The following is a 70,817-nucleotide window of genomic DNA, read 5'->3' as shown; positions in this document are numbered from 1 at the left end:
GAAAGGACACTGACTCATGGGAAAGAAGCTGTAATCAGGACCAGTATGATTCTGTGGGGGAGGATAGTAGAGTAAGACTTTTAAGATGTTCCTTTGCCTGGACTTTTCTTTCCTCCCACTGCTCATTCTGTGTTATCTGGATTCTACATGCATTTCTGCTGATGAAACCCTCCCCACTGCCCCTCATCTCCATCCCCACAACAGCCAGCCCCCCACCCCCACACCAGCCTATCTTGTCCACAGCGCCAGATGATGTGTCTACGACTAATTCCAGTTTTGAAAAGCCACCCACTACATAGGTCTCCACTTGAATTCTTTGAAAAAATATGACAGTTAAGGTTTGTTTGGGTTTTTTTCTAGCTACAAATGTGGTATGTGTTCATTACAAAAAGTCTGGAAAACTCAGAAAAGCACCAAGAAAGAGAACAAAAACAAACCTCAATCCCAAACTCAGAGGCAATCCCTTACTTTGTATCTTTCCTGACATCCTTCTAACTACATCTTCTTTTTGTTAATTGGAATCATATCTTATGTTCCAGTTTATAGATTTTGTAAGGGAGCATAAGCTTCTATGAGAGTATGAGTTTTATCTTTGTTCACTAGTATGTGGTAGCCACTCCATAAATATTTGTCATTAGAGTGAATTTCCTGATTCGTTTTCAGTTAATGCGATGTAAACATTTTATGGCATCATTACGTATTCTCTTATGCCATTATGTTTAATGGCTGGAAAATATTTTGTGCTATGTGTATACAATAATTGATTATCTAACCTACTACTGTTAGATATTGAAGTTGCCTCGAATTTTTTATACTATACATAACATCATGCTGAACATCTTTGAATATTCATATATAGCTATTTCTGCACATTATTTTCTGATGATAAATTCCTAGAAGTAGAATTGTGGATTGAATGTGATTTACTTAAAATTTCTACATTTTGCCAAATTGCCCTCCCATCCAAAACAGGCTGATCCAAATCCATGTCCTAAACTCTTTCCAGAACTAAGTTTGAGGACACCAAAGCAGGAGTACAGATCAGCATGCATGCCTGTCCTCAGAGGGATATGAATGCTCTTCCTCAGCAAGATTATTTGCTCTTGTCTTGGAAAGACAAGTCTGCTCTTAATGCATAGATGTTCAGGGTGAAACAAGAGGGACAGGACCTCCTGGCTAAGAACCATGGAAACAGGTCTCCTGGGAGGAACACAAACCTGGTGGAACAGAGAACATGTGGAGGGAGTTGGGAGTTAATATGGCAGGAGGCTCAGCAGAAGCAGGCATTGGGTGCTTGCGGCTGGGTAGAGGCCCTGAACGTCGTGCTCTAGCTGGAGGACTCACCCATGAGGAACATGGGAATGAGAATGTTAGGACCTGAGGAAAAGGGGCAGGGTGGTGCTGAATGTGTGTGTATGTTGGGGGCAGGGTCCCGGGAATGGGTCCAGAGGGAGCAGAGGTCCCAGGAAGGAGGACCTGTCTCCCCAATGATCTTGTCTCCCTTCAATTGCTCTCTCACCACCTGAAGAAATCCTTCCTGATCTTTCCTAAATTAGGCAGAGTTTAGAGGTCCATTCTCCCTGCTTCCAAAAGGCTCATGCTGACTCTGACATAAACCCTGTGGTACATTGTTTCCAATTCTCCACCACGACTCATCCTATCTGTGTTTACATCTGCTTAATGATTTCTTTTTCTAAAATTGTACACCACCAAATTTTCCTTGAGTGTCTCCTGAATGCCAAATGGCTGAGCATGATGGCAGCACACATGCTAAGGGGAAGGGGTGATGCTGACCTGGGTGGAGGGAGTGGCAGTGTGCAACATCCCCAGGTGTTGGTGGCTGAGTCCCCCGCCTCATTCTTTACCCCAAGGTCTGTGGGAATTCACCTTGTGAAATTCCTCTTCATCACACGCTTGGCCCAGCAGCTCCATCCTGGGTGTTTCACATCTCGTTATCTTTTCCTCTTTTGGGAACTTTCATTCTATAGATTTAAAATAGTTTTTAAAGATTTTATTTATTTATTCATTCATTCATTCATTCATTCATTCATTCATTCATGAGAGACACACACAGAGAAAGAGAGAGGCAGAGACACAGGCAGAGGGAGAAGCAGGCTCCATCCAGGGAGTCCAGTGCGGGACTCGATTCCAGGACCCCAGGATCATGGCCTGAGCCAATGTCAGGCGCTAAACCGCTGAGCCACCCAGGGATCCCCGATTCAAAATATTTTTGAGGGACGCTTGGGTGGCTCAGTCGGTTAAGAGTCTGCCTTCAGCTCAAGTCATGATCTCAGGGTCCTGGGATTGAGCCCTACATGGGGCTCCCTGCTCAGTGAGCAGTCTGCTTCTCCCTCTCCCTCTGCTCCCCACCCCTCCCACCCTTACTGGTGTGCACGGAGGCATACCCTCTCTCTCTTTCAAATAAATACATAAAATCTTTAACATGAATAAAAAATATTTTAAAAAATTATTTTGAATGGGGTTGGAATTGTACAGCACATGTATGCAGGATGCCCTGGTATTTTGGGTGAATTCCCTGCTGCTCTGTCATCATGGAGAGCTGAGTTAGTGGTTGGCCCTGGTATTTCTACAATGTAGGGGATATTCTCTTTCCTTCCATCTGGGGTTTGCCCAGACATAAACCACATCACGGCTTTAGGGGTGAGAGCAACGCCTGTGATTACTGGGGTTGCTGAGGTTACACTTGCCATCTTTTCCCACTGAAAAATATATTGACTCCTGAATTCAAATTTCCTCTTTCCAAGAACTTACCTTTTTCCTTATTTTACATTAAAAAACACCCCTCTATTCCTAATTTTAAGATGTGTAATTCTTGTGGATTCCTCTTTCTTTAGGTGACTTTTGCCAATTTTCCTGTTTGTAAGTATAATGTACAGAACACAGGTGTGGGAGCTGAATGGCTTTGAATTCAAATCTCAGGCTGCCTTGGATTGTAGGTAAGTTACTTCAGCTCCCTAAGCTTCGATATCTTCATCTACAAAACCAACTGTATTAGCACAGGAGACTGCAAGGGTCACTGGGAAGTGCCTCACATGTTTCAAATGCAGGGGTGCAGCTGGGCTTACAGGGGGCACTGAAATCAGGGATGCAGGTAGAGCCAGAAATTAGGGCCACTGAAAACTCCAGCTCCATCACTGACAGGCTGGAAATCTTTACCTGGGATTTGTTTTGAGATGCAACACGGTTGGTTCTTCTAGTCTGCTATCTTATACTGAATCTCCCCACCCTCACTGGCCCCTCGGAGAACTCAACAGTGAATTCCTTTCTGCTGTTTTGGGCACATTTGCTTCATTTTTCACATTCTCTACAGAATGTGTGGCTTTGCAGAGAAGGACTAAAATTCCAATCCCAAACTCCCAGGGAAGAACTAGGATGGGTCCAGCTATTAGACCAGTTACCAGTGACCAGGGAACAGAGTCACATTGTATGAACTTGGTAGCCCCTGTTGTAAAGTAGTAGATGGAATGAAGGATATAATGAGAGCAATATTTTCTAAAGAACCTGGTGCAGGGATAATCCCAACATCCTTGTATTTTAGAGTTGGAGCAGAACTTGAGCTCATGATGCAATTGCACCTGGATGACACTCAACACATCTCTGGGTACTGCCCCTGCCTGCTTGTTCCGCATCAGCCTGGCACCCTGCAGCTAGGGTCTATCTTAGTGAAAAGTCAAATAATGTATTTAATCTGTCTGTTAAAATTTCATCTAGGATTCTTGTGCCTATATTTATATCTGACAGTGGCCTATTTTTAGTTTAAAATTTTTTAAAATTTTATTTATTTGACAGAGAGAGAGAGAGAGAAAACAAGTGGGAGAACAGCAGAGGGAAAGGAAGAAGCAGGCTCCTCAAGGAGCAGGGAGCCTGATGCAGGGCTCAATCCGAGGCCCCCTGGATCGTGGCCCAAGCCAAAGGCAAACACTTAACAAAGTGAGCTACCCAGGCACACCTATTTTTAGTTGTTTAAAATCAAGTTTTGGAATTCTGTCTATATTTACCTCATAAATTGAAGTGGGTGACAAATAATATTTTTATATAGTTCCAAATAATTTATATAATATACTGATTACTTATATTATCAAATTTAAAAAAAATTCTTGCCAGTGGGTAATGGATGATACATTAGCCTGGGAGTTAGAATGCCTCATGTTTGGTTTGGTCCTCATCTTAATTTTCTGTGTGACTGTAAGCAAGTCCTTGTGCCTCCCTGGGCCTCTACAGGACAGCTGGCTCAAATGTCTTGGGCCCTCACCCAGCTGGCCTTTCTGTCTTTTGCGGGGAGGGTTGTTTTCTTTTGGCAGGGGCCACTGGCACCTTTCTGGCACCCTCTAGCAGATTTCTAGCCAGTGGTTTTCCTCACACCTTTGAAGAGCTTTGTGTTGTGTTCTTGGTTTTCTCCTGGCCCTGACAATGCACACCCCACCACCACCCCCCACCCCTGCCAAAGCACTGTTTTTGTTTTCCTTGGATCTGAGCTCACGTGGTCAATGACTGAAGCATTGATTTTTTTGGTTCCCTATGATGAGCTCTGAGATGGGAAGCATCCTGCTTGCCTCCAGGAGTGCACCATCCTCTTCTGGAAATTTGCATCTCTTTGGACTTCCCTGGTACCTGGCCCCTCCTTGATGACATCTCCTCCTTCCACCACCTCTAAAAGAGTCTGCTTCTGCCTGCCTCCTCTTCCTCTATAACATCTTCTTGGGCTGATATGAGCCTCTGAAGGTCCTCATGGCCACCTCCAACCCTGATCTCCCTCCCCTGCCCCAGCTTAGTGTCGACTTCTAATGGCTGCCAGAGAAAAGGAAGCCAGGAGCATATGCCTACTGACCCCAAGGTCAGGAGGTGAGGAGTCTTACAGCACTGACTCTCTCCTCACATCCTGTGGTTCCTGTCATTTGGGAGGAACATCCTTCTGATTTATCTAAAGATCTTCCCATGGCCTGCTTTCATTCTCTAGTCTCCCAGCCCTTTCTGAACTGAGAGAGGGCTCTGGCAATGGCTTCTTCTTATATTAGATTTTTCCTTGTTACAAAAATGTCTATTCATTGTAGAAAATTTGGAAAATACAGATGAATTCAAAGAAAAGACCGTATAATCCCACCACACAGCAATAACAACTATTAATCTTTTTTCCCATTTTTTCTATGAATTTATAAATGCTTTCAAACATAAATGGAATTGTACTGAATATAATGTTTTTATAAACTTCATTCTTCAGTTGGCCACATGCCATGAGCATCACTCTGTGTCATTGTGCAGTGTTCTGCATTATCATTTTTATGGGCAGCAGTGCATATATATCATCTTATAGATGTACACAAACGAATTCAGCTTTGTGATTGAATACTTGGGCAGTTTCCAATCTGGCACTGTTGTAAATAATATTGCAACAACAATCCTTGTGAACAAATAATTCCTCATTTTTCCCCTTTGTCCTAATTCCTAGGCAACCCGCTGGTGGTGGTCAGAGGTTAAGAGTTTTTGAGGTTTGTGACACAACTTGCCAAACTGCCTTTCAGAAGGAGACCTTCAGACGATCATATTTTCTCCTGATCTCTATTTTCTTTTTATTATTGAGATTATCATGTGTGGCCAGTGGGCTGAGCTGCCTAGAGAGTCACCAGGAAGAAAGGTCTGAATTCTTGTTATGTGGAAATAGTGAAGGGAATAGGGGGAGATCCTTCCAGATGAGTGAGGTAGAGCTTATGGAATACTGGTTTTCTGAGAGCCCCTGTGACGTGACTAGGTGAGGGGACTCCACCAGTTTTTGGCAGAAGCACACAAGAAAAGGGATGGTGACCTTCAGGCAGTAGCTCACTAATAATGGCCAGCTCTGCAGAGAAGGGCAGTGTTTCTTCTTTCTTCAATTCCCTGACTATGTCCTTTGCTTATTTGTCTTTTTCTTCTTGATTTAGGTAACATGTCAAAACCTTTTCCTGTTGCCTGTGGTATAAATATTATTTTGCAAGTTATCTATTTATCTGTTAGATTTTTTAATGGTGGTTTTTAAGATGCAGACATTTAAAATTTGCATGTAGCCAGATCTTCAAATCTATCAGTGTTTTCCTTCGTGGTTTCTGCCTTTTTTCTTGTACTTAAAGAGATTTCTCCTACCCCCCAGATGGTGTAAACCATTCATTTATATTTCCTTCAAATTTTTTTGTTTGCTTTATCTTCAATCTTAAAAATGTGATTTATTTCCCATCAAATCCTGACCTTGTGTGAGTGAGAAACACAGTTGTCTCCTCAGGATCTGGTGCTAGTGGCTTGATTAGCCCTGACTTCCAGGCGTATGACTCAAGACAAATTCCAAGGCCCTCATCTTTGTCCTTCTATGACTCTGGGGAAATCCCAGGATCCCTCTAGTCATTTAATTGGCCTTTTTAAAAGTAAAGAATATGGTTGCTTGTGTCTGTCTAGTTGGCTTATCAGAGAACTTTCAATCAAAAGAAAGCTTCCCAAATAAGTGAGTTAATTAATGTCTGAAAGCTAGACAGTGGGATTTCCATGGTGCAAGTGCACCCCACGTGGGCAGGGACTTTTTTGTTTGTTTACTGCTATGTCCCCAGTACCTATACAATGCCTTGCACATAGTGGGGCTCAACATATACTTGTTAACTGAATAAATGTGTGAATGATTATCATGTATCCATTTTTTATATTTAAAGAATAACATGGAGAAGATACTCATGTGGTTAAGTTTAAAAAAGAAACATATGGTACTGAATAAACTGTATCTATCATTCATTCATTTAACAAATATTTATTGACCTCTGCTATGAGGGGAAAAGGCAGGACTGATATAAAGATTAAGTGACTTAACATACTGTATCAGTCTTCTAGATATTCCATAACAAAATACCACAAACTGAGTGGCTTAAACAACAGAAATTTATTTTCTCACAGCTCTGGAGGCTGGAAGTCCAAGATCATGATGTCGGCAGGGTTGGTATCTGGTGAAGAGACCTCTCTAATTGGCTTGTAGATGGCTTTCTTCTTACTGCATCCTCAACACAATCTTTCTCTGTGTGTGTTCCCTTCTGATGTCTCTTTGTCTTCTTATAAGGACACTAGACCTATTAGATCGGAACTCCACCCTTATAACCTCATTTAACCTTAATTATTTCCTTAAAGGACCTGTCTCCAAATACAATCACATTGAAGGTTAGGGCTTCAACATAGAAATTGGGGATTTGGAGGATACAATTCAGCCTGTAACATATATGTAAAATACTTATAAAAAAATGCCTGGTTGGGGGTGTCTGACTGGCTTATTCAGTAGAACTTAGCACTCTTGATCTCAGAGTTGAGTTTGAGTCCCACGTTGGGTGTAGACTACTTAAAAATAAAATCTTTAAAAAACGAAAAAAAGGGATCCCTGGGTGGCGCAGTGGTTTGGCGCCTGCCTTTGGCCCAGGGCGCGATCCTGGAGACCCGGGATCGAGTCCCACGTCAGGCTCCCAGTGCATGGAGCCTGCTTCTCCCTCTGCCTGTGTCTCTGCCCCTCTCTCTCTCAATCTGTGTGACTATCATAAATAAATAAAAATTTAAAAAAAAATAAAAATAAAAATAAAAAACGAAAAAAAGAATGCCTGAAACATAATAAGCACTATATGAATGTTTGATATTATTATTACTATTATTATTATTAGGAAATACACAAAACCACATTGGTCATTATCCTCAGGGAATGAGATTACAAATGATGTTAGTTTATTCTTTTCTGTATTTTCTAAAATTTCTACATTGAACAGTTTTATTAATCTGGTGGAGGGACTACTACTATTCAATAAAAGACATGGGTTGAAGCTTGTTTGTAGTTCTACAACTATTTTATCATATAGTCCAAGCCTTTGATCCGGATAGAGTTTCAACTTCTGGCTCAGCTTTTGAGAATTGTAATTGTCAGAGTGAAGAGAAACAAAAATCAGGCTCAGCTTCCCACAGGCCCTCCAGCTAGAGCTTTTCATTTCCTCATGTATGCAGGGATAGGAGTGTGGGAACATCATGCTGTAAGGTCTAGAAAGATCTTTAGCAGTGGGATAGTCAGTAGGTCAGTCTGAGTTCTTGACTATTCAAGCAACAAAATCCATATTGACTATTTTAAGCAGAAAAAGAACACATTAAAGAATGTTAGGTAGCTCACAGAATTTGGGGGAAGCTTCAAGAAAAAGAGTCAGATTCCTCAGTTTAATTGGCCCACATATAGGACTTCCTCTTGCTTATTGCTGGCTTTTGAATCCAAAGCTTTACAAGGGTATATATCTCATTGTCATGGTCTAAGTCACTTATCTACCCTTTCCTGCAAAGGAGGCTAAAAAAGAGCCTTTTTTGGATTCTACCTTGGGGAAGAGGTACTTACTATGTGGGAGACTATCAAAATAAAAAGAGAGTGTTAATGGGATCCCTGGGTGGCGCAGCGGTTTGGCGCCTGCCTTTGGCCCAGGGCGTGGTCCTGGAGACCCGGGATCGAATCCCACGCCGGGCTCCCGGTGCATGGAGCCTGCTTCTCCCTCTGCCTGTGTCTCTGCCCCTCTCTCTCTCTCTCTGTGTGACTATCATGAATAAATAAAAATTTAAAAAAAGAGAGAGTGTTAAAAAATGTTGGAGATTAAAAAACAAAAACAGAGGGTCCATTACTGTCAGAGAAGCATGGCTCAGATGTCCCAGCTTCAGGAAAACCCGAGCTCAGAGTGGCTGAGCCCACCCTTCACTTGCTCTTAGGGCCACTTCAGGCTAGCCACAGAGTGTTGGGCACTGGGCCTCACAGACCAGATGGTAGCCATTTGTGATGATAAAGAGGCAACAGAGTCATGGCTAGTTAGTCCTGAAGCTCAGAAACCTCTACATAAGCCATTCTTTGTGCCAAGGGACACAGAGAGGGACAAAAGCTTGCCCAAGGCTGCACAGCATGACAGAACTACAGCCAAGACTGGGAATGGTGTCTTTTGCTCCACTTTGGTGCCTGGCAAGATTTAAGGCCCCACTCAAATAATTCCTCCTTCAGGATGTCTCCCCTGGGTTAGGCTAGGATCAAATGTGTGTCTTCCTACTCACCTCCTGTACTGCTTATTACCCCTGTTTCCTATTTGCCTTTTTCCTCCTTGGTTCCCAGCAGGGGGCCAAACATGTTAGTGAACATTAGCTGAATGAGTGAATGAATGAAAGAATGAAAGAATGGGAGTCTAAAGGTCAGAACTGCTGTATGACCTGAGGCAGATGTTCTGTTCACTAGTCATAGGTCTCCTAGTCTATTGAAGAAGATAATGTTCTCTGCATTCTCTGGACCAGGGTTTGAAAACTTGATCAGAATCCTACCTGCCTGCTCTTTCAGAGGTGTTGAGTCAAGAGGAGACAGATGTGAACAGAATTGGCCACTAATGTGACTGATCTTGCTAAGAAAGAAGTCCAAGGGCCCTCCGGCCTGGCCTATGTATCTCTGGGCCCTGGGTCCCCTCTTGTTGGGTTCCATGTCTGCCATAACCACGCAGTCTGGATGCCTTACAGTCGCAATTGCTGAGGCCTAATGAAGGTCCATAAATGGACACCCACAGAGGTGGAAAGAAGCCTCTGGAGCCAAGGATAGAAAAGAGAAAGTCCCTATAGCCAGAGGTAGGAATAGGCCCAAAGAGGAAGGATACCTGGCCCATGATCCCACAGCCAGGCCCACATACTCAGGGAGTAGGGGGAAGTAAGCCATGCTCAAAGAAAACAGAAAACTACTCAGTTAAGCTGTAATTTATCACAGCTACAGCTCTTTTTTTTTTTTTTAATCGAATTATTCACAAGTAGCAGAGACATCTGTAGGAAGAGTAACTGGATGCAACATCCTGCAGGAGGCCAGGCTAAATGTGTCCCATGACATCACTCTGGAGAGGAGGCTGCCAGGAGCCACGCAAGGGCCTGGAGCATTTCTGCACCTGAGTGTTATAGAGGACGGCAGGGCCTGGGGCTAGCAGCATGGTTTCTGGGCCACCTGCTCCATGGAGAAATTCTTTGTTGGCCCTCTGCCCTATGGAGAGATTGTCTGCCCATCTCTCTAGACTAATCTGATCTGGAAAGATACCTTCTTTCTGCCCAGCCTTCTGGTTTCCCCTGGGTCTCCTTTTGAGAACCAGTAGGTCTTCAGTTAACCTGCTGCCAGTGGGAGTTGGTGGGGTGGGGGGGATTCTGACAGACAAACATGTGACACCCTTTTGGAGGAGCCTTCCAAGCCTGGAGCATGAGAGATTCCATCAAAGTCCCTGCTAGGCTGTGCCTGAGTTCTGGCAGGAGCATCTCTCCCAAAGAGTCCAAATCCTGCGATGGGAAAGAAGGTGGAAGGTCCTATTGTAAACATGGGAAATGTCTCAGAGGCACACGTCTGCACGTCTGCACCTACAGGGTGTATATGGATAGGGCAGGGCACACATATGCCATATACTAGTACTGCAGGCACAAGCCCCGGCAGAAACTCACACCCTAACTGTTAAGTTGTTGAGCACATGTCCACAAAGGGAAGGTGGTCTCTGGTGGGTCTGAATAGACCTTTGGCTCTTCCACTCTCTGCCACCTAACATCTGTTCTCTGGTTTCCTACTCTTTTCTTCCTGGGTCTGCTAGTGCCTGGCCTGGGAGAGTTGCATAGACTCTTGGTTGGGCTGCTTGAGCGCTGTCCTCGGTGCTGGATGCCTGGTGGGACATAGGCAACCCAGGCGAGGGTGTTGGGAGGAAGTGACCTTGAAATCCCACTAGGGCCCACCAGGAGATCTACATTTATTCTACACTTATTCTTTTGGAAGAATGTACAACTGGGCTTTCTCCTTCCATCCCAGACACTGAAACAGAAAGTGTCCAACCGCTCAGCCAGCAGTGTGGCCATATGCGGTTGTGGGTGGCTGCGTAGCCATTCACTGTAGCTATGAGGGGCTTCTTAAGGCCTCGTGTGCTACAAATAGCTATGCATCTAGACCGTGATGGCCCGTGTCCTCAAGAAACACCTGTGATTCCAAGTGGCCTCATGTGGGAGGCTGTGACTACACGGAGCCTCCTGTGACCTTGGTGGCCTCAGATCCAACTTTCCCAGAAGGGGAGATCTGAGGTCTGGGGTCCCCAGGGAATGTGGGCTCTCATCCTGCTTGGTAGTCCGTTTGTTTGCCAGGGCCTCCACAGACCCTCACCACTTCTCTCCTCACTGTGCTGCGGACTTGGCACCCAGAGGCTCCCGGTGGCTGCAAACGTGGGTCCTAGGGGTGTCCGCGTCACCGAGAACCGGCCCGCAGACACGTGTGCCTCCTAGACCCGGGGCTCGCCGCGCCCCGCCCCCCGCCCCCGGCCTGCCCGGCGATCAAAGGCAGGGTCACGCGGGGCGAGGGGCGCGCAGCGGAGGGGTGGGCGCGGCGCCGCGTCCCCGCGCGTCTCGGTGCGCCCCCCTCCTGCCCGTTTCCCCAGAACGCCGGGTCCTGACGTTGGGGCGGGGGCGCCGCGGGAGGCGGGTCGGCGCGGCGCCGGCCCCTCCCCCCGGCCTCGGCGGTTCCGACGCGGCTCGCAGCGCGGGGGCCCCGGACCGGGCGGGCTGCGCGGCTGGCGCGGGGCTCGGGTGCGAGGCGCGCGCCGCGCCCTCCCCCTCCTGCCCGGACTCCGCAGCGGCGCGGGGCGGGGGGGCGCTGCGGAGCGGGCGGCGGCGGCGGCGGCGGCGGCGGGCGGGGGCTAAAAATACCCGGCGGCGGCGGCGCGGCGACTGCTGGGGCTGCGGGGGGCGGGTGCGGGCGCGGGCGCGGGCGCGGGCGCGGGTGCGGGCCGGGAGGCCGTGCGGGCCAGGCCGAGCCCCGCTGACCGACATGCTGACCTTCTTCCTCGTCTCTGGGGGATCCCTCTGGCTGTTCGCGGGTAAGTGCCCGTCCTGTCCTCGTCCCGGACTCCCATCCCCGGCGCGCCGTGGGGTCTCGGCCCGGGTGGAAAAGAGCCCCCCGGTCCCCGCAAAGCCTCCAGCCCTGGCCCCCCCGGAGGAGCAGCTCGGTGTGCGGGAATGAGGGGCCTTGCTCTCAGGACCCCACGACCACCTAGCTCCGGTTCTCGCACCCTCGCCCCTGGGAGCCAGCACCGTCCCAACAGTGATCAGACTAGGCCGAGCCCACCCGACCCCAAAGGACGGACATGGTGCATCCTTGTCCATCCATCCCCAGTATCCAGAAACGTAGGGTGTTGGTCCCGGACGATCTGCTGCGGGTCCGAGGCGTAACCAGTACTGACCTGGGGCTTCCTGTCAGGGGTCTCCTCAAGACCCCTCACTGCCCACCCTTGAGCCAGAAATTTTCACCAGGTTTCTGTAAAAAGGTGTTCACCTGACTCCTTAGCTCTGCACAGTGCTTGTGTCCCCACTGCTCCCAGCCTGCTCCCCTCCCCCTCGCGGGAGTCAGCGACTCGCCCCTGCATTCTCTTAGGGCGCTATGGGGACCCTCTCTGAATCCCCGCCCAGCACTCCTCCCTCCTCCTCCCCAGCCACACACACACACACACACACACACACACACACACACACCTGGGGTCTCACCACAGGCCCATTCATCGACCAGTTCTGCTGCCTGCACCAGCCAGTCCCCTCTGAGAGACTCGGGTTCCTCCAGGGTATAATACCACTAAAGGGTCTCCACTTCCGGCTGCCCATGTGCAGATTTAAGGCTGATAAGGTATGTGAAATGTTTCGGAACCTTAAACCGGCCTCCAAAGGGCCCTAGTCCAGAGCAAAGACTATGAATGTTAATGTTTATAATTATTTCACATTCAAACTGCAGCATCAGAGAAAGTAATAAGGGTTCTTTTTGAGCCAAAGAGGGGAAGCCGACCCTTTTGAGATCCTTACCTGAAACTTTAAATATATTATTCAAAATTCACAGCAAATAGTAGGAGTTTCGTGGTGCTTTCCCTTTCTAACTGAGGTTCAGAGGTTAATTGACTTGCCCAGTGTGACATGGGTAGTATCTGGCAGAGTGGGATCTAATGTGAGGTTTTAATTGATCAATCATTGCTAAGTGCATGGGGGTATCAGGCCTGAACCTTGAGAATTGGTGGGCCAGGTAATCACCATCACCACCACCACCACCACCACCACCACCACCACCACCACCACCCCTACCTCCAACGCCCCCCTCCCCCCACTGCCCTGAGTTGGGCCACAGGGACACTTCCCCTGAGCAGGGGAGTGAGTGAGGCCTCTCTAATCCCTTCAGCTCCCTAAGCTCCTTCTGTCTGCTGGTGTCTGAGGACAGGCTGTGCAGGGCCACTCTGGGCCTGACGTGCTCATCCAGCAGGCAAGATCTGGACTAGAGCTGGGATCACAGGTAAGAGGCAGAAGTTACCAAAATAATGATAAGGTTGATGATGGTGATAGGAACAGCCCCCATTTATTGGGTGGTGGTCTCAGGGCCTTTCCCTAGTGCCAGGACGCTTTGCTCTACCTGTAGTCAGCCCTCACCTGGCCATGGGTCCAAGGGCAGCTCTCTGGAACCCTGGAACCTTGGTCTTCTGCAGCTACAGGGAGTTAGTTGTCTGGAGACTGCAGGGCCACATGTGCCAGGCGTAATCAGCAGCCTTTGAGAAAAAGCCTCTCACAGTATTGGGTCCTTGTCTGAAATTGGGCTTTGGCAGACCCTGACTCAAAGTGGCCTTCTGTCCTGCTTCCTTGTGGAACAATTCCCAAAGTGATCATATGCCTCCCCGAATGGGATGGTACAGAGGCCTTGGAGTGGTCAGGGAAGGAGACTCTTGGTGCAGGTGGCAGCTGTTTCCATACAGGGCAAGCTTCTCAGTGCAAATAGGAAATTACTCAAAGATGCCACACTTGGTGCAAAAGTTAGAGACTGAGTAGTGATTATTTGATGGAATACCCCATACATGTATGGGGGCATTCCCAGATTGTGTGTCCACCTTGTTTGGGACTTTGCCCAGACCTCAGCCTTTCTCTGGGGAGAAAGAGAACCCTAGGCTAAGACTGACAACACATTCGGCCTGGTAATTTCCAGGGTCCCTAGGCAGCTGTCAGATAAATACCTTTGGCTCAGCTAGAAACAGGACATGGCCCTCAAGGTGATGTCACTCTTTAGTAGAGTTATGTGCTTTTCCCACCCATTCTGGCCTTAAGGAGACAAGGGCTGCCCCGCAAGGGACTGCCGGGAGAGGTTGATATGAAGGGTAGGAGGAAGCTACCTGGAGGAAGAACTGTCTGTCTGGGGGAGGTAGCCATGTGCTCTGAGCCCTAGAAGAACAAGAGCTGCATCTGTCCTATTCCCCACTGAAGAGGCCATCACTGAATCCTGGGCCAACCCAGATTCCACCTGTGTGCTGCATAGTAAGCAAAGGAACAAAGAAAATAGATCTGAGTCAGATGCTGAACCTGGCCTGGGGAAAATATGGTTGGTCTCAGTGCCATGAGCATTCAGAGGACTGTGGGAGCAATGGACTGGCACTCCTGCCTGGCCATATGGCACCGTAGGGCAAAGTAGAAAGAGGCACTGCCCTTAGTGGATGAATTTCTGAAAGGGCGTCGTTCCTTGAGGGTTGGACAGCCCCATGACCTTGGACAATATCCATTCTGCTCAACCATATACCTGACCATTGGTGTCATCTTGATAAGGTTTCTGCAGCATACAGGGATGTTTGTCAGAAGCAGATAGGCCAAACTCCAGGTAGAGAAAGTCAAGCCAGAAAAGGTGTACAGGATGAATTGTGGGGAGTGGGTCTTCAGAGTCTTGTGCTCCTGGAGCCTAGGTTGTGGGAGAAGGATGGAGTCTGGATAGCAGAGGATTCTGGAGGAAAGGGTGTTCTGCAGAGGAGCTCTCCGTTTACCTGCAGTAGCCAGGCTGCGCCAGCAGGGGGAGACTGGTAGAGCGCAGAGAGGCTGTTGATGTTTTGGATAAGATTTAGATGTGCCTGTGGTCGAGGCTGGGCTCCTGGAAGGGAAAGTAGGAGGCCCAAGCTGTGACCCTGGGGAATGGGAGCTGGCCCGGGTGGCAGAGACTGGTGTGGCAGCCATCTGGCTGTAAGTGTCTTGAGACAGGTGCAGACTTGTACAGCCTGGTTTAGTTCAGCCCTGTCAAATCTTCACCTGATTCCAGGCTCCCATTAGGGTGGAAGACTAGTGTGAGATCTGGAGCCATTTCAGGGGACCCAAGAAAGCACTTATGGTCCTGACACATTGTGGAGCTGCAGGCAGAACACCTGAGGGCATGCCTTACAAAAGAAAATTTAGATTTGTACCTAGTGCACTGCCCCATGGGAGAATTCTGACCTCAGCACCTTATCTTCTTCCCCAGCCTGTGGTAGGGTACATGGGTCCTACCAGTGACAGCACACAGACACCAGAGGGCGTCAGAACCTGGCCATTGAGCTATCTGGCTGGTTTTCTGTCCCACGTGATTATAAGGGCTCTTAGGTTGACCTTCAGAAGACTGACTTAGGCTTGGCTACAGGCCCCAATGGGACCCAGGGCTGTCCCATACACATAGCAAGCAGGATAAGTGAGCATAAGGTTCTGACTTGTTTGCAAAAAGGCAAAAATTACTGGTGTTTGTGTAGCACAAGCTGTACTTTGTAATTAGCCATGTAATTAGCCTGGTACATAGTAGGCGCTCAAATATTCATTGAATGAACTACTGTGGGAGGGGGGTTGTTTTAAGGGCGGGGGGAATCTTGTTATAAATGTACTGATTTGACTGCTGTTTCTCTGAGCACCTACCAGGCCAAGCACAATATTCTACAATTCCCTAAGCTTTCATTTAATCTTTCCCACAACACTGTGGTGCTGTTAATGATCCCCATTTAATAGATGAGTCATTGAGACTCAGGGATGTTCAGAGGGAAAGCAGCTCCTAAGAGTTATGAGCCAGACCATGCTCTCAGACTTTCAGTCCAGGGAGGGACCACCAGTATGAGCAGCCAGGGCCTGAGCCCTCCAGCAGGCTTGTCAGTGGGCACAAGCAAGGGAGTGGTCTTTTCAAATGGAGAGGGTTTAAAGAGAGGACAGGCATAAAGTGCCAAGGGCAGGGCTAGCACACAGGAAGGGTCCTCTTAATTGTTAACTTGAGCTAGGTTTTCCTTAAAGTAGCTTCAGGGTTCTGACATGCAGAAAGGGAGTAGGGAAACAAGGCATTCCAGGCAGAAGGACCAGTATAAGGAACGACTGGTTGTAGGAGTGAAGGAAATCTAGGGACACTCTGCTTGACCAGTGAGGTCACCAGGGCTGGATTCTGCAGGCCCTAGGATACCAGCCCGGGCAGCCTGGGCTTTGTTCCATCTAGTGGCTACGTCAAAGAAACAGCCCAAACTGGGCATGTGGGTGACCAAGGTGACACTACCCCTATGCTCCATATACCACATGCATTGCCTAGTGGCACCTTATCCACTGACTGCAGTTGTTGGCTTCCTATACTGTGATCTCCTAGAGGGCGGGACCAGAGTTTCTCCCGTGTGCTCCCCAGTCCAGGCCAGGCACAGTGTGTACCAGTATTTATTGCATAAATTAATGAAATGAAGAATTCTGTGAGAACAATTTATTTTAATAATGATGTGTTTTATAAGCTGTTTTCTTATAAAAAGCTAATCACAAATTGATTAGCAAATAACAGAATTTGAATGTGCTCCTACTAGATGCCAGGCTCTATGGCCAGCTGGGGGTGATGGCAATGTGGTAGATGCAGTGTGTGTGTTGGGGGGGAAGCAGATGTGAACTCCTTGCAGGCAGGACAGGTTATGCCTTCCCTGGGGAACCTTAGTGCTAAGACCCCAGAACAGAAGGAGGTACTCCAAAAGTATTTGCTGAAAGAAGAAGGAAAGCAAGAAGGAAAGAAGATGAAACCCATCACTACTGGTGATTGGTTTTGTAGAAGATATTCTATTCTGGGGGCAAGGTCCTTTTGTATCCTTAGAGCTCCGGTAGGCTGGGAGCTCTGGCCTAGCAGAGCAGGGAGCAGGTCCCAGCCTGAGTCCCCAGCTCACTGGATGGGCCGGTGTGATGACCCCATTTTCTGCCTTGGTCTGACCAGAGTCCTCACTACTCACTCATTGAGCCTCACGGGTGCCACTTTGGGCCGTTAGGGTGTCCTTCAGGATGCCCAGGCTGGTCTCCCACCATTGTTTGCCTGCTCTGGAAGCCAGTAGTGGGTGAGTCATTCCCAGAATTGGTTCCTTTTTGTGGCTTCTGATTCGTTTGAGGCTTGGGGGTTTGTGACAGGCAGAAGTAGAAAGATGGGAAGTGGGTTGGGACAAATTCTGAACCAAGCTGAGCTGTGTGTTCTGAGGGAAGTTACTATCCTAGAGCCTGTAATCTCAGAGCCTGAAGGATTTTGAATCCCAAGAAGTCCCACCTGTGCTTACTCACCTGCTCTGCCTGGAGACATCTTTCCTCTCCCGACAGCTAGTCCAGGCATTTAGCTGGGAGTGTCTGTGGAGAATCGAGAAAGCTAGCCTCTGATTTCCTATCTGCCCATTCAGGCCTGCGTTCTGAGAGAGCTATCTTCTGAGGGCTTTAGAGCAAGAAGCGAGGTCAGGATGGTGCCAGTGAGGGAATAGTCAGCATCTCCACTTTCTGACCCCGGGATAAGCAAATCCGAATGATACCCATTGGAGCCAGGAACAGACCCAGTGATAGACGGCTGTTGGAGAGAAGGGAGATGACAGGCAGGCCCAGGTGGAATGGGCAGCTCTGGGGCCAAGATCATTAACCGACCCCAGGAACCCTGCCCTGTTCCCAGCACACAGTATCTGCCTGGACCACCAGCACAGCAGGTGGATCTCAAGGAACCAAACAGGACTCAGCCCTAATACAAAGCCCTGTGTTTCCCTCCAACTTGTGGATTGTTGTTGGGGCTGAGTATCTCCAATCAGACGCCTGACCTCTGCCTTAGCCTTGGCTATAGACCACTGTAGGCTGTGACTGCAGATCCTGTCAAGTAGGTAGAAGGGTCACTGGGAGGGACAGTGAGGTCAATCAGAGATTGGATGGCAAGGCGACACAGCAAGGACAGTCAGAGGTCAGGGAAGGTAGTTGGAGGTGGGGCGGCAGGGTGGAATACGGGCCTCCCAGGGAGATTAGATAGGGAGGTTAGCTGGCCAGAGGCTGGATATTGAGGCTCCAGAGGCCAGTGAGAGGAAGGCAGTTACCAACATGGAGAGGAGGGCCTCACTGAGACCCATCTTAGCCTGCAGTGACCCCTGAACTTTGGAAGGAGCCATGCTTCTGGCACCTCTGCTATGGTCCCTAGAAGTGGGACTGTCTGAAGCCACTAACCCCAGGACCCTGCTTAGTGTCTGGCAAACTTCAGTGTTAATGGTGATAGTAACTTCCAGCAGATGATTTGGATGTGGCTCTCTAGGGGACACTCTCAGCTCACCCATACTTAGCACCCCTCCCTCCCTGCCTGCAGGCTCTCTCCACAAGCCTTGCTGTACCTGGAGTGGTAGAAAGAAAGGGAGGACAGAGCTTCTGGCCAGCGAGCTGGTGGGAGGTGGGGGTATGTATGTCCCTGATCTCCTTACCACAGGTCTGATATCAGGAGAGGCTGTGACCCGGGAAGCACCCTTTCCATCTGTACTGAAGTGTCCTTTTGCCTCCCCTTCCTCCTCCTCCTCCTCTGCATCCTGTTCCTCCCAGAAGGAACTCCATTAAACACTCTCAGACATGCCTGGCTTCTTGGCTTCATGGGTGCACCGTGTAGCCCCAGTCTATAGAAGGGAGACCTGTGGTGGGACCAGCAGTGGATGCTCATCCAAGATGGGCATTTTCTTTGGGCTGAGAAGCTGACTGGGCCTGTTTCCCTTGGATAGCAGGGAATCTGCAGAGCATCCTCTAGACCTCCGATTGGTTCTGAATCAGTTCCTGAACTGGTTTTGTTCTAGCTTTCTCCTCAGGCTAAACCATCATGTGTGTGTTTGAGATCTCCCAGTGTCACTATCTCCAGTTAATGGGAGTCTGAGTAGCATCCATACTTCATAGGGTACAAGATCTGTGCTGTAGATAAAAGACAACTTTTGGTGATGTTCAGGTGTCAGAAAAGCAGCATTTCCGGTCTCTGGAAGTCTGAACAAAATTGAAGTCTGGTCTTGTCGTGGGGCCTGCTTTGAGGATGGAATCCAAACCCTGGAGTGTCCCAGAAGCTTGTGATTTCGCACACTGGGTCTGGGTTACCAGGAACCCCACCCACAGCTTGAGGGCGCTTTTAGCAGCAGCAGCAGCAGCAGCACCAGCACCCTGCAAGCCAGGCTGAGGATGCTCGTGGTCTCCGTTCTTACAAGCCCTCTCTGTGTGCTGCAAGGTCTTTTGTTTACCATCACATTTTTCTTCCTTTTTCTTTCTCCATATTTAACCACCATCAACACCATGAGAATTACCAGCGGTGTTCCCTCATATTTAAAAGATGGTGACCTCAGACCCAGCCATTTCTATTTTGGCAACGGGCAGAAAACCAGCAGAGCCTCAGAATCACTGAGTTGATCACTATCAACCAGTTCCACTTCTTGATACCACCCACCCTGACCTGACATACTGTTCTCCTGGGGGCCACAGAGGCCTCTGGCTCCTTCTGGAAAGGTGGTGGGTTCAGGAAGAATCCAAGTGATGGGTGCTCTCGGTGGGTCAGTGTGAACAACGTCCAACAGCCTTGCCAGGCCAGCCAGGACCTCGTTTTGCTTGAGTCTGAAAGAGATTTTTGTTTTCTGGTGAGAACAGCCCCAGTCTGGCGCCGGAGCCAGCAGCAGGAATACAAACCCTTTCATGTGACAGCCCCAGAGTGGAAAGATACAGCACCAGGCCCTCCCCTGCACTCCTCGGGAGGCGGGTATTTGCATATTCCCCATTCATCCTGGCCTTGAAAAGGAGGCCTGAGTTCTCAATGCTCCCTGCCCAGCTGAGGGCTGGGCTGCTTGAGCCTGGCATTAACCCTGTGGACACCATAGCCCCTCATGGGCCAGAGAACAGGACTTGGCAGGTGCAGGGCAGCAAGAGACAGCTGCTGTGTGGCCCTGGCCTCCAGAGGGATGATTCGGGAGGTGGCAGGGTCCCACTGACAAGCATGGCCTTCTGCTGAACTGAGTGAAACTCAGATTTGTTTCTTTTTGTGGCATTCAGAAAAGGAACATTGTCAGAGTACAAGGAAGCCAGGAAATTAAGCTGTTTATCAAATTTTCCAGAAAATTTACCTCTAACCAAAGGCCAAACTTTCTTCTCTGCTCATTGTCTATCCTGTGGGGGGGAAGAAAACAAAAACAAAAACAAAAAAACATAAAAAAAAACAAACAGTGGCACTTAGAATGGTTGGGAGGGAGACTTGTGGGCTCCTGGCTGTAGCCCCAGTCCCTTGGTTAGGGATCTAGAGGCACAGCTTGCCCAGGGCACTTTTGCTTCTTAAAACCCCAGGTGCTAGGAGCTGGTGGGTTCTTGTAGCCTATGGCTGTGACCCCGAAGGCACGAGGCCTATACACAGTCCCATGACAGTCTTTTCTCTTCAGCAGCCACGTGCTGTCCCTCCAGCCTCAGCTCACTGTCCCTTTCCTCAATGCAGCCAGACTCCTGCCTCTTTCCTAAGAGCCTCAACATCTTACAAGTTCTTCCTACGGCTTACCAACCCACTTCCATCACTGTGTCCCCTTCTCAGAACACTCCTTCCCATCCGATTCTGCTTCCCTCCTTGCTCCGCATCCCTGTCTCAGGATGCATCTTGGGTTCTGTCTTTTGTGTGTTTGTTTTTCTTGGGCAAGGTGTCCTCGGATGCTCCAGAGTGAACAGGCAGGCAAGCAAAACCCTCTCTTTTTCCCCCTACCTCCATGACCACAACCATATCTTAGCAGGACCCACATCTGGTGCAGCAGCCGCCGCAGTGAGCTCTAAGACCCTGGTCCTGCCAGGAGTGGCCTGTAGGCCCTTGGGCTTGAGCCTGTAAGTTTTGCTGTGTGTTCTCAGTTGGGGCTGGTGACGGAAACAAATCACTGGTTCTGAGGCCAGGACACTGACAGTCCTAAAACGTACTGGCTGGGAGGGGAAAGGATCAAGTTGCAGCCACAGGATTTGGCTCCCTGCACAGTGGGGCCTGGCCAGGGGTGTCCCTCTGTTCTTGTGGCACTGGTGACCCTCACCAGCATCCCCAAGTCCTCCTGCTGTCCTCGGACTTGGTGAAAGGAAGGACAGTGAGCCTCATCCTCACCATCACCCTGGCTGTTGCATTCTGTAAATATTGCCAAAGGGAGTGCTGCCTCTGATGCACCTCTTTGCTCTGAAATTTTAGTTGGGCCTGATTTGTGGTGAGGACAACATTTATCTCCAAGCTTATGAAAGACACTGTGTTTCTGTTTGCTCCTCTGTCCTCAAGGTTACTTGTATTTTTAAAGTTCCTGAAAGTGTCCTTTGAGCCTGGCTTCCCAGTGTTATCAGGAGTGTGGGCCCATGTTCCCTGACTGGGGCTTTGGGTGAGTAGGGTTCTTTAGAGGTGCTGGTGTGGTAGGGGGGTAAGCAGGGAGGTATCAGAGGGCAGTGAGGCTGCTTCCTGGATGAAACGAATTACTAAAGGGAGGCATGTGCAGGGTGAGTCCAGGCTAGTTGGTACAGGTGGCCCTGTACAGGGTTCAGGCACAGCCAACCGTAGGTGGGCTTTTCCACATTGAAGAGGCTTAATTGAACCCTCAGAGTGATCATCAGGCTTCTTGGGGAAGCTCGGCAGGTGAGTCGCTGTGTAACCCAGCAACCTGCATCCCAGCCTCTCAGGGGATGTGCCGTGGGTCTCACCTGGCAGTTCCCCAGTTGGGGAGGCCCTAGGCCCCATGTCTGCCCCAATCATCTGTGGTTCTGTGACTAATTAAAACCCAAGAGGACGGTGGAAAGAAAACCTCTCTCTCACAGTAGAGACGAGCATGATTATCGGTGAGCATGGGGTGGATAGTGGACCAGTGGTGGGCTGCCGTGTTTGCGTGTCTACATGTCAGGGTCACACAGGGATGATGATGAGAGCTGGCCTTTTCTTGACCTAGGGACCGAGCCACACCCTTCCCGGGACAGAGTGGCTGCTGAGGCTCTGTGTCCCCGGCACCCTGTGTGGTTTTCCATCAGCCAGGATCTTGGTTGTGGCTGTTGAATTTCCTGCTCTAAAAGCTGCCCTGAGAAGCAATAAAGGAAGATTTTTGTCTTATTTTAAAACATTTCTGAAGATGCCTAGGGAAAAGTAAGGGTCCTGCCAAGAAGGAAGAGGTAGGAGCTTTGTGAGCTGGAGGTGGGTCCTTAGGCATTCGTGTATTTTAAAGCCTCCTTGGGTGGATTGGAGGAGGCTATGGCCCCGGGGCCCAGGTAAGCTCCTGCTAAATTCCAGGAGAGGGCTGCTGAGGCAGGAAGCTCTCCTCCTGGCCTGCCCCCAGGTGAGGAGCTGAGCAGGCGAGGCTACATACATCAGCCCCAGGGAAAGTATTGAAAGGCCTCTTGGGCTCCAGACTCGCCAAGCAGGTTGTGCACATGACCCCTTAAGAGGGAGTCAGAGCCCTGGACTGTGGTGTGGGACAGTCCTGCTGCTGAGGAGGTAGGTCGGATTTGGGCGGATGGTGGCCCCGGTATGGGCCAACTTGGAAGCACCAGTCGTGGGTAGGGCCTGGAGGGTGGTGAGCTGACTACTGTGGCCTGGATTTGCATTTTACTCTTCAGTAGTGGCCACCATGTTCTCACTGTGTGCTCAGCCACATGCTGGTCACAAAAATAGGAGTATGACATGGCCATATCTGATGCCCACCCCCACGCCTTATCCTCTGGAGACAGACCTTGCAGGAGTGAGGCCCTGGGAATTCCTGGGACCTCTGATCTTGGTATATCTCCCAGAGGTGCTAAGAGAGTTCAGAGCTCAGCTTTGATCCCAACAGGCCAGGATGTGGATTCTGGGTTCAAGATGGCCAGTCTCTGGTAAGCCAGGAAACAGTATCTCTAACGGCAGACATTAGGGACGGGCTGGTGTGCTAGCCTAGGGTCTTACAGGGGAGACAAGCCAATGTCTTCCACCTGCCAACCCTGATCCTTATTCTGGAGTGTCCAGAGCATCTCTAAGCAGATGTTTTATCGGGGACTGTGTCCAGTTTCCTTCCTCTCCCCAAGTAGACAGGTTGTGACCTTGTGGTGAGGAGTCAAGGGGTAGAGGCAGCCCCTGAGAGGGGGGTACAGGTGGAGTCTCCTGGGCCTCCAAATGCCTTGCTCAAGCCAGAGAGCTGGCATCCCTACCCCCACTCCCTACTACTTCCTACCACTTCCACCACTCACGCCTGCTGCAGGTCCCCAGCCCCTGCCTGAAGCTCTGGCTTCTCATCGGTGTCGCAGATGGACGTGTAAAGAGGCTTTGTCCTTAAGCAACCCATTTGGCAAACCCTGTCCTGAAATGAAGACAGGATGGGGGTGGGGGGAGGAGCAGCGAACGGAGCTCGGAGCTCCGCGGCCGGCAGAGTGGGGGTTAAGGCGGGTTGCTGGCTCTAAGCTGATCTGAGCCAGAGCTACCCCGCGTGCAGATGGAGGGGGGGCCGGCAACTCCTCATAGAGCTGTTCTGTGCTCAGGTCCTGGCCAGACCTGCTCCCACGGCCGCCAGGGAGCCTCCGCCACCTCCGCTAACGCCTCCACCGCCACCCGGCTTCTCGGAGCAGGCGGCTGTTGCCATCCGCTGTCCTCAGGGGCAGACTTGGGGCAGGGCCTTCGCCACTTTTGTGCTTTGCTCAAGATGTGGTAAGCTCTCTCCCTGAGCCCCACACGCCCTTTATAAAGGGAGGCTGGTACTGGTGGGGTCAGTTCAGCCGCCTCCCCAGTGCCAGGAGCCCTCTGGAAAGGTAGGGTGTCACTGCATGTACTTTGGCAAGTGAACTTTGAGCCCTTTTGGCTGGCAAAGAGATGGAGTAACTGCTTTAGCTAACTACCGCCTACCGAGTGTTTCACTTACTGTGTGATTGGCACCACATTCTCTGTCCATGAGCTTCTTGGAGGAGAGGCCCAGAGGGGTAAAGTGACTTGTCCAAGGTCATACGGCTCTCAAGAGTCTGAGTCAAGATTGACACCAGGTCAATGCAGCACCAGAACTCACCTTTGGGCCCTCTCCCTAGCTTCTTTGCTGGGGACCCTGGTCCCTGGGAGAGGGGGTGATTTTCTTTTTGAAGCTTATCATTGGGAGTTGAGGATGGTCTTTAATGATCTGGTGGCTTGCCTTGCACCTGCCTACCATTTCTGAACTCCTCAGAGATTTTCAGAGACTCAGAACCTCACTGCAAGAAGCCCCACCCCGCTCCAGGCTGATATACAAGGAACCTGGGTGATTTTAAACGACGGTAAGGATCTGAGGGTCGTGGAGTCTTCTGGTACCAGCAGGATGAGTTGGACATTTGTCCTAAGGTAGTACGGAGCTAGATAAGGTCTTTGTGTAGTTGCATGACATGGTCATGTCTGTGTGCCAGGAAAATAACCTTGGTATCAGCGTAAGCACCAGTTAGTGCAGAGATGCCAGTGAGGAGGCGGGTGTGGGAGATTGGACTGCACCTGGTGGTGGCTGGACCAGGCTGGGAGCTGTGGGGGTGAAGAGGAATAGTTTCTTTTGAGAGATATTTAGGAGGTGGCCCTTGCAGAGCCATCTAGCTAGGTTGTGAAGGTCTAAGGCGCTGCGGTTAGGAGGCTGGGTCAGCAGAGTGTTCTTGGAGCCAAGCTCCAGGCCTGTGCTCTGGGGCTCTACCTCCGCCACCCTGCTACCGTGGTGCCAGTGTGCTTCCCGCCAGGGTCTCTTTCCTCCCATTCTCTCCCTTCTTACGCTCTGACAGCTCTGCCTCTCATCAACTACCTTCCCTGTGTGCCCTGACTCAGTGGAAGACATAGTATGGTGGGGGAACCCCAGGCTCCTAGCCTGTACCACCAGGTGGTATTCTGAACTGTTCTGTGTGGGAGGAGAAAAAGGCAAGGGATATGCCAGAGGAGAGACTAGTTCGGCTGAGGGCGGCGTCCTCCTTCGAGGTGGATATTTACAAACACTGCAGCTCACTTGGCAACAGGGCACCACTGATCCCCTTGGGCACTGCCCACCCCCCCACCCATGTCCCATGCCACTGCAACCAGGAGAGCCTCCTGGGGCTTGGGAGGAGGCAGCTATTGGTGGCACCCCAGGGACCCCTGAGCATCACCCTAGTTCAACAGAGAGGGAGTGAAGGTCAAAGTAGGCCAAGGCCCTGGGAAATAATGAAGTGAGACCAGACTCCCAGGCCTAGGCTCTACTTTGCCCCTTGCCAAGGGTTTGGTGGCCTCGGTTGGCTCTCAGGCCCATGTCCTCAGAAGACCTGAGTTTGTAGCTCTGCCCTGCAGTGGCTCCCAGGTCTGAAGGGAACCTCGGGGTATATGCAGGCAGCCCTATGTCTGAGAAGACTGGCAAGATAGAGGCGTGATGCAGCATACTACTGATTCTTTTGGTTGCTGCCCACTAGGCAGAGGTGCAGGCCCAACCTGAGGGGAAGAATAGTCAAGCCCTTTCTGGAGAGAATGAGCCAGCCAGACAAGTGGGCTTTCTGGAGAGAAGGAGCCAGCCAGGAGAAGTTGGTGAGAGGGAGCCCACCCCTAGGATGTACATGGGGAAAAACAAGTGACAGGCCTGATGCTACATCATGGGCTCTGGTGGACAGCCCAGTGTCGGCAGGGGTGGGGTGGTGGTAGGTAGTAGGTGAGGTAGTGGTTTGGGAGGCTGCAGTCTGGGGTCTGGATTCTGCTCTCTGACTTGCTCCCAGTGTACCTGTGACTGGCAGGTACCTTCCTCAGTGGAGTCTGTGTTTCCACCTTGCAAGGGCTTCCCAGACACCAGGAATTGAGGAAGTTGAGACGGACCAGTTCTGTTCCTCCCTCTCCTGGGCACTATGATGCTTTGGTGACTTCTGAGAGCTCATGTACCTAGTAGACCAGCCTCTCAGACTTGTGGCACTGACCTTTGTACAAGATTTCCTGGGCTCGGACTTAATTTCCTGAGTGGAATTTCAGCTGGTGAAGTGCTCCCTGCTCTCTCTCTCTCTCTCTCAGCTCTAGCCTTTGTGTGATTCTTCCCTCTGCTCAGGACACTCCTTTCCTCTTTGTCTTCTGTCTCAGCATCAGTATGACTCCCTGCCAGCAGCCTGTCCTGACTCCCCATACCTGAGTCAGGTACCTTCTTCTGCTCCCCATGCTTGATCACAGCCCAGACCGCACAGCACAGCACTGCCCCCTCCTTCATGTGTCTTTTTCATGGGACTGAGGGCAGACCCTCATCTGGCTTATCCCAGGGGCCAGCCCTGGGCCAGACGAGAGCAGCGACCACGTGAGGGTTTGCCCAGTGAATGGGGTTTGGGTAGGTGGATGGATGGCTTGACCCTTCTGGGCTGTGCTCTGTGAAAAACCCAGCACTGCAGCAAAGGCTGCAAATGGCCATGCTCTGCTGCAGGGTAGCACCCAGGAGCAACTGCCAAGGGCTAGGGACTGCTGGTAGTGACGTATCTTTCCAGGGTTCTCTCTAAAATTTTTGGGACCATATAGCCGAGCTCTTGGGCTTGTCAGAGGCTTCTCAGCCCATTGACTCAGTTCAGCCCATTAGAGGAAACATCAGGAGCCCACCCCAAAGACTGATGAGTATATCTGGATTTTCTATTATGTGTATACAAAGTCATTTACCTGATAGACACGGCGGTGACTTGGTCTCCATATCTGCGGCTGAGGGAAATAAATGTCCCAAGGAAGCTAGCTGGTGGCCTGCTGGGGGTCTTCCCCAGAGTGGTTTTCATTGGTGAATTCACTGGGGTCCATAGTTGGGCCTCTTCTCTGCTGGTACCTTAATGTGATCGGTATGCCAGGAGTGATTTGTTCCTATGGGATGGCCTCAAAACTGATCTAGCTCAAGGAGGCTGCCAGTAAAACTGGGTCTCCAGCTCAGGAACTCAGTGAAAATGATCAGGCTGGCTGGGGGCTTACTTTCTCTGCTCCCCAGGGAGCACCCAGAGTCTATGGGTGGTTCATGAGTGTTACCAGGATTCAGACAGCAAGTTGTGCCACTCCCCAGGGACCACCTTTGCCTGGTGCTTAGACTTGCCTGGACTGAGCAGCCTCCCCGGTCTGACAGCACCTCTTAGCTATCTGTTTAATCGTGGCATGCCTCTGTGCCAGCCAGATACAGTATGAGTACATGGCTGAGTGATACTATCCCCACTCTAAAGATAGACAAGGGGAGGTCCAGAGAGATGGGTTATGTGCAACCTTGTGTAGTTTATAGGTAAAGGAGAAGGAATTTGAACCAATATTTGCCTGTTTTCTCTGCAATGACTTTGCACATCACTGACCTCATCTCTGGTGTGGTGCTATTACAGTTTAGTACAAATATTATTGTCAGAATTTCAGTAGATGTCTCCTCTCTCAGAGGTCAGGCAATTGCTGCTTGGTTCATCTCCTGTGGCTGTAGAGTGGCTGCTCTTGGGATTCTCACTGTTTTCCAAGAAGGGAAACCACAACCATGCTTCCAAAGGTAGAAGGCCAGTAAGGAGAGCAGCTGTAGATAGTGCAGGGCAGCTGGGAGCCTACCCAGCCCTCATCAGGCTGGCAGACCTGGAGATGTTATGTGGCGCTGGTAGCCTCAGATCCTAGTGGGCAGTGGCTCTGAGGAAGCCGTAGTGAGGATAAATCATCCAATGCCTGGTCAGTCTTGGGAGAAGTACAGACCCCTGAGCCCAGCTGGCCCTGTCTGCCCTGCTAACACTGTTTCACTTAGCGGCCATCAGGAGGACGTGGTAGCCCCTGGGACCTACTCTCTGAACCAAAGTTAGTCACTAGTGCTTCCTACAGAAATGCTTCCCCTGCCCACCCTAGGGCATCCACTCTGTCTCCTCATAGGCTCACTGTGTCCACTTGGGCTGTGGTAGGCAAGCACGGCACCCTGAGTACACACAGCACTCTGCTGAGCCCTTTCTCTCTGCACTTTGGTTCCTTTCCCTTCCCATCAGTTTAACACGTGCTCCTTATGCTGCTTCTGTTTGTTCGGGACATTAGCAGACGGGTTCACAGGGAAGACAGCTTAGGGCCCAGTTCATGATGGGGCTACCCGTGCTTTTTGGTACTTGGTCAGCGGCAGTGCGGAGCTACAGTGCACAGCGGTCAGCAATCTGGGACCAGGGAGCTGTATTTGACCTCACTCCCGTTGCTGTTGGTAACCCTGCTGTTCCCTCAGAAAGTTGGCCCCAGCATCACCTCTGGCCCTGGCAAAACTTTGGCTCCAACTTTTCTTTAAGGAGAGCCTGTGGTAGATCAGGATGTGGACCTGGGGGACCCCTGCTGTATCACTCACTGGACCCTTGCCAGATAGATCACCGCCCTCATATCATGAGGGCCAGAGGTGTCTGTCAGGATGGGTTGGGGGCTCCACTCTCCTTCCCTTCTCTGTCTCCCTCATGGTTGGAGCCTGGGGCCAGGAGCTTTGAGATGGAGTGGGGGGACCAGGCACCCCTTCACCCCACTCATTCTGGTCACTGTGCTCTTCATACTCTGGGAGCAAAGATAAGCCAAATGGTATGACTACATAGGAGAGGCAGAGCACCCTGACCCTGGGGCTCAGGAGGCTTTACGTACAGAGCTGTCAGAGCACATGCTGACCTCTGCAAGATACGGAAGCATCTGTCAGTCATGGCCTGGGGCCTGAGCCTGTGGGTCTCAGGAAAACTGGTTGGATGTCTGACTGTCAAATGTGACTCCTAAGCGCTCTGGCCTGTCACCTGGAAAGGCCCTTCTAGGAGGCCAGCTTCTGGGATATGCTGTGTTGCACCAGGAGATGGTACACCCCAACTAGCCCAGGGCCTGCCCAACAGTGTATTTGGCCAGGGCTTGGCCAAGGTCACGGTGTTGCTTGTGATCCAAGATAGATGGAACGACAGGGGAGGGACTCCTCCCTAGTCTGCCATCAGCTCTTCTCTCTCACCTGCCTCTTGTTTCCTACAGAGTTCATCCTCTCACTTCTGGAGAAAATGCAGACACAGGAGATCTTGAGGTTGCTGCGGCTGCCCGAGCTGGGTGACTTGGGCCAATTTTTCCGCAGCCTCTCAGCCACTACCCTCGTGAGTGTGGGTGCGCTGGCTGCCATCCTCGCCTACTGGTTCACTCACCGGCCAAAGGCCTTACAACCACCATGCAACCTCCTGATGCAGTCAGAGGAAGTGGAGGTGAGCAGTGTGGAAGCAGCAGGGCTGTGGGACGTAGTGGACAGAGGCATCTTGAAGGTAGAAGCCAAACTTGTAGCTGATTTGACCTCAAATGGTGCAGAGAACTCGTTTTCCCCTGGCAGCTAGCAGTAAGCACCCCACCACCACCACCACCACCACCGCCACCAGGGGCCTTGAACAGAGTCTCCTACAAGATGCTCCTCTGGCTTTCCTAGGAACTGAGCCCTGGGCAGAGCCTGACCGTGGCCTTACACCAGACCTCTAGTTTGCCAACTTCTTGGGAAGCCTTAGATCATTGGTTCCTCAGTAGAAAACCTAAGGTTCTCAGGGGGCTGCCAGGTAACTCCCCTCTTGGTCTCCCTGTGCCCACTCTGGGCTCATCCTGTGCCCAGCCTTGGTCTACAGCTGGGACTCAGAGCTGAGCCTGCCCCATGGCCCCGTCTTCCCAGAGCACATGAACTTACAGGGAGGGTAACCTAGAAGAAGAGGTGCTGTGGCCCAGCCTGGACAAGGGCATCCCAGGCTAACTCTAGAAGGACTAGTGAGATTTCTTTTTTTCTTAAGCTTATGAAATTTAAAAATTGTCTTTTTCTTAAACTTTATTCATTTTGAATATATGCATGCTTCAGAAGAATAAAAGGTCACAGACTGAAAAGCTTCTACCTTCTTCCCCTTGCCTGCAAGTTTTCTGTCCTAGAGAACCGTCCATGAGCAAATGGATATGGATAGTATCTGCCCCCCCACCCTTTTCTTCTTCTTCTTTTTTTTTTTTTTAAGATTTTATGTATTTCTTTGGGGGGGTGCAAGGCAGAGGCAAGGGGAGAGAGACTCTCGAGCATACTCCCCGCTGAGCATGGAGCCCTTTAGGAGGGCTCGATCTCACAAGATCACAACCTGAGCCCAAATCAAGAGTCAGATGCTTAACCCCCTGAGCTACCCAGGTGTCCTTGCCCTTCTTTCTAAATGCTGTCATGCTGCACACACAGTTCGGCATCCTGTTTTTTTGTTATTGATGGTGCATCTTGGCAACCATGAGCATACCAGACTTTTGCCTGGTAGGAGAGGATGCAGGTCTAGATAGGATGAGCATCTTCAGGGCACTTTTCCAGTAATGATGTGTGCAAAGGTGGGGGTATGTAAAATTGTACCTGGTGGCTTTGGGAAATGGTGATTCACATGGGGTGTCTAGATGGCAGAAGGGATACCCATGGGCTAGCAGAGTGGTTTCCAGAATGGCCTTTGGTGACCAGCAGCCCTGAAGGGCTGGCCATGCCTTTTACCAGTTATATGGTCCTTGGCAGTTTCTTAACTCTCTGAGCCTCAGTTGTTCTCAACTGCCAGGTGGGTAATAAAAAGAGCACCCATTTCCTAAGGTTGTGGTAGGGATTTGGTAAGATGACACAGAGAAAGTACTAGACTGTTTTGGTAAACTTATAATTATAACTCACTTGAAGAGGCTAATAAAGACAAAGGTCCATGGGCCAGGACCCTGGAGAAGGGCAGCATGGATTTATTTTGGGTTTTTAGTAGTATAGAGACACAGTGCCAATTTGTGCTATGGAAGGATCAAGTGGCATGGGCAAGAGCGTGCCTAGACAGGTATCTTCAGCCAGTACACACACTAATTCATGCTATTATGTGAATGATGGTTGGCACCCAAATGATTCTTAACCTAGGGGCACAGCAGCAGCAGCAAATGAGATGAAAGCCACCTTGGCAGGCTGATCCTGATGCCAGAGGGTAGCCTGACTGTAGCCAACACTCCCCATTCCATTGAATGAGTGAACCAGAGGTGCATATGAACAGTAACTAAAATTCTGTACATTTTGTGTGTGCTAACCTGGTGTTGAGGTACTGTGTGCCTATATGGGAGATCAGTGTACTGGGCTGTGTGTGTGAGCCAACTGTGTTTGAGTGTGGGTGCATACAGGCCTAGTGTAGACAAGCTGGCTGTATGTGAACATGTGTAGAGGTTGTGTGTGTACAGTCCAGGTGTTATGTATAGGCTGTGTATGAATGCATATAGAGCATGTCACAGCCCCAGCCATGTGGCCCTGGTGTGCATCCAAGCTATGTGCAGCCTGATGCATCCTGGTGCCCTCTCCTGATGCCTCTGCCTGCCTCAGCCAGCTTCCCTGGCCTGTGCTTGGCTCGTAGGACAGTGGTGGGGCCCGGCGATCTGTGATCGGGGATGGCCCTCAATTGCTCACCCACTACTATGATGATGCCAGAACCATGTACCAGGTGTTCCGCCGTGGGCTTAGCATCTCAGGTGAGAGGGACTGTGGGGATGTGGAGGCACTGTGGCAGGGAGTGATCGGGTGCAAAGGTAGTGGTGGGCAAACAAGGTACCAGGGGCCTGGGAGGTGAGTGGTGCCCAGGATCAGAGGAGAAAAGCCACTCTTGGCCCTTCTCTCACCCCATCAGATAAATAGCTGCATTATGTGGCCAAAGGGCTGACCTCAGCTTTGTTCTAGAACTTCAGACTGCCTGACCTTAAGCTGTCTCTCAGCCCATACTTTATATCTCCTGTGGGTAGCCCCTGATAAACCTCAAACTGTCAGGCCACTGGTTGGCATGATTCAGAACCTGAGCCTCTAAGATGTCTGGGTGAGACAGTGTATGGGGCAAAAGAAAATGGTTCCAGAGAGACAATTTTCTGCTTCTGCCTCATGGCCAGGTCTCTGTGTCCTCTTGGGGCTGCATCACACAGGTCATGGTGGGAACTGGTAATGTGTCATCCCACATTTCTGGGCCTCCCTAATTCCTGAGTATGTGTCATGCTTGTGTACTTTAGGCCTTCTTGGGCTTCTGCAGGTTACACAGGCAGCTAAGGGGCAGTTCACTTGACTCATGGGCTACCTGACAGCATGGGATGTCCATTCAGGAGTCTGATGAGCAGGTGCAGGTGACACCCCACCCTACCATCTTCCCTGGTACAAGGCCTGCTTATCTCTCTGCAGGGAATGGACCCTGTCTTGGCTTCAGGAAGCCCAAACAACCTTATCAGTGGCTGTCCTATCAGGAGGTGAGTGATGGAGGACAGGCCCCACCCTGTTGACTCATGTAGATCTGGCCCTTGGGGGCTTGTGGGTACAAGCCCCCAAGGGCCCCCTGAGGTCTCAGAGGGTCATTTTTTCTTTGCCTGGCCTCTTTGCCAGACTCCCGGCAGCAACCTCATAGGGCTTCCAGCAGACCTGGGCAGAGACTTGGGGAGGTCTCAGACCTGTAGGAATCCACACCTGGGGATCTCCCTCCCCTGACAAAAGTCCTTGCTTTCTATCACTTCCTCATGTCTGTGTGCAGGTGGCCGACAGGGCTGAATTTCTAGGGTCTGGACTTCTCCAACACAATTGTAAACCGTGTACGGATCAGTTTATTGGCGTTTTTGCACAAAATCGGCCAGAGGTAAGCATCTGCCTTAAAGTTTTGGAGGTATCAATGGAGTAGGGGGATTGAATATCATAAAACAGCCCTGCTCCCACTGTTTGTAGGGCCTGGGATAAGAGGAAAAATGGATCTAGTTAGTCCATGCCACCCCTCATTCGCTTGGCTTTGCCCCTAATCAGGAGTGGAAATCCCAGCCAAGCTCCATCCATACCACCCAGTCCCACAAAAAGCTGTGTTCTGAGCCATGGGGGAAGAATGACCCAGGGCAGAAGGCCATGCAAGCCTATTATATACACTTGGGCTGTTTGGAGTCCTAGAATTCCTTGGGGATATGCATGATCCAAAGGTTGTGGGTAAGCAGGCACAACTAGTTAGCCTCATGGATTCCTTGCCACACAGAGAGGGCCAGAACAGAACCTTCTCAGTAGGACCCAGAACAAGTTCCCTGGTTCCCTGGGCATAAGGGCAGTATAGCCCTCCTATCTGCTCTGTGCTCTCCCAACCCCAGACCTGTGTGTCTCCACAGTGGATCATTGCAGAGCTTGCCTGCTACACGTATTCTATGGTGGTGGTCCCACTCTATGACACCCTGGGCCCTGGTGCTATCCGCTACATCATCAGCACAGGTGAGCCACCACTGCCCCCTCTTGCCACTGGCAGCCAGCCCCTAGAATCCCCTCCCCTCCCCCCATCAGGTTATACTAATTGTCTGACACTAGTAAGTACTTCACTTCCATCCTCAAAGAACGTTCTCCACTTTGGCCCTTGAGGTAGCTTTCCCTGGTTGGACTTCCCAGAAAGACACCTTACACAGGGCCTGGCTACTATGAAGGGGCTACCAGTCCCCACATGGGCTTCCAAGTCTCTGAGGCTTAGTATAGCTGGGGGCAGTTGCCTGAGGTGGGGGTGCAGCAAATATCTCAAGCAGATCTGAGATTACGGAGCCTGATCCTGGAGCAAAGGAATGCTTGGAATCTGCTCTAGGAAATTCCCTGGTCTTTTGCCCTTGGTTTCTCCCAAGTTCCCTGCTCTTTCCTCTCTGTACAGCACTCCATATGGCCCACATGGCCTCTCTTATGCATTTTTATACACAAGATTTGGCACACACAGTCCATAGTTCTGCTGCCTGGCACATGTACCCACAGTCACAGCCTGACTTTCCCTGATGGTCCCTTCAGCTGACATCAGCACCGTGGTGGTGGATAAACCTCAGAAGGCCGTGCTTCTGCTAGAACATGTGGAGAGGAAGGAGACTCCGGGGCTCAAGCTCATCATCATCATGGAACCGTTCGAGGAGGCTCTGAAAGAAAGAGGGCAGGAGTGCGGGGTGATCATTAAGTCCATGCAAGCTGTGGAGGTGAGGATCTGCTCCTGGGCTATTTACTGGGCCACAGCTACTTGGGCCAATGAGCCAGAGCTGCTGGTTATCTGCCCCTCTCATGCCCTGGGGTGGATGTCTTAGGCCATCAGAGTTCTTCAGGGTCAAAACAGAGCAAGCTTCACAAGGGCTGGCAGAGGGTGGTAGAGTTGGTGCTCATAGGCATCCTCTCAGCCACAGGCTCAGTTTGTTGGCCCAGCTAATGACACAGCTCCAACACGTGGGTGATGGTACCAGCCTGCCCCAGAGTTATGTCGTGTCTGGGGCTTCCTTTTTTCCATCTAACCATCAGCCTGTCTGAACCTGAGGACTATAGAGATGAGGTCCCAGAGTCTTTGAGAGGTTCTTCCAATGTGTCTGAGACTCCCAGCGGCCAGCAGAACCAGTTTTTCTGTGTGTGACCTCTCTGGAGGTGTGGGTTTGATGGCAGCTTGCCTGCTGGAGTGACACAGGCCATCCTGGCCTCCCAGAACTCACACTCTGCTCAGTAGCAGTTGACCCCAACCATACCTTACTGGATGTAGGCCCCTGGGCTCTCCATTTGTCCTCCTACATGCCTGTACATTTCTAACTATGCTTGTAATGCCTGTATACTTGTACCCTTTCATGGCTTTTGGGGCCTCATATACAGTGGCAACTCCCATCTGCCCCTCTAGCCCTGACCATTTATCTAGAAGTCCAGGTCACCCAGCCACTCTGTCCAGGTGGGCACCTCAAGCTGTCTCCCCAACTATGCATGTGCACAGTGCCTAGGCTTGCCCTGGGCCTTGAGCACCTTGGCTGTAATGTGCAGGATGGCCTAGGCCTGGATGTGTATTTGAGGAGACCACTCAGGTGGTTTCTCCACATGGGCTATGTCTGAATAGGGAATCCTGAACTCTAGGCTGGGTACAAGGGCAGGGCATAGTATGCTGAGTTTATTTTGATTTTTTTTAGGTTTTTTGCTTGTGTTGATTGATAAGAGCTTTTGAGCATTTAAAAATAGGATTTTTCTCTTCCAGGAATGTGGCCAACAGAATCATCATGCTCCTGTGGTAAGCTCATCTGCCAGTGGGTCTTTCTTGAGCAAGATGCTGAGCAGGGCTTATCCTCATAGACTCCCTGCCAGGGGCTTGATAGGAGGTCAGAGCAGCCCCCTTGTGTTAATAAGCAGCCACTGTGAGCAGCTTGGGAAATGTACCAGGACTTCTGCGGGGGGGGGGGGGGGGGGGGGGGGGGGGGGGGGGGGGGCAGGGGGGAGGTATGGGGAGTGGTCTAGAAAGGGGCCTGCAACAAGAGTCTGACATTTAGGAGTGAGAAAAAAGGGAGCCAATCCTGGCCAGTCTAGGTTCTCTAGGAAGGCTTCTTTGGGAAGGCTTCTTTTTTTCTCTGAAGGTAGTGAACTCTGTCAGGATGGGGTGAGCAGAAGCAGCAACACAACCAGAAATGAACTCTGGGGCTGAGTGGCCTTTTGATGTCTGCTGTCTTTGTTCATCTCTGCTCTGTGAATTTTTCTGTGTGTCACCCCAAAGTGATACTGCCTGGGCTTAAGTCACCAGTGACAGTCACTGGCCCTGGGAGGGCCCTGTGGGGGTTTTAAGCTTGCTTACAAGGCTTCTCGCCTCCAGCTCAGTTCTTCCCACTCTTCTTACCTGTCCCTGAGCTTTGTCCTACGTAGGCCGGCCCTTCACGGGTAGCCCTGGAATGTACCCACCTCCTCCATACAAGGCCTTAGAGCACTATTCTCCGACTCCTTGGCATGCTCTTGCTTCTTTGACCTCTGCCAATGGCCAGGCTAGTTCCTCTCCCAGAGCCCACCCTCCATTTATCTGGAGAGATCTGGCCTGTCCCTCATTCTCAGCTCATGTTACCTCCTCTGCATATAAGCAGACACGATAGGTTCCTCCCAGTGACCCCAGGACTGTGTGCCCAGTGCCAGGGGCAAGGGCCTGACGCAGAGCAGTCTTGGTGACACAGTGGGAAGCTCAGTTCCTGGGCCATGTGTTCTCCTCCCAAGCCTAACCCCAGACATTTGGAAGAAAGTGGGAAGGAAGGGTGGAACCAGATCACATCCACTAGAAAGGTGTGGTCTCTTTTAGAGGCCTGAATGTGGCCACTACAGCCTGATCCCATCTAGAATTCAGCTCAGATTCAAGTTGAGGAAGCAGCAGAACCAGGTAAGAGGTTAGTGGGACAGATGGATGTCCAGGCGTCCAGTAGGTCTCTTCAGCCTCTTTCCCCCTTTCCTGGGGACTTGCCAGCCCGCCTCTCTGACTGCAGCACACAGGGGTGTGCACATGTACCCAGACAGACCCCCATACCTACACATGGCCAGTGGGGCTAGTAGAGGGGCCCAGGGCTCTTGGGCCCTGGCTGGCCATACTGGGTCTATTTAACGCACACTTCTTCTCAACTCTGCAGCCCCCGAAGCCCAGCGACCTCTCCATTGTGTGTTTTACAAGCGGCACAACAGGTGAGCACAGGCACCCAGATCATCAGCCAGGGCCACCTACAGCCTTTTCCCCACAGCCTTGGTGGGGCAGATGCAGGGGTCTCTGGTGCACTCCATGGCCTGGGCTGAGCCTTGTCCTGTGCTTGGCTACAGATGACGGGCCCCTCCTGCTGCCCCCAGTGCTCGGCAGGAGGCAGTACAGGTGGCTGGACATGGATGGACAGTGTGGACCGGGAGGTACAAGGTGGGGATGCCATCCCCCGGCGCTGGAGCCACAGAAGAGCTGGGTAGCTGAGTTCCATCACTCCCCTCTGTGAGGCAGCTCTCACCCCTCCACTTCCTGCCTCTGCCTGGCCTTTGTGTCAGGGACTAGGGAACAAGTGTGGGATTTGGTGTCCGAGAGCCTCAAAGTCCCACTTCCACCACTGGCTGGGCAGCTACAAGCCAGTCATTTAACCTCGTTGCCACCCACTCTGCCCAGCTCCTCGCCTTGTAATGAGGGTGGTTAAAAGTGCTGAATAGGAGAGGGGATGGCGTGTGAAAAGGTGGTGCCAAAGCTCTGCAGCATGGGGCTGGTTTGCCATGGACATGGCTGTCAGGACAGGGATAAGCAGAAATAACACCACCCCGTGCCTGGTGCTGACAGAGAGTATACATAGTGATGTTTGCAGGGACAGCCAAGGCAGGCTGCCTGGGGCAGGCTGGGGGGCAAGAAGCACACGAGGAACACAGTCAGGGCCATGGCACTTCACAGCCTGCAGTGCCCTGCTCACCCAGTCACTGAGCTGCTAGGGCCTCAGCACCACCTGTGAGGCATGCAGATGTGGGGGCTGGTCCTGTGTGGATGCCACTAGTAGGTGATGGTAGGGGACTTGTGCCCTAGTCCCACAATGCCCAGCCCAGTGCTCTTCCCATGCTAATGCTCCATCTCATCTGCTGACTTGGAAAGTTGCTTGTCTTTTCCCTAAATGGTCAAGGAATTTTCAGCCTTCTTTTTCCAGACTGAGGACTGGCCTGCCTTGATGTTAGCTCTTGGTGGGGCTTACAGCAAACCAGGGCTTCCCATGCTTCCCGCAGACTTAGCCTCTTAGTCATTTGGCAGATCCTGACCAGCCCCACAAGCAGGACTCTCCATGAGGACGGATCATGATAAACATGACCTTATTGGATCAAGATGGATTTTTACCATTAACTAAGTGGGTTTGAGGGTTTCCCCCCACATTGCTAATTTTTGTCAGAAAATAAATAGCATAGCTCTTGCTCCCCAGGAGCTGACATCTAAATTCAAACTGGAATTCAGAAATGCCCTTCAGGTTTACATTGTTTTTTGTCATGAGTTTCATGATGTAAAACTTTGGTGACCTGTCTCTCCAAGGCTGGGGAACAGGTTACTACTGTGGCCTTTAGCTTTGGACCTGTGCCCTTGGAGCACTCCCCTAGGCTTTTAACGAGTCACTTGATGTTGCCCCCATATCTGGAAAAGAACTTCACAGTGCAGAAATGTGCTGTCACCCAGCTGGAGAGGGCAGGCCTCATGTCTAGTGCTTTTCCAGACCATGAAATCACAATTGGAAGCTAAGCCATCCTGCCCAGGCTCTGTGTGGTGGAAGTTGTGGGACGTACAGAACCTGACCAATGAGTGGTGATTTAGTGCCCAAGCTTTCCGTTCTAGAGGTGTTGCTGGTGCCAGGGCAGAACTGGAGGATGTAGTGTACCTCTTATCACCCTGCCCGGCTGTACTTGGATTTCCCTTGCATTAGCCTGAGCTGTGCTTCTGGTAGCCATCCTGTTGTCAAGCACATCAGCCCTACATGTCCTTGGCATCACAGCCTGCATACAGCTTCCTTTCCATACTGAGTGTCCTGGCTCCCAGCTTCATCAAGAGCCATACTGTTCTTTCAGTGAGGAAAGATGGAAAATATGATCTAAACCTGATATTTGGTTCAGGATTCTGGTGGAATCATTCTGGGAAGATTTTTTTGTTGGTATGTGATGGAAACATCTGTGGAAATTCCTAGAATAAGCCAGTGCTTTGGAGCCTATAGTCAGGCCAACAAGGTCCTGGAGGAGGTGAGAGCTTGGGGTTTGTCTATACTCAGGGATGGCTACTGGATGGTTATGTGATTCGTTATTCCAAATTCATAAAATGACTTTGAGCTGGACTGGAGTCTGACACCCCCTCCTCCCAAAAAAGACAACTTGTGGGTATAACATAGTCCAGTTAAGGAAATCTTAACTGGCCTCAGGAATGATAATTAAGACCTGTCCTATGAGTATATGTACTCTGTCTTCCCAGAGAAGAAAATACAGTGGTCTCAATCTATGTTTTTAGCATTCTTTTTCTAATTTATATAGATTGACTCATTCAGCTTATTTATGGAGCATCCACTATGCATCAGACCTAGTGCTGGGGGCTGAGGTCACAGGGATGGATAAGCCAGAGCCCTGTTTTCTTGAGCTCACAGCTCACATCACCAAGCAGTTCAGTAAAATTTGGTCACTGTCTCGAGGGTCTGCATCCCAGGGTGCATGGAGCACTGGGCCACCAAGAGGTCAGAAGAGCAAAACAGAAAGGATTCTCAGAGGAAGTCCATCTGAGCAGAGTCTTGAAAGAGTGGTAGCTGGAGGAGAATAGAAGGAAGGGCACTCTCAGGGGGAACAGCATATGCAGAGGATTGGCTACAAGAAAGAAAATGTTGCTTTGAGAGAGAGCTGACTGAGGGACTGGTAGTCTGGGGACAGGATCTGGAAACACTGGCAGGGGAGGAGTGATAGGGGCAGGAGTTTCACATTGAGACAGCTGGAGATGCTAGAGCAGAATAGAATCTGTCAGCATTGTCCAGTGGCTAAGCTGTTGCCCATAGGATGTTGCTGGTGCTCTTGGCAAAGGCTAATCATAGAGTGGAGGCTGGATGCAGAGGCTGATGCAGTGGAATGAGCAGTGAATGGGAGGTGAGGTTGTGATTTCAACAGGTGTGGACAATTCCTTCAGTTTGGTGGCCATGTCACCAAAAGATATGCTGACACTCACTTGGGCACTTTATTATATGTATGTTAGGCTGTAAGAGACAGTTTAAGTAAAAAAAAACAGATTAGCTCCGAAGAAACAATAGAGCAAGAGTGGAGCTGACAGAGGCTTGGAGGGGATGAGGCTCATGTTATTTTCCTGGAAACCCCTGAAAGTGTTCTGTGGCATCGAGAAAAAGCCACTGGAGACAGAGGAAAGGGAGGTGCTGTTCAGTGGAGCCGAGCCCCCAAAGCTTTGGTTTATTTATTTTTTAAGATTTTATTTATTTATTCATGAGAGACACAGAGTGAGAGGCAGAGACACAGGTAGAGGGAGAAACAGACTCCCTGCAAGGAGCCTGATGTGGGACTCGATCCCAGGACCCCGTGTCACGACCTGAGCCGAAGGCAGACGCTCAACCTCTGAGCCACCCAGGTGTCCTACAAAGCTTTGGTTTAGATTAGAGGAGAGAGGAGGCTTCCAGGTACCACTAGGAAAAAGACGTGTCCTGTCTGGAGAAGAAGGGGAGGAAGTATAGGGGGAGGCGTCTCGTCTCTGCTGATTGGGGACACCCATCAAAACTCAGCCATCTGCAGTCCATTAGCTGAGTATGTAGATACCCATCAGCCTTATGTCTGTGGCTGCTCAGAGGTGGGATCTTGGGAAAATGTTCTCCTTGACGTGTTCGCTTTACACCATTCAGTTCAGGACTTATACGACCATATGCATCATACTGACAAAATCTCAGTATTCCTGCTGTGCAGCTTTAGGAGAATTTCTTGACCTCTCTTAAGCCCCCACTTCCTTGGATATTAGATGAAGCTAGCTGATACCTGTAGCATGGGCTATTTTAAGAAATAACTGAGCTGCCATGCATGAGATGCCCACCTAGCACAGTGCCCACATTCGTGGGTGTTCAGTAACTGGCTGCTATTAGAGATATTATTTGTATTCCTACCAGCTCTCAAGTCTGATTGTTTAAAAAAAATTTTTTTTAATGGTGGATATGGGGTTGATGAAAGTAAGACTCAATCCTAAAAGAAGATTTGGGACCCTCTAGCAGGGAGATGAATACTCTGCCTTAGAAAGCTCCCAGAGCATTTCTGTCACTGGCGTCTTTTGTAACCCATCTTTGTGTGAAAGTGGAAACAAGCAGCCAGAGGAACCTCCAGCCAGAGGGCCCGGCACTGCTCCCAGCTCCACTCCCACCCACCCCTGTAGGAGAAACCTTGAGCTTAGCTTCACTCCCATTAACTATTCTCACTTGGAGCCAGTGTCCATCCAGTGTAGACCTTCAGCCAGTGAAATGCCTTTCTGCACATCAGCCACGGATGGCCAGCCCAGGAATGTTGGCTAAAGCCCAAATGACAGTTGCAGAACCTGAAACGAAGAGGTTTTTATCCTTTCAGCAGCTGGAGGGAGGACAAATGGGAGGATGGCCAGCCTATGAGTAGAAGGTAGTAGGCCTCATGCTGCTGAGATGTCGGGGCCCAGGCAGCTGCACCTCCAGCCCATGTTGCACCAGAAGAGGAGAAAGCCAGAGCAAACATTGGTTCTTTAACTTTGCCATGGGTCTAGTGAGAAATGCTTACCTGTTCCTCCATATGAGGAGCTTGGAAATTTTTCCATATCACATTTAAAAGAAATACTGCTAGAAGCTTGCACTTGTCCTGGAATCAGAGAAGCAAGCAGAACTTTCCAAAGGCTTACTTACCCCCCACCTCAGACCTTGCATCTTCTCCCAGGATTTGTTGTCCACATGTGCTTCTCCTTCATCCTTTGGGACTGCATCAAGGGCTGACTTGAGGAAATCATTTGAACATTTCTGGGAACATTTTAAAATTCTGTAACTCATTGGAAGTTTATAAAACCTCACTCATACATGTAAGAAAGCTGGAGGAGGACAAAAAACAGCAGAGCGAGAAGGGACAGGCAGACTGCCTGGCCTGCAGCCAGCCCTAGCTGGGGACACAGCAAAGTGGACCAACTTGCACTTTCGACCTACACCTGCAGTTCTGAGTTCAGGCTGTCTGTGACTTATGACCCCCGTGAAACTTACCTGGTGGTGACCAGAAAAGGCGTGAGGTGCCTGTGTTTTCATCCTGGGGGCAGAAAAAGAGCTACTACCCCCCCTACTGAGCAACTTTAAAGGCACAGATGGAGCTAAAGGTTTGTTTCTAAAAGGTGTAAACTTTTCTCATCATTTTGGAGAGGAAAAAGATTTGTCCAAGCAGACCTGAGTGACTGCTACCCTTATATGTGTTGTGGACTGAACTGAATGGAGGCTTCAGACAATTTTCATTAATGAAGACAACTTTCTCTTGAGGTTCTCAGCCATCCACTCTGAGGTTGTATTAGACATGAGCAAGTCAGCCAGCTTAGCAGATCTAAAGCTCTATAGCATTGGATCATATTTTGTGGGAGCTCTGATTTCATACCTAGCATTTTGGAGGTATTCCTTAGAAGTTTCCAGAACTTGAGAATCCAGAGGTAAGGATCTCCAGGTGATACTCTAAGGATAGTTCATGAGCCCAGAGACTCTGTGGGACTTATACACGAGGGATCGTTCAGGGACACTTCTTAATATGGGCTTGGGTTTGAGGAAGGATGCTGGGATGAAAGGATGACCAGCAGAGGTGCAATGGGTCTTCTTCATTAAAAGAAGAAGGATATTTTAACAGCTACCTATTCAAACCCTGTAACCCTCTGTGTCCCCAAAATCCTCCGTGCAGTCTGCAGTATGGCTGTGTGTGCCAGAGCACTCGTTAAAACCCCCGCCCATTACATACCTGGGTCAGACTGAGATGGGCCCGTCCTGATGCCCCTGCATCTGACAGAATTTTTCTGCCCCGAATGAAAACAGGCACCTCACTTACCTTTTCTGATCACTGCCAGGTCAATTCCCCCTCTAGGGGTGGAGCGGGCTGTGTGTGTGTGTGGGGGGGGGGGGGGGCGTCCCTAAGTCACAGACAGCCTGATCTCAGAACTGCAGGTCCAAAGCACAAGTGGGTCCACTTCGCTGCCATTTCTTGGGCCCCAGCTAGGGCTGGCTGCAGGCGGGGCGGGGTGGGGCAGGCTGCCTGTCCCCTCTCCCTCTGCTGTTTCTCCTCCTCCAGCTCTGAGGCTTTTGGTTCACTCCCACCAGGTGGAAGTGGGGAGGGAGAAAAAGGAAGTGGGAAAGATGAAACCGAGAGATGGCCACTTACAGGAGTTCTCTTGATTATCTGCTCCCTCCTCCCCTTCAGCTTCTGCCTGTGGTGTTCCCAGCTGCTTCCCCGAGTCAGGGGGACACTGACCTGTGGACAAGACGCCTTTTTTTTTCCTGTTAAATTTTATTTAAATTCAGTTTGCCAACACAAAGTACAGCACCCAATGCTCATCTCATTGTGTGCCTTCCTTAATGCCCATCACTCAGTTACCCCATCCCTCCAACCCACTCCCCTTCTGCAACCCTTTGTTTCCCAGAGTTAGGAATCTAATGGTTTTCTTTCTTTTAATCCACCATTCCCACCACCACCCTCTCAGATTGATATTCCCTCTGCACACTCCATATCCAGTCCCTGGGATTTATTATTTATTTGTAGGTACAGTTTTCACATTTCTCACTGGTACCCTCAGCTGCAGGAAACAGATCAAACTTTGAGTTAGCTTGGGTTTTGGGCCCCGAAAGAAGATCCCTCATTCCTCCCCACTTTGACAGGGTCTAGAACTGTGTAGCTCTTTCTGAAGAAATTCTTCTCACAAATCCACTTCTTCCCATCTCTCCTCCTCTTCCTATCCCCCTCCCCTCCCTTCCCCCCCCTTCCTCAACTCCTCCCTCTCCTCCTCTTCCTCCTTCTCCCTCTTCTTCTTTTCCTCCTTCTTTTCCCTCTCCTCCTCCTCCTCCTTCTTCATTGAACTAAAATTCACCTGGCATAAAATTAAACATTTTAAAGTGAACAATGTGGTAGCATGTACTACAATACTCTCTTTATCTCTGTTCACTTAGACCTTTTATCACCTCTTTCTGGGTAAGGATTGCAAAGTTAACATATTAGTGTATTTAATATATACCGGGTAAATTCTGCTCATGGCCTGGCCCCTCACGTTTGGAGTTTCACAAATGTTTTATCTGCTGTCTTAGTCGAATCTTCTAATTTAACATCTTTTGCACATGGATTATATCCTTAGACCTTCTGAAAGCCAATGAGGTAGGCATTGTCCTTATTTTACAGGTAAGTGAACAGAGAGGACAGATGGCTTCCCTGTGCTATGCTGGCAGTGACAGGCAAGGCCAGGAGTTGAAGCCAGTTAGTTGTGTCCAGCACATGTTGTGTCCACCCTGACATGAAATGGTGACTAGCTGACCTCCCTCCCAACCCACTGTGTCCTGGGTCCCCATCTAGCTTCTGTCTTCTGAGTCATTCTAGCAGACTTGGGGTTACTACAAGCAGTAGTGAAAGGTCTTATCAAGACAAAGTGAGAATATCCGTGTCCTGTCTTTGCCGATGAGCTGGCAGGAGGGGCTGCCCCTGTGCTCTGCTCCTCTAGCCTGGCCTGAGCCTAGGGCCTTTCCTGGTGCTGCGTGCAGCAAGGAAGTCCTCTGCCAGCACAGCACAGATGGCTGCTGGATTCTGGGGACTAGACCCACTCAGCCCAGAAAGCAGCACAGGGTACTCAGTATCTGAGGAGACTAGAGCCTGTGCTTCCCCAAGAGGCAGAAGAGGGGAAGGCACAGGCCACAAGTAGCCAGCCTGTCAAGCCTTGGGACAGCCTGGCTGTGTGACTGTCACCTGTCTTCTGGTCCTAAGCTGCTGGGACCTCAAGGTGGGCTTTGAGGGTCTATAGGATGAACGTCTCTGACACAGCATTCATTGTCTAAGACTCTAAAGTGGCTGCAGAGGAAGGCCAGAGGCTTGGATGGGCAGTACAGAGTGGGACTGTCAACTTGGACAGTCTTCTCAAGGAGTGGCCCTTGAGCTTCCAACTAATTTGCCTTTTTGTTTTCTCTTTTCAGGGAACCCAAAAGGTGCGATGCTTACCCATGGGAACGTGGTGGCTGATTTCTCAGGCTTTCTGAAAGTGACAGAGGTGAATAAAGTAGACTCACTAAAGCAGGTGTCTCTTGAGGATACTCTCAAGCCTCAGAGGCTTTTTATTTGTTTTCTTTTTATCCCCCCTCCCCAATGTAATCTGAGCTGCCTTTCCCAGGCAGGAGTTTCTGTTGTCATTAGAGCAACACTTTAACCCCCCCCAAACTCTGAAATGATCCATACCTCATAAATAGCCAATTTGAGTTTTAAGAGTGCTAAGATCCCAGAAAGAGAAACATGTGAACCTATTTTTCATTTTTAACTGCAAAAAAGTGAGCTTTCTGTGGTTTTATGTATACCTTTATTTAGAAAGTGATCCTTAATAACTTGTTTTTCAAATAGGCCAGGCTTTAATTCAGTCATTTTGTGTTTAAGGACTACTAGAGTCTGAGAAACAACGGCAACTGCTAATTTGTAAGACTGTACTTTAAAAGGTAAATCTAAAGTAAAAACAAACAAACAAAAAACCCTTAATATCTTGGCTTGACAAAAGCATGTTAGCATTTTATAACTGGCTAAGAAGGAAGGACATTTTTCCTCAAGTGGTGAGTATCCATAAGTCCTGCAAGTTTCCTTCAGGAGAACGGAATGTTCCTTTTCATGTAAGTTAGGCTTTTTCTCCACTGTGGAGAAAGATCATCCTCCACATTCATGCCTGATGGCATTATGGAGTATATGCCCCCGAGTACTGGTAGATTCTGGTAAAAGACTCTGAGAGACTGTTGTGGCTGAACCTAGTCAGGAGCCATAAGCCAGCTTCCTGGGGCTTGTCCAGGCTCGTTCAAAAGCCAGCCCAGGAGGACGAAGGCTCTGTGAAGGGGTCAGGGGCAGGGAAGTCCCATAATGCAGAGCCCCTGAGTGCTGGCCTTGTGCACATCCCCCTGGCCAGAGCAGCCTCTGTCCCTGAGGTCAGTCCCTTCTGTGTATAGTGGGCTGGGGGGCACAGCAGGCCTTCCTCTGAGCCTCCCCCACAGGCCCTGTCCCCAGGCCATGGCTTGTGAGGCCTGGCTCTGCCATCTGTTTGTCTGGGACTCATACCCCAGCCACAACTGGTGTAGACCTAGGGTTCCCTGGGTCCCTTTTCTGGAACAAGGACCAGAAAGTGCCAACGAGCCGAGACCCTCAAACTCCCTGCCCAGGTGGCCCAGGAAGATGGCGAAGTGGGGCCTGGCCCCCCGAGGAGACTTCCCTGCGGAGCTGGGCTCTGCTGGTTTATGTGTGCTTCACTGGGCTTTTTGCTTCTGCAGATAACCTAGACCTACTGGCTGCGCCCTAACACTCCGCCTCCTACGCTGCCCTGTCTCTCTCTCCCTCTTTTCTTCCTGCGTCTTTCATATACCTCTCCCTCTCCCTCTCCCTCTCTCTCTCTCTCACACACACACTTTTTCTCTCTCTTTCATCTCGCCCCTCTCTCTGCCCCCTTCCCTCCACCCCCCTTGCCCCCCTCCCCCTCTTCCTATTTGCCCCTCCAGGACCATTTTCTCTGTATTGTTTTATGACTCTCTTGTCGTCTTCCTGTCAGTGTTTCTTTCCTTTCTGTCTCCCATGCCCGTCACCTGCAGAAAGTGATCTTTCCGAGACAGGACGATGTGCTCATCTCCTTCCTGCCTCTGGCTCACATGTTTGAGAGAGTAATCCAGGTAAGACGCCCACCTGACTGACCGGGCCTTGCCTGGGCTCCTTCTGTTTTCTTACAGAGTCAGTGGGCTCCCACTTGTGCGGATGTGCACATTTCCTATTTGCCTTTAGCACACATGTTTGAGCGAATGGTGCAGGTAAGGCCCGGCTCCAGGGAGGCACAATCTGTGCCCAGAACCCAGGACCCTAGCAGGGTGTCACTTGTCACTGGTGCCATGAAGTAGAACTAAACTGCCCTGTCCTCAGAAGGTACCACAGGGGTCAGGGGACCTTGGCCACCGGACTTGTCCCTTCTGGTATGACTCCAGGGAAGACCCCAGGCCTGCCTTGTCTTACCTGTGGATATGCCTCAGCTGACAGAGGCCCCAGCAGATGGCCTCTGCTCAGAGAGGATTTACTATTCACACTCTGTGCAGTATGATGGCCAAGACACTTATATACCATAACTTCCAAAACTCATGAACTCCTGGAGAGGAAAACAAGACAGTGAAGTTGGGGGATCCAACTGTCATGACTCCTCACTCCGGCTATGGGACTGGCGTTATGATTGGCCCTGAGACCGGCCTTGTGGGAGGTGGGGGTGGGGGTGGGGGTGGTCCACATAAGGTTGTGGGAACAAAGAATTTTCCACGCATGTGTCACTCAAGGGACCAGCCTGTGAATGAGCCGTGTCTTCTAAGCCTTTCCCGTCTCACTTGGGGGAGAGCTGGTATATTAGGGCATGCTTTCCAGCTTTTCAGACCTGGATTAGAATGCCATAGTTCATTACTATGAGCTAGTTTTGTGACTCTGGGCAAGTCCCTTTACCTCTCTGAGTTTTGCATTCCTCGCCTGTGAAATGGAGATATAAATGCTGCCTCACTCGTAGAGTTGCTGTGAACATTAAAGAAAAGAGCATGTTTTCAGCCCCTGGCATATTCCTAAACCCACTAAGAATCAGCCCGGCCCCCCCTTTGGCCCTCCATCAAGTAACACCCACAGCCAACATAAACAGTGTCTGATAGTACTCATGGGCACTGTACAGCATTCCAGGTATCCCTGAGGGAAATCCACAGACCTGGAGTGGACCCATCGATAGGGTGCGGTACAGCTCAAAGACCTGAGTTCCCAGGGAGGTCCTTGCCCAGGGCTTGGGAATTGAGTGTGAGGGAGTAGGCTCCACTTAGCCTTGCTGCTCTGCATCTTCCAAAGACTCAGGATTCCCCTCTGTCTCTTGCTACTTCACCCCCATGCCGAGTGGGTCTTAATGGGAAGGGAGAGCATCTCAGATGGTATTCTTGAGTGTCTCATGGCAGCAGCCAGAGCTGGGTTAGGGGGTCATGGGTGCCCTCCATGTAGGGCAGAGCTTTGGACTACAACCAGGAGTGACTACCCTGAGGGACTTCTCTCTTCCTGTCCTCTCCCTCCAGTCTGTTGTCTACTGCCATGGGGGACGTGTCGGCTTCTTCCAGGGAGACATCCGTCTCCTCTCAGATGACATGAAGGCTCTGTGCCCCACTATCTTCCCTGTGGTCCCTCGATTGCTGAACCGGATGTATGACAAGGTAAGCCCTATAGGGAGTCTCTGGCCAGACTAAGCTGCTGTGCATCTGCTTGTCTGGACAGGATCTGGAGCCCCAGGCAGGCTTTCCATGCTTCCTGGGGCATGAGGTCCTAGAATTTGCCTCTTCTCTTCCTTCACTCTCACCTTCCTTCTCCTGTTTTCTTCCAATTCTCTAAAACCTTATTTAAGGAGATTTTTCTTCAGGAATGTCTATCCCCACAATGTGACCAGATGCTGATTAACCTTTAGCTGGGTGTCGCATACCCACTGACCTCCCGCAGAGGCAAAATGGAGCATGGCTTCTCTGTTGGTCAGGCTTGCCTTCTTCGTGGGTTAGGTGGGCGAGGAGTGTCTGTCTAAAGGTAGTACACACAGGCCTGACAGCTGCTTCTTACTTCTGTTCCTCAGATCTTCAGCCAGGCAGACACACGACTAAAGCGCTGGCTCCTGGAGTTTGCAGCAAAACGTAAGCAGGCTGAGGTCCGGAGTGGAATCATCAGGAATGATAGTATCTGGGATGAACTCTTCTTTAATAAGATTCAGGTAAGAAAATGAACAAGTGACACCCAGGTGGTCTTAGGGAAGAATTTGGGAGGCTTATTCCAGTGGCCTGTAGTCTTATAAAATAACTCATTTGCTCATGAAATCAAAGCTTAAGCTACCATTGAAGTATTAAAGGACTCCTTTTTATTATTTGGGTGTGTGTGATATTTGCCAAAAAGCAACCAGCAAGGACTCCTGGAAAGTAGGCCCCCTGGCCTCCACAGGCAACTTTGCCCTTTAGTGGCCAGGTCCATCAGGTATTCCTATGGCCTGAAGGTTCTCTTGCCCCTCCCTGTAGCCTTGGCTATGCTGGCTTTCCAACAGCACTAGGTTCTACCCAGTGTCCAAGAATCTTCCTTTCCTTTCCTATTTCCTATTCCTTCAACCCCTCCTGGACTGGGCCAATCATGAATTACTCACTGCTGTATCCCCATATAAGTTTTCAGGCTCTACAAATACCCAAGGAATTTGTAGCTAATTAGTAGCATTACTCGTTTTTTTCTTACTACTCTATTTTTAGCTAAGACAATTAATATTTAAACTCCCTTGGCTCAACTTACAGAAACAAAGTGTTTAAAGAATCCGTTGTCCTCTGCAGTGCATAGTAAACAGAGTAGAGCATGGTATTGATTTAAAAATGAGAAAAGGCTGTGCCATTACAATGGAAGTGGGAAGAAATTGTCCTAAGTAATTGTTTTGGCTACTTGCAAATGATGGGAGAGTGAGGAAAAAGCTGTGTACTTTAAAGAAGAGAAAGCCAAAGTTATAGAATAGTACGCAGATTAATGGTACTTACCTCCAAAGACACAGAGGAGTTGGCCATATTGCGGGTCAAGTTGCAAAGCTGATTGGATTGATTCATTTGAAAGGAGATAAGATTCCTTCAGCTCATGTGGTATGCAGCCTCAGACCTTCTCTTTTATCCCTACCGTATGGCCAGGTAAAGTCCAACTGTTGAATGTTGACCTTGGATAGGGCCTACATGGGCTATACGCCATCTCCAGCAGCACAAACTGTGGCAGATTCTTTTCTCTTCCCACAGGCCAGTCTTGGAGGATGCGTGAGGATGATTGTCACCGGAGCAGCCCCTGCATCACCGACAGTCCTGGGATTCCTCCGGGCTGCTCTAGGATGCCAGGTAAAGTCTCCATGTGGCTTTCCGTAGGGGCAATGGGATGTGTGTCAGGGCAGAGCCCATTACAGTCTCTACTGGAGAAAGATCCTGGGGGCAGGAATTGAGTGGGACAAAAGCTCCCTCCTCTGAGGATGAAAAAGGCTCAGAGTCAGTGAAAGCCAAGATGCTCTTGTGACATTCTGCAAAGTCCAAGTGTACCCACTCTGAGAAAAAGGGTAGTTAAACTATATATGGATCATCATTGTGCTAGAGAACCCATACTGCACTTGAGCCAGCATCTCTGCATTCTCCAACCTGCAAAATATCTCCCAACCCAGGGATCCCTGAGTGGCGCAGCAGTATGGCGCCTGCCTTTGGCCCAGGGCGCGATCCTGGAGACCCTGGATCGAATCCCACGTCGAGCTCCCGGTGCATGGAGCCTGCTTCTCCCTCTGCCTGTGTCTCTGCCCCTCTCTCTCTCTCTGTGACTATCATAAATAAATAAAAATTAAAAAAAAAATATCTCCCAATCCAGAAAAGGAGCCGTCGAGATGGGGGATGAACTCCATTGGTGTTTTGTTATTTGATTAAATAGGTTTTGTCATCTCTAAAATATTCATTCCTTCATTTATCCATTCAATTAATATTTATTAAATTCCTGCATACGCAGGGCTATGACTCATATATTTTATGCAAAGTAGGTGTATCTGTTTCATAAATGTGCATGCTTAAGTTTATATACCTTAGAAACCAGTGCTCCTTTCACTGTCATCCTATTCTGTACCAACATAGTCCGACCACTCCTAAAGGCAGACTCTCACACATGGTGTATTCCTACAAGCACATGGGGCTCTAGAAAGGAATATTTTACAGAGCCAAAGGGAAACGTACAGTAAGTTTTAAAATACTTGTCTTAAAAAAATAAAATAAAATACTTCTCTTTCATAATGTTATCCAAATGAAAAATAAAGTCAGTAGTTGAAAATAGGTCAGAAATCTTCACCCCCAAACCAAATAACCTTCTCTACTAAGTGTCTGCAAAAAAAATAGCCCTTCTTCCAAGCCAAGGAACCACACATGTTGTCTGCATTCAATTTCCCCTAGAGGAGCTTCCCTCCCCGCACCCCCCCCACCCCCACCACACTCCCCAGCGTGGAACAGCCACATGCTCCATGGGAGGTTCACTGGCTGCAAAGGGCAGCCAGTCAGATGTAGGAGCACATATACTTACAGTGTAGTTTTGTTTTTTGTTTGAAGGTTTATGAAGGTTATGGCCAAACTGAGTGCACCGCTGGATGTACCTTCACCACACCTGGGGATTGGACCTCAGGTAGGATGGGCTAGAGATCATGTGGGAAAGACTCATGCTGATCTCAAACTTCCTTACAGAAAGCTAACTTATGTGGGCACTTAGGAAAATAGTGACAGAAAAGAAAGAAAAACACTGATGGTGGTTATGTCTGGGTCGTGGCATACTGGGTGTTGTTCTCTTTGGTACATATTCTTTTCCAAATATATTTAGTATTTTCCCACTTCTTTTATAGATAACTAGAAGTCATTAAAAAAGAAGCAATAGATCACAGTATATAATTCCAGGTAGAAAAATGCTTTTAATACCAGTAAATAACAGCATGTTGGATTTTGTAGATGGGAACCTATTTTAGAATAAAGGGAGCAGCCATGAATTGGATATGATTTAGGAAAGAAGGGCAAGTTCATAGTGACCGAGCACTATTTCTTAAAGGGCCATTTCTGAGATTCTTTGGGGTCTCCTATAATGTTAATGTCTAAAAGGCAACAGCATCCTCAGGAAGGAGCAGCTCCTTTCCATGCCCTCATTCTGAACAGACTCATCTTCCAGGGCAAGGAGGAAGCAATATGTAGCCCCTGTATTGTCCATCACCAAATTTAGACCAGGCACTGGAAGAATCTAAAAAACACTGAGCAAAATCCTTCAGGATACCAACTTCCTCTGTGAGTCTGGGGCCACTCTTCAACCTCAAATTTGCTCAACTACACACTAGAAAACTCAAGGTGATGCATGTGGAAAAGAAATATGCATAGTAATGCAATACTATTTTCAGTATATTGAGGCAGTCAGCAGAAACATGATAGGTGGATTCCAAATTGGAATCATATTTGATCACATCAAAGACAGAAGCATTTTTCTCTGAGGTTTATCTCTCCAAATTCTAGCTAAATTAAACCTCTCTTGTATATAGATTCTTTGATGTCTCTGTCTCTCAAAAATTTACTACAAAAATGATCTTCTGAAGTCCTGGATCAGTAACTTTTTTCTTACTGCTGCCATCATATTTACTGACCACTCAATACGTATCCCCATCTTTCTGGGTACTTTCTTCCCTCTTATTGTCATCTTCCTCATTTTCCTATGTAAGATTTTTGAGATTTTGCCTTTTTAAGTCATCCTTATCATCAAACTTGCAAAATATGTTGCATATGAGAGGATAGATTTTTTTGTACAATATTATAAAAGTTGGCAGCCTCTTGTTGAAAAAGAAACCAGTGTCACAACCTCAGTTTTCATCTGCATGGCTCACTTTTCTTTCAGGACCTTGGCCAGCACCTACTTAACCATCTTCCACCTCGCTAGTGAATTGTGCTAACAACCATAATTTCTATAAAATGACTTAGATGTAATTGTGCAGTTGGATTATATATGAGCAGGAATATATGAAGTCATATTTTTCAGGGACGAGTTATCTCATCCTTGTCTTCTATTTCTTTTTTACTCTTAAGTATAGTATGTGGACTAGAAGCATCAGTATCTCCTGGGTGTCTGTAAGACATGTAGACTCTCAGGCCTCATCAGAAATCTAAATCTTAACAAGATTTCTAGGTGGTTACTATGCACATTATCCAACATTCTGGTGACTGGCAGAAAAGTAATAATGACAGTATTTTATGATCCAAATCAAGGGTCTGACAGAGGGGGAAAAGCATTTAATATGGACTCTATTGTAAAAAGAATCCTGATTTTGTGATTGATGTGGGTATGAACCAACCCCTCCCCCCAGCTCCTGCAGACTTTGTGCAGGGTGCTGGGCCAGGAGTGCCTGTTTAGCTTTTAAAAGAATCAGATGCAAAACAAAGGCCCAGCAGAGGTTGGCCTGTCTTTTCTCCAGAACTTTTTTCAAATCATCAGTGCTTGCTTGTGACAAATGCCTGTCTAAAGGTATACTGCTCCCCTTCTGTATTGTTCCCCCATTTTTATATGGCCTGGAACAGTTTAGTGCTGAAATTGATCTGAACACTGACAAATGCCATATTGTTTTGGTGTTCTAGGGCATGTAGGGGCACCTCTGCCCTGCAATCATATCAAGCTCATCGATGTTGAGGAACTGAACTATTGGACCTGCAAAGGAGAGGGAGAGGTAAATTTAGGAACATAGCCATTTATGCCTCTGGATGCCACATATAGTGAGTAAAAGAAAACAAAAAACAAACAAACAAAAAAAGAAAATGGAATTGTTTTCCTTTCACCCTCCATGTAAAGTCACTTTAGATTACTGATTAATTTGACTCCATTGAATTCAGAATTTCCTCTCTTGCTTATGAAGCAACTGACCCCCAGGGTTTGAACAGGGCTAGTCTAAATCAAGATTTGAAATTCCCAAATTTCTGTAGCGGCACCTGGGTGCCTCTGTCGGTTAAGTGTCCAACTCCTGATTTTGGCTCAGTTTATGATCTCAGGGCCCTGAGATTGAGCCCTGAATTGGGCTCTGTGCTCAGTGGGGAGTCTGCTTGAGATTCTCTCTCCCTCTCTGTCTGCCCTTCCCCCCACTCATGCTCTCTAAAATAAATAAATCTTTAAAAAAAAAAAAGAAATTTCCAAACTTTAAATTTAAAAAATCCATTTTTTCCCCTAACTGACGTGGCCTGTTAACTTTCCTGTGTCTCAGCAAAAATGGGACCATTTGCAACCCGGCCAGAAGGGGGAGATAGAGCTGGCCTATACCTGTTCGCTCCATGAGAATAGATGGGCAAGTGACTGCCTTGTCATGAAGCAGGGGGCTCGAGCATCCCTGGTGGAATCAACCAGCCGTCAGTAACCGAGGAGACCCCATCCAGTGTCACAAAGCAGCACACGCTGAAGGGAGGGGGAAGGCAGGAGGCTAGGGGGTGAGGTGGGGTAGAGGGGCAGGACAGGGAGAAAACATGGAAGACAGATGATGCTATTTGAGGGAAGTGGGAGACCATTCAGTCTGCTGGTGGCTGTTCCTGTGCTCTTTCTCCATCCTAGCTGTTTCCGCAGTGAACTTCCTGGGGGATAGGATACCTTATCCTATACAGACCTCATGACAGCCCTACTGTTGAGTGAGATTCCTCATGGTATGGGCTGACAAAAACCTGGTGTTTGTCCCTACAGATATGTGTGAGAGGACCAAATGTGTTCAAAGGTTACTTGAAAGATCCAGACAGGACAAAGGAAGCCCTGGACAGCGACGGCTGGCTTCACACTGGGGACATTGGCAAGTGGCTGCCGGTACGTACGTTTGCAGCTGTGGCTCTCCACACACTCTCGAGATGGGAGGGTGTAAAATCTGACTCACTTCTGAGGCAAAATTTTCCTCCCTATCTTCCCTGATAATTAGCCATTCAGGAACAACTGCAGAGAGATAGGGAGGTCCTTCCTTATTTTGTCCCCAAAGCATTCTTGTCCATCCTTCTGATAAAGGTGATAGAGATCTTTATGCGGGGACAGAGCTGGAGTGTGAGACCCACTCCCGACCTGACCTGTTTTCCGATAGAGATCTGTCAGTGCTGTGGAATCGAATGGGTGGAGTGCAGGGTACAGGAAGTTCATAGCCCTGGGAGATCTGAGAAAGGCAGGGCCTAGGGACCCAAAGACACTGGCCCCTAACTGAGAGTTGACATTGAGCAGTGGGAAAAGCTTGAAGCCAGCTAGGAGGGTGTCTGAGTTCCTTTGGCTCTGCCAGCAGTTGCTTTGAGTCCTTGTCCAAAGCCTCATACCTCTTTGGGGCTCCGTTTTTACTTTCTTGTAGAGTAAGAGAGTAAGGCTATGTGATATCCTTTGGCTGTGGCTCCCAGCTTTTAACCAGACCGTGTTATTGTGCCTCACTCTGTCACTTGTAAAATGGGGATGATAACACTGATTACCTCTATGGTTGTTTGGAAGAATAAATGAGTTATACCTGTAAAGTGCTTGGCACAATGCCTGGCACACGGGATATGCTTAGATAAAAACTATGACCAGAAAATGGCTCTGTTGCTGGAACCAAGAGCCCCTTGCCTGATGCAGCCCACCCCAGGAACTTCCCTGTGTCTTTGTGAAGTTGCTAAGGTTTAGGGTGGCCATTGTGAAATGTAGAGTTTATTAGGCATGTGAATGATGCTGAACCTTCCAGAGGTCCTATGGACTGGTGAGCTGGTTCACCCCTGCTTGAATCTGTGTCCCTCCTTGAGAAGCCCTCATTCCTGTAGCAGGAATCCCTGGTATATGCCCTAGGCCAGGGACTCTGCTCAGGAAAGAGATACCAATGTGATGTCCAATGTGATGGGCGTAAGTGGAGGGCCACGCTTGCCTGGTGAGAGGCAGAGGAGGACAGGCACCTACAGGAGACTTAGGATGTGAGTCATGTTCCAAAGGGAGAGGAGAGAGTGGGAAGTGTGGTCAGGACAGGAGTAATAGCACATGCTGAGTAGAGAGAAAGAGGTGTGAGGTAGGCTGTTCTCCCTTGAGGCTCCCAGGTGTGGAGGAGGGAGGCGTGCAAGGCAGCAGGCCCTGCAGGCTGGCAGAAGGCAGATTGTCCCCTGAAGCCCAAGCTCAGAGCCCCTCACTGGTGTAGGCCCCTTCCAAGCCTCTGTGCTTCATTTTTCTTAAAGAGGGAGGGCCTCCAAATTGAAAAAGCTTGAAGTTCCATAGAACCTTCAATCTGGTACTAAATCCTGATAACTTGAGTGCAACCAGCCACCTTGCAGGATGTTGGGAGAAGCAAGTAAACTAATTCTTATGGAGATGTAGTGCTGTGCTTACACTAAGAGCCTAAGACAGCAGCAAGTGATCTGTAGGCATCCATTTTTTTTTAACTGATAATTTTTTGAAATAGTATTAGGTTGATTAGGGAAAGATATACACTTCTGATCTAGAAACACCTAATTCAAGTCCTGGTTCCCCTGCCTTCTAGTATGTGGCTTTCTAGGAATTAACCAGATGCTCTAATCCTCATTTTCATCTTCTGTGGAATGGAGGTGATGACACCTAGCTCAGAGGGTACCATGAGGGTCAAAAAGACGCCAGTGTGGGGAAAGTGCCTGAGGTCCAGCCTGGGTTTTGAACAAAGCAGGGCTTATTCATTTTTCTTTTCTGGAGACTTTGCTCTACTTTGGCCAATCACATAGATGGAGAAGGGACAGAGTGTATGCAGAAGCCTGGTCAGGAAGTGGTTTTGATGGTTGAAGGAGGTGGGTGTGGGAGGGTTTTTTGTTTGAGGACAATGAGCTTGACTGCTAGAAGTTCCAGGAGAAGAAAACAGCAAGGTCATCTCCAAGTTTGTGGCTTGTGGGGCTGGGACAGGTGTGAGGAGGCCTGTGATGGGCTTCCTTAGTGGCCTGTTGCATCCTGTAGGGCAAACAATCTGGTTTCTGAAGCATTCTGACTGTTAGGTTCTGAATATGGAATTCAGTGAAGAGGTTTGGCTGGAAGCTTAGGCAGACATGGAAGTGACCAATGAAGAAATAAATGGAGGCTATTTCAAGGAACATTATCAGTGGAGGTGAAGAAAGCGCAACATTCAAGGGTTGAGCCAAAGGAGACACACCAGGTCCCCTGAGAAACTCAAAAAAAACTTAAACGGAGTCAGGGAGATGTGTGTGGGGGTGGTTCTAGAGGCCAGGAATACAACCACACACTGCCCAAGGGGTGGCCTGCCTGCCCCAGAGGTCCTGGAGCAGTGAGGACTCCTAATGCCATCTGGTCTGTGAGGTGGGCGTCATTGGGGGCCTCTGCCAAGGTGTGCTGTATGCTGGGGGATGGAGAGGCCACTCTTTGGGAGTGGAGGCAGTAGCTGGCTAGAGAGGCTTAGCATTGTTTAACAGAGTAAATTTGAAGATGGTGGTGAGAAAAGGGACAGCTGGAGTAAGGGCCTGGGTAAGAGGGGAACCAGGACTTCTGAGGAGGAGGACCCCTGTTTCTGGGCATGAGGGTGTCAGCTGTGGGAGCAGGTAAACGCCAAGGAGAGATGACAGTGGGCACTCCAGGTCCAGCAGATCTTCGAGCTGTCAACCTCAGTGCAGGGCGGCCCGCTCCGGCCATGCAGAGGCTAAGAACAGCCTCTGCAGCTGAGGAACAAATCCAGGTGGGGTTTGCCGAGTGGGACAGGGCAGGGGTCTTTTCATGAAGCTGCTGTCTCCCTCCACAGGCAGGAACTCTTAAAATTATCGATCGGAAAAAGCACATATTTAAACTCGCTCAGGGAGAATATATTGCACCCGAGAAGATTGAAAACATCTACATACGGAGTGAGCCCGTGGCACAAGTCTATGTCCATGGGAACAGCCTAAAGGTGAGTGTCCTGTGCTTCAGCCCTTCTGCACATATTGGGCCTGCTGAAAAATCTAGAGTTATTTGGGAATCATTTCCTGAGTATTTGGTATTTGATTGTAGTGGTAAAAATGAATCTCCATTCAGACACCGATATTCTTCTGCATATTAGATCATGAGGGAAAATGCCTTTAGAAGGAGAAATCTTACATGCTTATAGTTTGGTAAATTGCAGTTAGGTAAATAAGTTGCTTAAAGTAGTGATAATGAACATTCTCACTACTTTTAACTTAGGCTGTACCTACTACCAAGAGGGATTTGAGGTAAGATGCTAAAGCAAGATTCAGGGTTTCTGCTATTTGGATTTTGAAACATTTAAATAAACTCTACAGATAAATGGGTACAGTATTCCAAGTAATGGTACTGATGATAACATAGCTTAACATATATATATTATATGTTAAACTAGTAATATTAAGTTAATATGTTAACATAGTTTAGGATTAAATTATTGGAGAGGATTTATATTTATTCTGCTTTCAACATCATTAAGACTTGAAGTCAGCAAGATCACTGTGAATATATTCTGTGCTGTCATTGCACTCATTAAGCAAATATTATTAAATTTTTTAAAAGATATATTTATTTATTCATGAGAGACACAGAGAGGCAGAGACACAGGAAGAGGGAGAAGCAGGCTCCCCGCAGGGAGCCCAGTGTGGGATCCCGGATCCCAGGATCACACCCTGAGCCGAAGGCAGACACTCAACCGCTGAGCCACGTACGCATCCCGTATTAAATTTTTCTTTTAAAAATGCTTTAAAATTTTTAAATAGACTTCTTCATGAATGGGGACCATCTTAATATGCAATTTCAAAATGGTCTGGGAAACCTTGAGAAATATATGTGTTTGGGTTCATTGAGTGTCTTAAAGGTGTACTCATTTAAGATTGACATGAGAACCAAACTTTACTGATTCTTTACTTCCTTAAGCTTACCCTTTATTAATTTTCTTTTATGAAGTTGAGGAAATATACCAGAAAACAGTCAAGAATGTATGCTATATTGATGGAAATGTTTCATAACATAAGCATATACTTATTTTTAGAAAAGGATGGAGTCTGAGAATACCAGGAGATTATTTTTAATGCTGGACCACAAATAACCACTTTAAAAGCTTTTGTCTTGACTGTGTTTTCCTTTGGTTGGGATTGCAGGCCTATTTGGTGGGTATTGTTGTGCCTGACCCTGAGGTCATGTCCACATGGGCCCAGAAGAGAGGAATTGAAGGCTCATACACAGAGCTCTGTGCGAATAAGGTACCTTGGTTACTGGACTTCCTATGATACTGTGTAATGGGAGGGCAGAGACACAGTAAAGCAGTGGAACTTGAACATGTAGGGAAATATATTTTTTTAAGATTTTATTTATTCCTGAGAGACACACAGAGAGAGGCAGAGACATAGGCAGAGGGAGAAGCAGGTTCCCTATGGGGACCCAGATACAGAACTGAATCCCAGGGCCCTGGGATCACACCCTGAGCTGAAGGCAGACGCCCAACTGCTAAGCCACCCAGGCATACCTGTAGGGAAATTTCTAACGTTATTTTATAATGGTAGAAATCCTGAACTAGAGATTCGTCTTTTTGTTATTGTTGTTGAAGAAATGCAGATATCTCCTTAGGAATTTTGATGAACTATTGAATCACAGAAAGTTTGTCCAGCCCTGCTATCCTACAGCTTGCTATAGAGTCCAGAGAGGGTGGTGGCATACCCAAGGCCACACGGCTGACACCAGTTGGTTAACAGCAGTGTCAGGTGTGAGTATAGGCCTTCTGACACATCGATCTCACTCTTTCCAAATATGAGGTGGCTTTTATATATACTGGACTTAAATAGTCATGGAATTGAAAAAAATAACTCAATTCTTCCTACTTAGAGCTTTAGCCACTCACATCTGCCTGAAACTTTTCAGGCAGGTGTAGGTTCCTTTGGAACAGATCTCTGCAGTCTGGCTCAACATCACCTTCTCCAGGCACATGGTTCATTTTTCAGCAGCATCCATGGACCCTAGCTCCTCTGGGGGTGACAGGGTCCCTGGGACTCTAACCAGAGTCCCAAATATAGTGTTAGTGTTAGGCTGACCAGAAAGCCACTTTAAAAAGTAAAATAGTCCCTTAGCCTGTTCATGGTCACTCCTTTGGCCATTCCTGGCACACACTTACCTAATGAGAGGTGGTGACAGTGTGCTGCCAGGGAGTGTCAGCCCCAGTGAGGGGAGTGGGGGTTGGGGTGGATGTTGGCACAACCACCAGTTGTACTTTGCTCAAAACTCACTGTTTCCTCTACTTCCATTTTGAAATGTGTTTTTGCCTTGTAATTTTTCCTATATGGTTCAATTCAGGAGCTGAAAAAAGCCATTTTGGAAGATATGGTGAGGTTAGGAAAAGAGAGCGGACTCCATTCATTTGAACAGGTAACTATTACTTTCCCCATACTTGTTACAACCCCTTGTGAGTGACAAAAATTAAACTCACCCATGGTGACCCTGACCTAGATTCTCCACCCTCCATGCTGCGGCCAGCGGACAGCCTGTGTACTGACAGACCCCTGAAGGCCTGTTCCAAGCTGACTTTGCAGCAGCCTGCCTGTATCCTGAAATAAAATAGGTCGTATGTTGAGTGAGACTGTGTTGTCCTCGTAATCACAGACGTTCATAAAGCTGAAATACTACCCTAGCTGTCACAAGCAGAGTATGTACACAAGCTGCCTGCAATACTCAAGACTAGCGTCCTCTCTTATTTTTATTTTTATGGGAACTGTCTTCTTGGCTGCAGCAGGCAAGCTTACTTGCTAGGACATCGGAAAGATCGTGCTCCTTGGGCCAGTGATCTGTCAGCCCAGCATGTCTACCACAAAGAGGAGGAAACACAGAATGTATTATATGACACAGCAAGCAGTTCTCTAAGGCTTTTTGTCTTTTCAAGTTTGGGGTTCCTACTGTAATTGAGTTCATAAGCACACTTGGTCCTACCTACCTACACCATTTATATGTCCTCTTTAGTCAAAAACTCAAAAAAAGAAAAATTCTTCAAGTAGAGAAATAATAACACTCTGATTTTCTAAAATTTCTAGCCTGTCTTTAACTTAATGGCTTTTAATAAAATTGTGTTTCTCCAGTAGGGTTCCCAAATATAGTGTTAGTGGTAGGGATCTACAGGGTTTCTGAGAATTTTAAATTTTGTATGTTCACTTTGATGATAACCTAAAAACATTTTAAAACCAGTTTCAAATTTAAACTCTTAAAGCATTTGCAATTAAAAACCATTTCCACAGATTCAGACTTTAATTTCTTAAGTTTCAAACTGATGAAATCTAAACATAGTTTCAGAATTGTTTTCTTTTGAGATCATATTTTGAGATTATATTTTGAGATATATTTTGAGATTATATTAATCTAGTTTGAGAAGCACTGCTTTACCCTTATCTGTCAGCATTTACAGCACAGAAGGCTTGGATGAACAAAATCTTCATCATAAAAAAAAATTATAAAATCAGAGGCATTCAAGCAAATTATATTTATCTTTCTGAATGAAAGGTCATTCCTGGCATAATAATTCAAATTTCTAGGGCAGCCCCGGTGGCACAGCGGTTTAGCACCACCTGCAGCCCGGGGCGTGATCTGGAGACCCTGGATCGAGTCCCACGTCAGGCTCTCTGCATGGAGCCTGCTTCTCTCTCTGCCTGTGTCTCTGCCTCTCTCTCTCTCTGCATCTCTATGAATAAATAAATAAAATCTTTAAAAAAAAAAATTCAAATTTCTAAATTTGCCAGGACTGACTTCATTGTCCTTCCATTAAGGGGAGCTGTGTGACTGGATCATATGATGATGATGTAGACCCAGTGGTCCAAGACATTTGTTCTGGGCCTGCGTGTTCCTCTGAATGGGGAGCCATCAGGGCACTAAGTGCATTGCTTAAGCCGATTAGTTCCAGCCAATACCTTGTGATTCCCAGGGGTGGCACGCCTCCTGCTGGGTTCGGGAGGCATGACCTGCCCCAGAACCTGGAAAATCTTCACATTTAGATTCTTCTTCATGGAAAAGACCATCAACTCATAAGATTACTCTGAAAGGGGGCCTTTGGTAAAGTTTCAGGTGTTAACCAGTGCTCAGATTAGACCTTGACTGAGTGGAGAGGTGTTCTTGTCTTCCCATACCCCTTAAGCAGTTTCTGCGCTAATAATCTGCCCTCACCATGGTAACCTGAAATATAGGGAAGCCATGCAGGTATCCCAAAGGACTGAGTTGTTGTTGTTTTTTAAAGACTTAAATTATTTATTTGAGAGAGAGAGAGTGCACACAGGCAGGGGGAGCAGCAGGCAGAGGGAGAGGGAGCAGCAGGTTCCCACTGAGCAGGGAGCCCCATGCCTTGAGATGGGTGTGCTCCCGGTTGTGTTCCAAAGATCAACATAGATTATTTGAATTAATCTACAATCCATTGTCAGCCTGTCCTTTTCTCTTTTCCTGAAAAATGAGCCATTAGTTAAGGTTTAACACTAATTTTCTGAAAACCATGCAAACACAAATAGATAATCTAAGCCTGAGGCTTAAACCATTCACCAGAAGCTTTAGGAGTTCAGGTTTACTGGTCAGGGTTGAATCTGAATTAACATTTAAATTAGTCTTCAAAAAATTAATATAATTTAATGTCCATTAACCAATCATTGTTAATTTATAGAGATCTTTGAAAGGTAAATTTGAATGAGTAGATAGGAAACATTTAAAATAACTCTATCAATAATTAAAATACGTAAGTACCTGGGAAGTTTTTGAGCATACTTAGCCATGATTTAACCATTTTCTTGATATTTATATAAGCTTTATTAGTTTGTATAGACAATACAAAGTGAATTTTGACACTTGATAGATTATTTAAATTCTGATGCAAAACTCTCAGTAAAAATGTTATTGTGTTTCTGTCACTGAAATGAATACTTACCTAACCAGTTTGCCTTAAAATCAGAAAGGGGGGGATCCCTGGATGGCGCAGCGGTTTGGCGCCTGCCTTTGGCCCAGGGCGCGATCCTGGAGACCCGGGATCGAATCCCACGTCGGGCTCCCGGTGCATGGAGCCTGCTTCTCCCTCTGCCTGTGTCTCTGCCTCTCTCTCTCTCTCTGTGACTATCACAAATAAATAAATAAATACCTTAAAAAAAAAAAAAAAAAAAAAAAATCAGAAAGGGGAAAAAAAAAATTGAGCATTTCCCTAATTCAAGTGTTGTTTTTTTTTTTTTTTTACTTTACCTCTAATGTCCTAATTATTCTTTCTGTGTTTATTATCTTCAAGCAATTGTGTTTCATTCAGTAGTACCATTGAAATTTAAAATACTATGTTTCTTCAAAATTATGAAGAGTTTTGTGCTTTAATGAGTTGGCATAAATTGACACTTTTGAAGTATTTTACTCCAACACAATATTTAAATGTTACAGTATTTCTAAACAAACAAACAAACAAAAAAAACCCTGGAATCACTTTTCCATGATAAGAGTATAGTTTCAGAAAGGAAGCTAACATTTAACATTTCCTTCTTTCCTTAACAGAAAGTTTGGTTATGGGAGCACCTGTGTGGCTCAGTCAGTTGAGCAGCTGACTCTTGGTTTTGGCTCAGATCATGATCTCAGGGTCCTGGGATCAAGCCTTGAGCTCAGCAGGAATCTGCTTGGGAACTCTCTCCCTTTCTCTTTGCCCCTCCCCCCACTCACGTGTGTGTACATGCACATCCTCTCTCTCAAATAAATGGATAAATCATTAAAACTTTTTTTTTTTTTTTGCCCATTTCAAATTGGGAAACGAGTTTCACATTGTGTTAGATGTATAGAGAGAAGATTCTCATTCCTTTTTTCTTTTTTTTTTTTCACAAATTGACAGTTTGCTTTTATTAGAAAATACGTAAAGAAATGAAAATTGGTTTTAATATTGGTTTACTTTTTTAAAAAAACTGTAAGTTTGGGACCCACAGTTAAGGTCGGTATTAAAGAACTGGTTTGATTCATTTTCCCCCCACTTACTGACTAGATTTTTAGCCACTCAGGCTGTATCTATAGGTATTTTCCTGGAAGAATTCAAACAGACCCAGAGCTGTAGGTCAGACTGGAGCAGGGACTGGCAGCCTGGCAGCAGAGCCACTCTAATGCACTCACTAAGAGTGTTAAAGATAAGCTGGGTGCCAAATGCCTTGGCTTCCTGTAAAGTTGTATTTAGGGATTGATACTCCCTCTCCTCAAACTGAGACTATTTTGTAGTGAGCCACGCCAAATGCAAATGCCCCAGTCAGCCTTTAGGCTTGCTGTGAAATATACCCCTTGGTTCAGTCCCTTATTCCTAAAATCAGGGCATTTTCTTTTATTGTCTACTAAGCATCTAAATAGCATTACATAGCTCTCCCTATGAGATTTATCTTCCCTGTTGTTTATTGTCTGTAGCTTCTAAATTTTCAGAGGTGCTCACCCTAAGTCCCTATACTGAACATATATCTCATCCCAGTTACAGTGTTCTGCACCAGCTGTGAGGTGCTCAGATGAGTTGAAACCCAGGCTGCACAGATACCGCAGATATTATATATCTTGGCATTTGCTCCTCCTTTTAAAATTATATTGTTTTATTCATTTACAAAAGAAGGTTGGAGAGATCATTTGCACTTACCCAAAGTCTTTACATGATACCATTTCTATCAGAAGAGAATTTAAAAAAAAAGTTAAGGAAACTACGATAATAAACATGAGTTAGTTACTAAGTTAATTCACAGTATCTAAGATTAAGTTTGATTCAGATTGTGTTCATATTTTCTTCAAGCTAATTAGTTTTGTTGTCACGTGGTGATTTCCAAATTTCTTTAAGCAGCACAACTTAGATGGTGTCTTATCTGAAAAGTCCAGCTCATGCAAACATCAGAGCACTGCTGTGCCAGTCGGATAGGGACTTGAACCAGAGCTTCTATTCCCCCTCCCAACCCAACCACCTCACTTCATCCCTCCTCCTCCACTCCACCTCTGCTTCTCCCCAACTTCATCCCATCCCCACCTATCTACATCCACCTCCACCACCACACCACCCCTAGCAGAACCCCTACTTCTCAGTGTACTGTGTCTGTGAATGTCTCCCTTGGGACCAGTTTCCAGTGAGTTTTGTTTAAATAGAATGGTTTGTGTTTAATAAGAACAAATTAGGAAAGAAAGAATATTTCAGAGGGTCCAAAAAAGGGCAGTCCTATTCCTTACCAAATCCTTGCTTCTTTGAATATCAAGAACACTGAATTTTCAAACAAAACATTTTTTTACAAGAAACTTAACTAATTTTGAAACATTTGACAGTACCTCTTTTTAGCCAAGAGCCTCAGATTTCCAGCTATTTATATTGGATATCCAAGTAGAAATCCCTTGTGTGTGAAGTAAAGTTGAGGCAGCTACCTATCATGCTAGCTCTAGTTTTAGCCTAACATTCCCTCCTCAACTCTCCCTTACACACTCAAATCCCTTAAAGTGTTGTTCTTTTAAAGTGAGTCCTTCATCTGAACAAAATCTAAGAATCAGAGTGAACCTGATTTATTAATGTTGTGCTCATTTGAAAACTTTCACATTTTTAAATTACAAGCATGGGTTTAAAAATGCCAGAAGTTGTGAGAATTTTTCTTTAAGGATTTTTAGGAAATTGATAGTATAGCTGTTTTAGGAGTCTTCCTTGTATATTGAGTTTTCTATCTGAATAATGCAGTTTTCTCAGCAAAGAATTCTTTGCCATCTCAAAAGGCCCACCTCCCAGGACACAGGACTGTTAACATCAGAGATTTTGAAAACAATCATGGACATACTCAACATTTTGCAACTATTTGCATACACTGAATTTTTTTCTTTTTTCTTTTTTTTATTGTGGTAATATACACATAAGATTTAACAGCTTACCCGTTTTAAGTGTACAAGTCTAGTACTATTAGATATATTTGTAATGTACAGTCATCACTACCATCCATCTCCATAACTCTTCTCATCTTGTAAAACCGAAACTACCTGTTAAACAATAACTCCCAATTTTTCCCACACTACCCTAGCCTCTGGCAACCACCATTTTACTTTCTGTCTCTATGACTTTGATTATTCTAAGTACTTCATATAAGTGGAATCATACCATATTTATCTTTTTGTGACTGGCTTATTTCACTTAGCATAATTTTGTAGCACATATCAGAACTTCCTTCCTTTTTAGAGCAAATAATATTCCACTGTATGCCTATAACCACATTTTGCTTATCTATCTGTCAGGGGACATTTGGATTGCTTCCATGTTTTAGCTACTATGAATAATGCTGCTATGGATGTGGATGTACCAGTAGCTTTTCCATATCTTGCTTTCAATTCTTTTGGGTATATACCCAGGAGTGGAATTGCTGGGTCATGTGGTAATTCTATTTTCTATTTTTTGAGCAACTTCCATATTGTTTTCCACAGTGACCACACCATTTTATATTCCCATCAACGGTGTGCAAAGGTTCAAATTTCTCCACATCTGTTACTTTCTGTTTTTTTGGATAATAGCTATCCTAAGGGTATTGAGGTGGTACATAAATTGATTTTTGAAATAAGTCATTTCCTGATTGTGCCCACCGATTTTATGAACAGTTCTTTTTTTTTTTTTTTAAGATTTAATTTATTTATTCATGAGAGACAGAGAGAGAGGCAGAGACATAGAGGGAGAAGCAGGCTTCTCGCTAGGAGCCTGATGAGGGACTCAATCCCTGGACCTGGGATCACGCCCTGAGCTGCAGGCAGAAGCTCAACCCCTGAGCCACCCCCATCCCTAAGGAACAGTTCTTATATGACAGTAGCATCTAACAGAGTGACCTCTCATTTTTGTTCTCCTGGCTTTTGTAACCCACACTCCAATTCCTTTCTACTCATCATGTCGCTCCTCTGTCTCAAGCCCAGGCTGCTGCTCTGTCCTACATACTGATAACTGATATCCAGTATCCAAAAACCACTTGGTTGTCTCAGAAGCATTCCAGACTTTAACACAAATACTTGATCTTCCCTCCTCCAAAGAATTATCTCGTTCCTCCAGTTTTTCTTCTCAAGCAGAAACCTAGAGTCATTATTATTTCTCTTTCTTTACCACTTACCCAAGCAAATTGCAAGTCCTGTCCTTTCTCTCCTCAAAATCTGTTTTTATCTCCACAGCCAACTTTTATAGCCCAGGTCACTCTTATTCTTGCCTTTTGGCTGGTCTTACAGTTTCCACTTTTACCTCACTTCAGTCCACCATTAGCACAATAGTTTTTCTAAAGAGCCATTCTTTCTCTCACTCCTTAAAACTGTTGAAAGAATCATGTCCAAACTCCCTTCTTTGGTGTATTAACCTTTATAACTTGGCCCTAGTGTATCTCTCCAGCCCGATTGTCTTCTTCTTCTCCACCTGTATCATTTGCTTCAGCCTACACATGGAATGCCCCAAATGTGCTTTGGCACCTGTAGCTTCTACCTAGAGCACCCTACTTTCCTTGGGCTACATAGCAACCACTCCTTTTTCCCCTTGCTATCTTCATTGGGCTAAAGCTGACTTATCCTTCAGAGTCAACTCAGGCATCTCTTTTCAATGAACCCTCCCCAAGTCTGGGTTGGGTGCTATATCAGAAATGCATTCAGCTCTAACAGAAAAGCCACAATGTCTTAAACACTTGGGTGTGTTTTTGTATTTTTTCTCACATAAGAGTGATGATAGGTGGTCCAAGGAAGGTGCAGGTCCTCAGAGACCTAGGCTCTACCTGTCTTTCCACTCTCCTTTCTTGGTATGTTGACTTATCATAGGGTGGCTTCTACAGCTTTAGACATTGTCCATATTTAAGGAAGGAAAAAAGGAGAGTGGTGGAGATGGCTATGGCTGAACCTTTTATTAGGAAAGCAAAAAGTTTCCTTTCTCACTAGCCAAAAATAGATCTCATGGCTGTCCCCTAGATGCCAGGGTGGCTGGGAAATTAGGGAAGGTGATTGTCATGCTTGACTTAGATGCTTTTGGCCCCAAACAAAATTAGAGTTTCATTAGCATGGAAAAAGTCAAGATTGGGTATTGGCAGAGCAACCGATTCTGCCTGAGAAAGGTGGCCTTCTCTGTGCTTGTCCCTATAGTAGCAATATCATACTGTCACCACAATGTCATATAGCAGTATTTATCATTAGATTATAAATTCATGTGGTTAGTAACTGTGTCTTATTATTCTTTTATCCCTAATGCCTGACACATACCTAATACAAAGGAGTTGCTCAATAAATGTCAATTACAGAAAACAACAAATGAACGTATATGTGTATTTAACATATATGTTTTGAATTAATTTTCTAAATGTCTATGACAGTCGACCATTGAACAACACAAGTTTGAACTGGAGGGGTCCACTTAGATGTGGCTTTTTTTTCTTCCAATAAATATAGTATAGTACTGTAAATGTGTTTTCTCTTCCTTATGTTTTTTTTTCTTTTTTTCTTATGATTTTCTTTCTAACATTTTCTTTTCTTTAGCTTACCTCATTGTAAGAATATGGTGTATAATATGTGTAACATATAAAATATGTGTTAACCAACCATTTATGTCATCGATAAAGCTTCCAATCAGTATAGGCTATTAATAGTTAGGTTTTGGGGGGTCAAAAGTTAAACATGAATTTTCATTTGTGCAGGGGGTCAGCTACCCTAACCCCATTGTTGTTCAAGGGTCAGCGGTACAAACCTAGGGAGCACTTAGGATTTGGTACACTTCTTGCTGGGCTTCTCTTCCACAAGATTCTGAGAGGTTTGTTGTTTCAGTTTCAAAATTTCATTTTGGACTTTGAATAACATGCATGTAAGGACAAATGACATGAATGTTTAGCAAATGGTATTTGTAGTCCCATTGTGTGTCTGTGCTTCAGGTCCATGACAATTTTATTTTTTAGAACTGTGATTTTTATTAGAAAGTCTACCGCAGCAATTCATAACCCTATTTGCTATCTAATGATTTGGGTCTATTATCTTAATAAGAATCACTTAATTTAGACCCAGCTATCAGTCAGGACACAATTTCTTGGAAGCAGTATCATTCGAGGATTAAGCTCAAGCCCAGATCACAAAATTATCATGGAACTGTCAGTGACCCTTGATGGAACATTACGTGGTACAAGTCTACCCAGGCCCTCCTAGTTAGTTCACCTGTCTCTGGCCCTAATTCAGCATTGCAAAGGGACTTTGCACAAGGAGGCCTAGGATCTGTCTCATAGGAATAGAAAGTATGCAACTCTAAACCTAATCCCTCCATGCATGCCTCCTCCCAGTAGATATGATAAAATGCCATGGCAGGACTTTTTTTTTTTTTTTTTTTTTTTTTAAGTATAGACTCATCATGTCCCCCCAAGACTTTATATTCGTCCTGTGAATTGCATCACCCCTCATGTATCCATCCAGATCAGAAATCCGGGAGTCCTGGAGGCTGCTTTCCTCTTTACTACCTCTTGCCCACTGAATGGTTCTTCGAGCTGCTTGCTTGTGTCTGTCTCTGTCACTGCTCTAAGCATAGTTAGGTCCTTATCTTGTCTCCCATGGATTGACTAGATCCCTCAGATTGGTTTCCCTGTTTCTTACCTTCATGTTCTCAAAAACCATTTTCACATTTCTCTTGGAGAGGTCTTTCTAAAATGTATATTCAGCCATATCAGTGCCATCTCTAAAAACCTTTAGTGCCTTCCTACTGACTCTAGCACGAAGTTGGGGCTCCTCTATAAACTGTCATATTACCCACTTCAGCTGTATCTCTTACCCCCTTTTCCTCCTACTTCATATAGCTACATCCAGAAACCACTTAGATTTCCTTTCTCACTCCCATAGCTTTGTTGTTGGGGTTGGTTCTGCCTAGAATGCCCTCCACCACCCACCTTGCCTCCTTTGCTGGTTAACTCTCACTCATTCTTTAACATTCATCTACTTTGGGAAGGCTTCCCTGACCACTCCTCCTTCGCCCCCACTGGTGCGTTTGGCACCTGTCACTCTGTGCCTGCCCTGCTGGATGCCAGTGTGCACCCATTAAGGGCAAGGACACTCATGATTCTTCTTTGTGTCCTCAGCCTGGCACAGAATAAGCAGCCAGTTCATTTCTGTTGACTGGCTAAATGAAGAAATAGGAAGGGAAAGAGGTGGCTTGCAGATGTGTTAAATAGGTTGAAATGTTATTAACATAATTTTGACTTTTTAAATGAGCATAGTGTTTTTGTATCAATATATCTATTCTTGTATGCCTGTTTACTTTTATCATGTGTGCTATAAATGCTATGTTATATTCCTGATAAAGACATATTCTGCATTTGGTTTTTAGGTTAAAGCCATTCACATCCACTCTGACATGTTCTCAGTTCAGAATGGCTTGCTGACACCAACACTAAAGGCTAAGAGACCTGAGCTGAGAGAGTACTTCAAAAAACAAATAGAAGAGCTTTACTCAATCTCCATGTGAAGTTCAAGGAAAGTTCTTCTCAGTATAATGGACTGTGTAGCAATATTATAGTTACTCTTGAAAGTAATGAATCAGAATGATGCAGCCGAAAACGAATAAGCACGTGACCTTATGATTGAGCCTTTTCCTGTCCCAAGAGGTCTTTAACAATATTTTCTCTATCATCACTGAGTACACTTTATTTTTATTAAAATGATATTGTAACAAGCTGCTAAAAATATCACAAATGGCAATGTAAAAATCAAGACTTTTCTCAAGGACTGTGTACCACTAAAAGTAATATATTCTCAATGTTCACAGAACTCCTATTAAACATAAAGGAAAAATATAACTGATATATTGTACTTAATTATTTGTGGAATAGTAACCAGATACAGCAACTATCTAGGCAATGTGGACTACCTCATTCAATAACTGTCAGAATCACAGTTAAATCAGACTTAAAAAATTAAAACCATGTGTACACAATCATGCTAAAACAAGACATAATGAATGCACATTCTACATAACTTCAGATTCCTTATACATGACAATTCTTACTGGTGTAAACAAGTTTTCCCTCTCATTTATACTTTTATTCATGAAAAATGCAAAGTCAGATATTCTTGAAACAAATGTCTTATTTACAATAACATTTTACAGTGATCTTTCAATACATTTTTTCATTTATTAAGCTCATTAAAATATTCAGGAACTACCCAGAAAAAAAAAAGTATGACTTCAAGGATACTATGTGTATATCCATGGACTTCTTACACATGAATTCTAAAAGATGTCTGTCGACTGTACAATGAATAGACCTTTGGGGAAGACTTGGGAAAAGAAACCCAGAAGTATTTCTCAGGATAGGCAGCAATTAATGTACCTATGTTCCTTGCTGGGTTCTTCAGGCCTTCCATTCTCAATATGTCCATGCCAGGCCTGGAAAACCCAATATGGCTATAGTCCTGAACAATGGGAAGAGGCGATGTTATTTCCAAAGAAAATAGTTTTTCAACAACTTAATTTTGAAGAACCTCTTCAAAATACCCTTAGAAAACTTAAGTTCATCATAGATAGATAAATATCTCATAGTGTATAATTCCATTCATAAAATCTTTAAATGGCTTCTAAGCTTAACCATGGAAACCTCCTTTCTTGCATTATGTATTTCGATACTTCTTGCACCTGAGTGCCAACAGTTTCATATAACTAAAGCCCAGCATGGACAGCAGTTAGGTTCCAAGCTATAGACTGTGCATCTGCAGAAGGAACTATCCCTAGACAAGTGTTTTCTTCTATAGAGACAGGACTCTGCAAGCAGACGTGGGAGTAGTGTTCACAGTCCAGAAGTTCCTCTCTGCTGGAGCAAATCCAAGCTGTAAATAAATGCTATTGGTTAAAAAAAAAATAAAAAGCATTATCACACAGGCCGATGGTGAATTTGAATAAGTGATTATACACTTATGTTTCAGTCTTGG

General features: G+C 47.5%; 1 protein-coding gene across 6 annotated transcripts; it reads left to right on the top strand.

Annotated features, from left to right (window-relative positions):
- The first annotated feature begins 11,750 nt into the window (after nt 1-11,750).
- ACSL6 (acyl-CoA synthetase long chain family member 6) lies at nt 11,751-70,069 on the top strand. Of its 6 annotated transcripts, XM_038552106.1 has the most exons (23): nt 11,751-11,888; nt 13,229-13,339; nt 21,356-21,452; nt 28,973-29,193; nt 31,351-31,465; nt 32,157-32,221; nt 32,500-32,601; nt 33,110-33,209; nt 33,762-33,940; nt 34,963-34,995; nt 36,362-36,413; nt 44,396-44,469; nt 46,034-46,111; nt 47,519-47,653; nt 48,061-48,195; nt 49,238-49,333; nt 50,567-50,639; nt 52,616-52,704; nt 53,700-53,816; nt 56,713-56,856; nt 58,052-58,153; nt 59,238-59,309; nt 69,220-70,069. In XM_038552106.1, the coding sequence occupies exons 4-23, from the start codon at nt 28,999-29,001 to the stop codon at nt 69,355-69,357; spliced, it is 2,094 nt and encodes a 697-aa protein (XP_038408034.1). In that variant the 5' UTR covers nt 11,751-11,888; nt 13,229-13,339; nt 21,356-21,452; nt 28,973-28,998; the 3' UTR covers nt 69,358-70,069. The 6 variants fall into 6 exon arrangements, with proteins under 6 accessions (XP_038408034.1, XP_038408032.1, XP_038408029.1 ...); XM_038552104.1 differs by lacking the exon at nt 21,356-21,452; XM_038552101.1 differs by lacking the exons at nt 13,229-13,339; nt 21,356-21,452; nt 46,034-46,111 and adding an exon at nt 46,169-46,246 and having other exon boundaries at nt 11,773-11,888.
- The last annotated feature ends 748 nt before the right edge of the window (nt 70,070-70,817 follow it).

This window comes from Canis lupus, chromosome 11, assembly GCF_011100685.1.
Source record: "Canis lupus familiaris isolate Mischka breed German Shepherd chromosome 11, alternate assembly UU_Cfam_GSD_1.0, whole genome shotgun sequence".
In the NCBI taxonomy this organism is placed as follows: domain Eukaryota; kingdom Metazoa; phylum Chordata; class Mammalia; order Carnivora; family Canidae; genus Canis; species Canis lupus.
The sequence above is the reverse complement of the archived record's forward strand: the minus strand, read 5'-3'. Positions and strand labels throughout refer to the sequence as shown.

Bases quoted from the DNA above. Each gene is read 5' to 3' on its own strand.
- ACSL6 (XM_038552101.1), top strand. From the start codon at position 11,840: ATGCTGACCTTCTTCCTCGTCTCTGGGGGATCCCTCTGGCTGTTCGCG. The intron at 34,996-36,361 runs GTAAGCTCATCT...TCAACTCTGCAG, and splicing joins AGAATCATCATGCTCCTGTG to CCCCCGAAGCCCAGCGACCT. The intron at 58,154-59,237 runs GTACCTTGGTTA...GGTTCAATTCAG, and splicing joins CAGAGCTCTGTGCGAATAAG to GAGCTGAAAAAAGCCATTTT.